This window comes from Tamandua tetradactyla, chromosome 20 (genome assembly GCF_023851605.1).
Source record: "Tamandua tetradactyla isolate mTamTet1 chromosome 20, mTamTet1.pri, whole genome shotgun sequence".
NCBI classification, from domain to species: domain Eukaryota; kingdom Metazoa; phylum Chordata; class Mammalia; order Pilosa; family Myrmecophagidae; genus Tamandua; species Tamandua tetradactyla.
In genome coordinates, this window is record NC_135346.1 from 31,522,475 (window position 1) to 31,594,563 (window position 72,089).

The following is a 72,089-nucleotide window of genomic DNA, read 5'->3' on the forward strand; positions in this document are numbered from 1 at the left end:
ATCTACCATTGTAGGTTTCCATTGTTTTTTTCATCTTTTCTACTGTGCTTTTCATGCCCATAAGTTCTGTGATTTGTTTTTTCAGACTTTCCATTTCTTCTCTTTGTTCATTCCTTGCCTTATTTCTATCCTCCCTCAATTTACTGATTTGGTTTTTGATGAGGTTCTCCATTTCTGTTCATATATTCTGAATTAATTGTTTCAGCTCCTGTATCTCATTTGAACTGTTGGTTTGTTCCTTTGATTGGGCCATATCTTCAGTTTTTCTGGTGTGATTTGTTATTTTTTGCTGGCATCTAGACATTTAATTACCTTAACTAGTTTATTCTGGAGATTGCTTTCACTTCCTTTACCTAGGGTTTTCTTGCTGGATGAATTTGTTGTCTATCTGTTCTTTGATATTCAGTTTAGCTTATTCTGGACCTCTAGCTTAGCTTTTGTTTAACATAAGAGAATTTTGCAGTTCTTGTTTTCTTGTTTCTTGCCCTGCTTGAGTGGTGCCTTTCCCCACCCCCCACCCCCACTTTTAGGAGGGTCTGCTTAGGTATTATAGACCCCAGCCGGATTTTCTCAGGCCAAACTGGCCTCCTATCAGTTTGGCAAAATTCCCTACCTCAATGGAGTTTATGTTCTAGTATGGAGTCAGAAAATAAACAAATATATAGTATTTTGGAGTGCTTAAAAATGAAGCAGAGAAATTAAGATAGGGAACGTGTTTGGTAGCGGTGGGGGGAGGCAGTTTGCAATATTAAATAGGGTAGTCAGGGAAAGTTTCTCTTAGAAGGAAACTTTATAGCAAAGACTTGGATGTGTGAGGCTATGAGTGAGCAATGCAGGTATCTGGGAGAAAAGCTCTCAAGTCAGAGGGAACAGCCAGTGCAAAGGCCTGGAGAGGGAGCCTTCCTGGGGAGTCTCAGAAGAGCAGTGTGGCTCAGATGGAGTGAGAATGGGGAAGAGGAGTAGTAGATGAATTCAGAGAGGTGGAGATGGAAGGGGTTAGTTTTCAGATCACATAGGACTGCATATGCTATTGTAAGGACTTTGCAGTTTAATCTTGAGTTAGCTAACAAGCCTTTCAAAGTTCTTAAGCAGAGTAAGCCTTTCAAAGTTACTCTGGCTGTTACATGAAAATCAAATAACAGGTAGGAGTAAGATCCATAGTCATTTGAAGACCAGTTCAGGTGCTGCTGTAATAATGTAGGGATTTATATAGATGACTTGTCCCAGGATAGAGATGGCATGAAATAGTCGTAGTTTGAATATCTGCTGATTTCTTACTGGATGTGGCATGAAAAGGTGTCAGGCATGAGGCTGAGGCTTTTGTTTTGAGCAGCTGGAAGGATACAGAGCCATTTAGTTAGGGAAGGCTGCAGGAGAGGCACATTTGGTGAGGCAAACTCCAGACTAGTTTTGGATTTTCAGAGAATATTCTGAAGTTAGTATTCACATTTTCCAAAAGCCCTGAAAACTGCGTGAATCACTCAAAGAGTGTAGAGGGAAAAGAAGTGTAAGAAATAAGCCCTGGGGGAGAAGAGTGGACACCGCAGATGTGGCCGGTGTGGAGGCCGTGGGCCGCTCCTGAAGCTGCAGCCCCCACCTATCTTTCTTTTTTTTTTTTTTTAATTTTTATTAATAAAACCAGTGAACATACAATATGAACATTCTTTTTTTATCACATAGTTGTATATTCATCCTCATGATCATTTCTTAGAACATTTCCATCAATTCAGAAAAAGAAATAAAAAGAAAAAAGAAAAAATTCATACATACCATACCCCTTACCCCTCCCTTCAATTGATCACTAGCATTTCAATATACTAAATTTATTTTAACATTTGTTCTCCCTATTATTTATTTATTTTTAATCCATATGTTTTACTCGTCTGTCAATAAGGTAGATAAAAGAAGCATCAGACACAAGGTTTTCACAATCACATGGTTACATTGTGAAAGCTATATCATTATTCAATCATCTTCAAGAAACATGGCTCTTGGAACACAGCTCTACATTTTCAGGCAGTTCCCTCCAGCCTCTCCATTACATCTTGACTAACAAGGTGATATCTACTTAATGCGTAAGAATAGCCTCGAGGATAACCTCTCGACTCTGTTTGAAATCTCTCAGCCACTGACACTTTTGTCTCATTTCTCTCTTCCCCCTTTCAGTTGAGATTTTCTCAATCCCTTGATGCTGAGTCCCAGCTCATTTTAGAATTTCTGTCCCACGTTGTCAGGAAGGCCCATGTCCCTGGGACTCATGTCCTAAGTAGAGATGGGGAGGGCAGTGAGTTTGCTTGTCGTGTTGGCTGGAGAGAGGCCACATCTGAGCAACAAAAGAGGTTCTCTTGGGGGTGACTCTTGGGCCTAATTTTAAGTAGGCTTAGTCTATCCTTTGTGGGGTTAAGTTTCATATGAACAAACCCCAAATCGGGGGCTTAGCCTTTTGCTTTGGTTGTCCCCACTGCTTGTGAGAGTATCAGGAATTCTCCACTTGGGGAAGCTGAATTTTCTCCCTTTCTCACCATTCCCCTAAGGAGACTGCAAATACTTTTTTATTCACTGTTCAAATCACTCTGGGATTTATCAGGGCATCACTCTGGACAAACCTACAAAATCTCATGCCCTACTCAAGGTTCCATGTACTTATGGTGTTCAATTAAGCTGTCCACATAGTTATAATAGGAAATGCACTAGTCAAAATATAAATTTTGTACCAAATAAACATTTTTTGCTTTAGTCTCACACATAAGTTAAAGTTTTAAAATATGAATTATCATCTGTTTTCAGTACCCTGCAACATTGACATTCCTTTGTTCTTCCTCATGCAAAACATTTTAAAATTTGTACATTTAGTCACTATCATTATACACTCTAGGCATTCCTAGATTACACCATCTCAGCCTTTATCGTACATCTTTCCTTCTGATTTCATTTGTGCCCCTAGGCCTCCACCCTCTAGCATTCTCACATTCAGTTTCATTCAGTGTTCTAACATTATTGTATTACAGTTAGGTAATATTGCACTATTCATTTTTGAATTTTTACAATCAGTCCTGTTGCACAATCTGTATCCCTTCAGTTTCAATTACCCAATATCTATCCTATTTCTATCTCCTGATGACCTCTGTTCTTAACTGAAATTCTCCAACTTCATTCGTTAATGTTGGGTCATATCAGTGAGACCATACAGTATTTGTCCTTTTGTTTCTGGCTAATCTCACTCAGCATAATGTCCTTAAGGTCCATCCATGTTGTTAAATACTTCATAACTTTCTTCTTACAGCTGCATAATATTCCATCATATGTATATACCACAGCTTGTTTAGCCACCCGTTGATGGACATTTGGGCTGTTTCCATCTCTTGGCATATTGTAAATAATGCTGCTATAAGCATTGGTGTGCAAATGTCCATTTGTGTCCTTGCCCTCATGTCCTCTGAGTAGATATCTAGCAATGGTATTGCCGGATCATATGGCAATTCTATACTTAGCTTCCTGAGGAACCGCCAAACTGCCTTCCACAGCGGTTGTACCATTTGACATTCCCACCAACAGTGGGTAAGTGTTCCTCTTTCTCCACATCCTCTCCAGCACTTGTCATTTTCTGTTTTATTGATAATGGCCATTCTGGTGGGTGTGAGATATCTCATTGTGGTTTTGATTTGCATTTCCCTAATAGCCAGGGAAGTTGAGCATCTTTTCATGTGCATTTTGGTCATTTGTATTTCCTCTTCTGAGAAGTGTCTGTTCAAGTCTTTTGCCCATTTTGTAAATTGGTTGTGTGTCTTTTTGTTGTTGAGTTGAACAATCTCTTTATATATTCTGGATACTAGACCGTTATCTGATATATAGTTTCCAAATATTGTCTCCCATTGTGTAGGCTGTCTTTTTACTTTCTTGGCAAAGTTCTTTGATGCACAGAAGTGTTTAACTTTGAGGAGTTCCCATTTTTCTTTCTTCAAAGCTCGTGCTTTGAGTGTAAGGTCTAGGAAACCGCCTCCTAGTATAAGATTTTTAAGATATTTCCCTATGTTTCCTTCAAACAGTTTTATGGTCTTAGATCTAATGTTTAGGTCTTTGATCCATTTTGAGTTAATTTTTGTATAGGGTGTGAGATATGGATCCTCTTTCATTCTTTTGCATGTGGATATCTAGTTTTCTAGGCATCATTTAATGAAGAGACTGTTCTGTCCCAGGTTGAGTTGGCTTGACTGCTTTATCAAAAATCAATTGTCCATAGATGAGAGGGTCTATATCTGAACACTTTATTCAATTCCATTGGTCAGTATATCTATCTTTATGCCAGTACCATGCTGTTTTGACCACTGTAGTTTTGTAATATGCCTTAAGGTCAGGTAGTGTGAGCCCTCTGAATTCATTTTTCTTTCTCAGGATACTTTCAGCTATTCGGGGCACCCTACCCTTCCAGATAAATTTGGTTATTAGTTTTCCTATTTCTGAAAAGTAACTTTTTGGGATTTTAATTGGTATTGCATTAAATCTGTAAATCAATTTAGGTAGAACTGACATCTTAATTATAGTCTTCCAATCCATGAACATGGCATGCCCTTCCATCTATTTAGGTCTTCTGTGATTTCTTAACAATTTCTTATAGTTTTCTCTGTATAGGTCTTTTGTCTCTTTAGTTAAATTTTCCCTGCCTATCTTAAGCAGCTCCCAGTCCCCGAGTGCATTACTGGGTTTGTCCAGCTCACAGAATGATACTTAACATTACTCAACATTCCATAAACATTTACTGAATGACCACCATTTCAAGATATTATATTAGATGCTGGGGCCATTAGTAACTTAAGAAACTCATTGCCTAATGTAGAATAAAAGTTTTCAGAATGGCTTCGTTTATTGCCTTTCCTTGGTATGCTTGCACTACTTGGCTACCTTGCTGTATGTCTATTCTTTCTGAAGAAAAAACAACAGGATAGCTTAATTAATCAGCTTAATTAAACAGAAGGAACATCCCAAAGTGGTGAATGAAATAAAGATTGAAGATTTGTCTCACTAAAGCAGCTTATTGTAGGTATTGGTATTCTAAGATGTTTCCTGCCTGTGATGGTTCACACAATACACATAATGAAATGACTCAAGATAATATGGGTTCACTAATACTGAAAGAAGTTAAATAGTAATAAATTAGGATTGAATTACATTGTGTGCTGTAAAACCTTGTACCAATACTTTCTCATCCTTTCTGTATAGAAAATCTTTGACATGGTGGTCTTAATTATTGCTACTGATTGAATAATTATTTCTGCCAATTTACTTTCTTGCCACACTATATTTGATACGTTGCATATTCAAAGTCATTTATGTAGAAATTGTGCAAGTCTCTCATTATGACTTCAAAGAATTAACATCTTCCAACACTTCTGATTGTAATTAATTGAGAAAAATCTAAATTTTGTCAATGGGTCCAAAGCTGTTACCTTAAACATTATTTTCAACAGAATTTATTGAAAAATTTTACCCCTACTGTTAAAAACATTTTTCAGATCGCTTTTATTTTGAAGTGATTTTTTTCCTTTTGGCTCTTCACATGCCATTCTTTTTGGATGAATAAAAAAAATATTGCCATCAAGAATCACTTGCTTTTTCACAAAGATAAGCTCTTTGCTTTATAGAGGTCATTGTCTAATTAATGACTATCCCAATTTAGAAAACAAGAAGTAAACTTGATATAAAAATTTCCAACAAGGAACATCTATTTACATTGTAAATGAATTATTCACTTTATAAAAAGCTTGTGTCTCTGTGCATACATGTGTTATGTGTGTATCCTGAGCTATCTGATTCAGTGACAGGGTGGGGTAGAGGGGCAAGAACACATGTAGCTCAATTCATACTAAAATGATAGAATAGTTCAGTGTTCAAAATTGTATTGTTATGACCATGTTTCTGTTAATTACTGTGAAAACCAAAAAATATATTTAAAAGTTTGCAAAATAAGCCACTGGAGAATCTTTAAAACTTTTGTAGTTTTTACTGAGTCTATTTAGCTTCATTTTACATTACAATTCTCAAATTAAAAGATAAAAAAAGAAGAAAGTAAGACCTGGTACATTCTAGATTTAGGGAAATAGGGAAGAACTAAGTAAAGGATATGGAAACAAAGCTGCAAAGTAAAAGGAAATCCAGGAGTGTCGCATCCTGGAAACCAAGTGAAGTGTTTCAAGAAGGGAAAGATCAACTGCCAGATGCTACTAAAACATTTTAGTAGGTAAGGACTGAGGATTGACCGCTGTATTTAAGAGCGGTGAGTACTGGTGACATGGACAAGTTCCGGGGAAGTGGTAGGGTGACAGCCTAACTGGTATGGCTTCAGGTAAAAATGGGAGGGCAGGAAATGATGAGTTAGGGATTTTTGCTGTAATGGGAGTAGAAAATTGGGGTGGCAACTGAATAGAGGTATGAAGTCAGTTTTTAAAAAATTTTTTTGTTTTTTTAAGTGAGAAATTATAGCATGTTGAAAATAACGCAGGAGGGAAAAATTGATGAAGTAGGAGAAAACTGCTAAAGTGGTATTTGTGAATAGGCAATAGGATGGGATTAGTGCATTAAGTGCTGGGGTTTAGACAGGAGGAGCAAGAACAATTTATCTATAGTAATAAGGAAGAATATATGGGTAATGATGAAGATAAGTGGATACTTGTAGGGGATAGAAAATCTTGTATATTTGAATGGGTAATTAAGAGCAATGACCAGAATAAAAGCTGGTAGATGCCTAACAGCGAAATATTTATACAATGCTTTTGAGAACATGTTTACAAGGAGCTCAAGCAACATCTACTATAACTTACATAATGCTTTGGTGAACTAACTTGATAAGAAGTTTTAGATGAGTTTATCTAAAAAATGGGAGAAGGGCAGCTGCACCAACTCTCTTGACTCGTCTCTGAACCTGAGCCATGTTACTACCAACCAGCCTTCACAAAGCCAAACAACACACCTGAAGCTTTGACGGTTTTATTTCACTACATTAAGTTAAGCATAAGGCAAAACAGTAACCTGTTATTAATAAAGATCAAGGAGTGCTTCTTGTTCCCAAAAGGGACCAAAGAGTGTTTCTTCACAAATATGCATGACATTTCGCTTATTATGCCAACAAGTACTTTGAATAAAAGAAAACTTTGGTGGTTTAATAAAATTACAAATCCAGGTTAATTTAGCTCTAAGCTTCCAAAATTATGGTTTCAAGTACTAGTATCATCTAATTCTCCTGCAGGGGTCCACGCTGACTTTGCATTTAACAAGCTTGCACCTGATCTAATATAAAAAAGCAACAAATAAAATTTCTAATTCACCAGCTGCAGGTGTTGAACCACTTCTACGAACATACAAAATATCAGCTTGCACTAAAATTATCTTAAGGAAACACTAAACTAAACCAATGACTCTGTTGTTCTGCATGTAATTTGGCTTCTGAAAGAAAAAGTATTCTATTATCAAAGTGTTTTTGTTTCTGTGTCACATGGGGGTGATAAAATCCATACACCATTATTACTTCTGGGGACAAATACAGCTACACGCCATAAATGCACAACATACAATTTTGTGTAGTCTATGCAAATGTGTAAACATATGAAGCTATTCTCTACTTTGATGCCATTTTCCTCCACTGGCAAATAGGGAGTGATGGCTTCACAGTAGGCTCTAGCAGGTAGTGAATTAAGAATTAATTTGACACTCTGTGGGTTCACAAAAAATTAAACACTTCTTATAGCCTACAAGTCTGTCATTATCCAACTCCCCTACCACAACTCCTAAAAGGCTAAGCCATTTATTATTGTCATAATATTACAGATGAATATTTTTTCTTATATTGCAGCATTTATATTACTCTGTAGGAATATTGTTTCATAAGAATACAATTTAGTGTCTTTCAAAGGCTTCCCAAAGTTTTTTATCTTTCAAGGTGGTACTGCAAGTTACTATGTCCTGTCTGTATTCTAGATTACATTATGCATTAATTTTAAGACCTCAAATTAAAAACACAATCAGGATAAGCAAGTAATGTCTTTTTCCCCAAAGTCTGCTGGACATATGCTAACAATACACGTGATGAAAATGTGCAGCTGGGGGTATACTTTGTCAAGTCTCATTTTAGAAAACATCACAGAAATTAAAGTTAGCAAACCAACTCCAGGATATCAAGTACAAACAGCATGTGTGCTGTCAGGTCAGTATTCTAGAATATCTGCTGAACTATTTCATGGTTTACAATCAAAATGGCCTTCTTTGATATATAATAAAAGTCATAAACACAAGAATGCAAAAGGTTCTCTTTCTTAATATTCCATTTTGGATTTAAGAGATTATAATCATTAATTTCCCCTTAAAATCAACAGAAAGAATGTTAGTTTAAATCGTGCCTAAAAATCTAACCTTAATAGTATTTTCTGCACTTGGGGAGTACACTTTTCCCCTCTTTTCAAGTCCCAAATACTGAAAGCAAGTTATTCAGTTAAAAAGGAAGAGCAAAGGATTGGTAGTAATGTATAAGGCATAAAAAGGTTGCCTCTTTGTGGCAGCATTCCTCGCTGGATATTGTGGCAACATTTAAATAAATGGAATTTGCCACTTCCTTGATATGATATGTAATTGCTTGCTTCTCAAATTGTTAAAAAAGAAAAGCTACTTATTCTACCGGGAAATATTTTTAAGAGCACAATCAATAAATAAACATGTCCTGTATTATCTCCACTTAGACGAGGGCAAATGAAGTCTTAAGAATTTCACAGATTTCTTCCAATCATCACAAGGCTTAAGACAATGTGACAATTCTATTATTTCTGGTAAACGAAAATCTATGGGAGGATAGGAGCCAAGTGAAGGGATGTTTAGACAGTTGGATTATATCTAATGGAATGCAGAAAGCATGTGATACACTGAGATCAATGTTGGATCATTAATAGTAGGCCCACCTTTGGGTTATCATTTTATGTTTCATACTTGAGATTCTGACCCTTTGTGAGATCAGATCAGGAGATTGCACAGATTAATCAGGCAGTAAATCTAGTGCCAGTCCAAGAAACAGTCACCCCCTTTCTTGGGATGGGACTACGCTGTGATTCGTCAACGTGCAGGGTTCAGTGAGTGAGATACAGATTTTCTGGTGCTACAGAAGTGAGACTAAGAGGAACAGCAGTTAACCTGTGTTCCTAACGCCTTGTCTACTCCTCAACTCTCCTAGGAATAGGATTCAGATGTGCAAGGGTACATTGTTATAAACAAGGCCTAACAAGCAGCAGCTTCCACATTTTAACATGGGTTCATGGTGATACCGTCCTTTGGGATCTGCCTGCCAGTGGAACCTTTCAAGGAAGAAGTGGGCCCAAGCTGAGTTCCACATGCTGCGTGAGCCAGATGACTTCTGTGCCCTGGTCACTTTCTTCGATGGGGCGGATAGGGGCTGCCAAGTTTTTAAAATCATGCTTCATCTTAAAGCACACGGTCACTTCGCCATCCTCACGTTGTGGGGTAACTTTGATGAAAATACCCACTTTGTTGGCCTTTCTGAAGGCTATAATGCTATGAGAGGAAATAAGTACAACATTAGGCCACAATTAACCTTACAGTTCTTTTATACCACAAAAGTAAAAATATGACTAACACTCCAATCATCAGGAATATAGACCTTTTTCAACAAAACGTTCTCTATTTTTCAATTCAAAAGCAAACTACAGTCCTATAAATTCAAATGGGAAAAGTCTTTCCTCTTCACAGTAGAAAGGATAACTGTTAACAGAATTATTCCAATAACAGAACTATTTGGAAGGACAAACACCAAAATGCTAATGGTATTTTTTTCTCTGGTGATGGGATAATGGGTAATTTTTAATTTTTCCTCATGGTTTTATAAATATTTCCTACATTTCTGCAGTAATTATTTTTATAAACAGGAAGAAAAAGTTATTTTAAAAAATCTAGATAAGAAAATTGGGATATATAAATGGGCATCTTCTATAGGCCAACTGTGGTGTGTGGGAGGGGCCACAAAAAGATAACTCACTCAGGGTCATCCTGAAAGTCCTGGGGTTCTGCCAACTCATCATATTCCGCTGCAGCATCCTTGCCAGCTAAAACAAGCTCTTTGGGAGGCACCACCACCTGGAGAGCAACATAAAGGCCTGGCTCAGAAGGGATCAGTGCATTATAGTAATTCATTCAATAGAATACAGGAAAGCATTAATTTCATGTGTGTGTGTGTGTGTGTGTATATGTAAACAGCAAGTTTCAGGAAACATGGCATTGTATTACTTATACAAAATTGAAAAACATTTTTTAGGAATACATACATATTTACTAAAAGTATAAGACAAAGATGTCTAAGGGAATGATAAAGCCAAGCAAGTGCTGACTTCATTGAGGCTGCAATGGGGAATTCAAGTGGGGAGTGATACATGGCTTCAACTGTGTATTTAATGTTTTATTTCTTAGATGTTACGTGGGGTTAATGGGTGCTGAGTCTTTATACATTCTAGTACACCTGAAACGTTTCATCATTATTTAAAACAAATAAATAGACAAAAAAAAAAAACCACAGAGGAAAAACATTACTTTCAACATTAGATATTTTCTGAAATGGGGATGCTGAATAGTTTATGATCATAGAAAAAAGTTAAGCATCCTTTACTTATGGCATATGTTGTGACACAGGCTCAACTTTGCTATGTCAGAGACTAAATAAATGATAACAATGTCAAACAAATTTCTAATCATGGATACACATGTGACAGGGAAGATTGTGACGAGAAAGACAGAAAATCCACAAGCTGGGTATAACTTATTTCTGTCTCTATCTTTGCTGGAGCTGCTTATTAGTGTTATTGTAAAAAAAGGAGTAAGAAGATATTGTCAATTGTCAGTTTGCCAAATCCCAACCAACATCACTCCCAACATCACTCAAGCTGAGATTCTACAAAAGTTTCATGCACTAAGTCCACTTTGCAGAAACCTATAATCTCTAGATGGTTTCTAGGTTAGGTAAATCCTGAAACCCAGAGGGGACAGCCTTTCCAAGAAGATCAACTAGTTCCCATATTTTTGACACTCCTTTTCAACATGAAAAAATTAGAATGGGCACAGCCCAAATATCCCTAAAGATTGGGAGAAGGATCAAAGAGAAGGAGGAGTTATAACAGGGAAGATAGGATTTAACAAGTGAATATGACTGCTGAATGATTATATTGATGTTTTTTGTCTCCAGTGTCTTCAAGCAGCTAGAAGGAAAAACCTGAAATTGCAGAACTGTAACCCAGACCAAACTTTGAAATCTGTTCTAAAACTATTTGTTAAAATGTACTTTTGAAATTTACGACTTTTTTCTGTATATACATTTCACAATAAAAAACGTGAAAAAAAAAGAGCAAGGATAGAAATGGGTGTCATCTCTCTTTGGAAGTGACGCTAATAAGTAAAATCATTAAAAAGCAGCAGAAGGGAAAAATAAATTAAATATTATTTGAATAACAGTTGTCTAAAGATACAGAGGCACTTCCTATGAGAATCATGCTGAATGCAATTGTGGGTACAAATGTTACAAGTATCATGCTAAATTATGAATAAGCAACATATGGTATAGAAAAGAAAAGCTCTTGATCTTAAATTTCAAGTACTAGATGAATCACCAAGTGGCAAAATGTAGGTGGTCACATTTCACTCATTCAACAAACACTGAAAATTAGAATTATCCATTATATTTAGTTAATGCTATGCATATTCTATGTAAGCTAAGAGAATCTAGACCATGTATCTGAGTTTAAGATGATGTCTGATGGGCTCTGAAGAATGAGTATGACACGGACTGAAGAAGAGGTGTGTGTATGTTAGGGAAGTAAGGGGTATTGTAAAGAGCCATTCTAGGTAAAGCAAATAGCATGTGCAGTTCTCCAGCATGAGAGTTCATAACCTACTGAATGTGCCTAGATCGCAACTCTTGATCTTTACCATTCAGAGAATGCAAAATGTATGAAACTGGGGGAAGAGCAATGAACTGAGATTTCTCAGTGTGGAAAGGAGACTTGTAGTTTATAGTAAAATGTGAGAAGAAAGGGATAAGCTGAGAATGGAATTCCTGGGCACAAACAAACTGGAAACTAATGGTTTGGAAAATTCTGAGCTTCTGGAAAGCAAGTTCCCAGAGAATGATGCTCCTTGTGAGGGTTTACTGAACACGGAACCAGGCAGTAATTTTCACAAAGTTATGATTTGAAATGCAGTTATTCCAGAAGGATCTATGGAAAGTCCTGTCTGCTGAATTGGATCCTATGAACTATATCCAAAACTGACAAGATTTTTGTGAGATTTGCATGAATGGAACTACCAGCCTGGACTAAAATACACAGAGAAGGGACAAATTAAAGGAAGAATGACTTCAATAGCAGCATAATGGAAGTCAAGGTATGGACCGAAAATATCTCATTAGGTCAAGAGAGTGAGCACCCATATGTGTGAAAACAGCAGGTCTACCCCTGCTCTTGGAGGGGGTGGACCTTCTACCCAGTTGTTCAGAAGAGTGCCGCCAACTACATGCTTGGGAGAGAGAGGAGCCTGTGCCCTGGGGTTTCTGGAGAGCTAGGCTGTCAACCAGATGCCTGGAGAGAGTGGAGCCTGTGTCCCAGTGCTCAGGAAGAGCACAGTCACTGCACAAGGACTTTGAAGAAGTAAAACTGCTGCTCCATCAGGTCCAGAAAACAGACCACCAATGCACAGATGACTCTCATACCTTGAAATGTAAGTTTGCCCTGCTGGGTTTTGGAATGATTTGGGACCGGTGACTGCAGTTTTTCTTTCTATTTTTCCCTATTGGAATGGCAATGCTTATCCTATGCCTGTCCCTCCACTGAATACTTGAAGCATATAACTTGTTTTTTAGAATTCACCTGTCCACACACACAGAGAGGACCTGTGACCCAGAACAGATACACCTATAAGCGATTTTGGTGAGACTTTGTACTTAGCTTGTCTCTGACATGACTAGGCTCTTGGGATGTTGTGATGGAAGGAATTTATTTTGCATGGAGAAAGAACAAGTATTCGGGGAGCCAGAGGGTAGATGTGGTAGTCTGAAATTAAGTACCCCGAACAATATGTTCTTAAATCCAACCCATTCCTGTGGATTTGAACCCACTGTAAAAAGGACTTTTTGATGAATTTACTTCATCATGGTGTGTCCCAGCCCAATCAGGATGGGTTTTTAACCTATTATTGGAGTCCTTCATAAGCAGAATGAAATTCAGACAGAGAGCAAGAAAGCCACCAATGGAGCAGCCAGAAGCTAAACAATTCAATGGAACCCAGAAAAAAAGGGAAAGACCAGGAAATGCCTCTATATGCCTTTCCATGTGATGAGGTAAGAACCCAAAACCACCAGCAGTCAGCTCCAGAATGCCACAGTCTTTGAGAAAGAATCACCTTGATGATGCCTTGATTTGGACATTTTTCCTAGAATCAAAACCAAGAGTGAATAAATTCCCATTGTTTAACCTGACCCATATTTCATGGTGTTTGCTTAAGCAGCCCAAGAAACTAAAACATGCTGTAATAGAAGGTAGGGCAAAAACAGTGATGTAGGTTAGAAAGCTGCTATCATAGCCCTGGTGAGAAATTAGCCCTCAACTAGGTCAGTGGCAGTATGTTTGGGGTAAGGTAAAGAACTGAGGCAGTAGAATGAAAAGAACTTGATGATAGCTTGCACATGGGAACGAGACAGTGTGGTGTCCTTTAAGTTAGGTTAAATGAGGCCACTCCTGGCAAAGTCAGAGTCAGTCAGGATGAAGCAAAATGCTTCTACCTTAGCAGTGCTGTTGACATTATCAGGGTCTCCCTCCTCATATTCCAAAAGTGTCACATGGGTGAGGTTCTCCACTGGATTTGTAAGAGTCAGGAGGACCTGGCTCTCCTGGGGAACAGGAAAAGCATCTCTTAGACATGTTACATTGCTACCTAGGTCCACTTTCTTAGTTGCTATATCAAATATCCCTCAAAAATCAGCACATACCCCCATTACTGCCAAGCAATAACACCATGCATTCTCAAAGCACTCACTGATTCCTATTCTATTATTTATATGCTAGACTATATACTCTCTTCAGTTGCTATTTCACTGAGGAAATGGAACAGTTTCATAGAAAGGGCCAGTTACTAGCTCCAAAAATTCTCAGGAATGTACATTACCTAAGTGATTAACAGTTCACAACTCTCGCCCCACTGAGGTTGCCTTTTCTTAAATTTCAATTTTATTAAGATGTATTCACATACCACATAATCATCCAAAGTATACAATCACAGTATTATCAAACAGTCGTGCATTCATAACCGCAGCCAATTTTAGAACATTTTATTACTCCAAAAAAATAAAAACAAAAAAGAACACCTAAAATATCTCATATCCCTTGTCCCCCATTATTTTTTTTCGTTATTTTCTTGCTCATCTGTTCATACGCTGGATATAGGGAGTGTCATTCGTAAGGTTTTGACAGTCGCACAGTCTTATCAGATTGCCTTTAAAGGCCTGAAAATGCAGGTTTGCCTCTTAAGGCAAATAAATAATAATGGTAGTCACAGCTAGCTAAATGTGTTAACATGGGGGTAAAAGGCACATCAAGACTGTAAAAGCTTTTTAAGATCTCTTAAACCATGATAATTTGCCCTTGTTTGGTAATCCCTTGAGATTCGCAACAAAATCTTTTTTTTTTTTTTTCCCCTCCAGCCTCTCCATTACATCTTGAATATCAGGGTGCTATCTACTTAATGCACAAGAATAACCTCCAGGATAACCTCTCGACTCTGTTTAGAATCTCTCAGCCATTGACACTTTGTCTCATTTCACTCTTCCGTCTTTTAGTCGAGAAGGTTTTCTCAATCCCTTGATGCTGAGTCTCAGCTCATTCTAGGGTTTTTCTCAATCCTTTAACGCTAAGTCTCAGCTCATTCTAGGATTTCTGTCCCTCATTGCCAGGAAGGTCCACACCCCTGGGAATCATGTCCCACGTAGACAGGGGGAAGGGTGGTGAGTTTGCCTGCTGTGTTGGCTGGAGAGAGAGGCCACATATGAGCAACAAAAGAGGTTCTCTTCGGGGTGACTCTTAGGCCTAATTTTAAGTAGGCTTGACCCTTCCTTTGTGGAGTTAAGTTTCATATGAACAAACCCCAAGACTGGGGTCAAGAGCATTTGACAGCAACAAAATCTTTGAAAATATCTTCATGAACAGCACAAAAGGGAAGAGCTAAAGAGGGTGCCATGGAATATTCTACAATTGAATAGGGTCTGTGTGTGAGGAGGTAGTGTAAGATAAGGACCCCAAAGAACAGAGGGGCTATAGTAAAGAAGAAATCTAGTTGATTCCAGGCACACATAAATGCCTGCATCTGCACACACGATGGTGGAAAACCCCTAGGTTAGAGAAAAGCAGCTGAAAGTGCTGTGGGGTCCAATATTTTCTCCTTTTCTTTCCCCACCTATGATTCTGTCTCTGTATAATATGCGCATTGCTCCTTATATATACATCTCAAAGATGCTGTTGTCAAGAATCCCACCTTAAAGAAATATTAACTCTCAAACCCCTTTATTACAAACTTTCTTCTTTTCTATCTCTTGTTCATTGCATCTCTATGCTAAACACATACATCCACACACATACACATATTCATACATCTTTAATCAAATCAATCAATTTTTTCTTTTCTGATTAATAAGCAAAATACTAACCTTCATGTAGCGAAGGTTGGGAATTGACATGATTCTCACTTCTGGGATATAATTGCTATGCATGAATAAAGAAATATGTTAATGTTCACCAAAGTCCCTTAAAATTATTAGTTTTTTTAGCTAGTGCACAAATAAAGGATTTTTCATGCTAATTAAGACATGTCAGGGAAAAAAATTTTTAAAGAATCAGACCATCACTGTAAAAAGACCTTAAGACACAGATATGAAACCAAACTGGTAACGAGTTCTTTCTGAAATTTTATGTATACTTCTAGCGTGCATCCTATATATGTGTGTGTGGCATGGCAGATATCTTCCTTGCACAGTTACTAGATTTTTTTTTGTCTAAATATATTTTTTTATGAGATATATTTTGAGATCTTATTTCATTAATGAATCATTTCATCTATTCATTTCTATAACTTTGCAATTGATAATTAGATCCAATTTAATGATAGGTTTTAGGGCTATAAAAACACACATACATATATAAAATTTGCTACATACCAGGCACTGTTCTAAGCATTTATAAATATTAACTCATATAATCTTGATTCCAAATATGAGATAGAAATCATTATTATCCATACTACACAGGTGTAGAAACTAAACATTGGGAGGATAAGTACGCGGCTGGTAAGAAGCAGATCCAGGATTCAAACAAAGTGTGGCTCCAGGGTCCTATCTTTTAACCATTATGCTATGCTGCCTTTCTAAAGAGCTGTGATGGTTAGGTTCCGGCGACAACTTGGCCAACTGATGATGCCCAACAGTCTGGTCAGGCAAGCTATTAAACCATCAGTCAACTGACTGCATCTGTGGCTGATTACATCTGCAAGCGACTAAGCAGCACCTCCCACCAACAACATAATCCAATCAGCTGAAGGTCTCTTAAGGAAGAAGAGGGACTTCTGGCTGCTTCTTCAGCCAGCAAACCTCTCCTGTGGAGTTGATCCAGACCCTTCATTGGCGCTGCCAGCTTCACACACTACCCTACAGATTTTGGACTCTTCTATTCCCATGGTTGCTTGAGGCACCTTTTTAAATCTCCTATCTTCTGTTGGTTCTGTTTCTCTAGAGAACCTCGACTAATACAGCAGCCAATAGAATATTATACTAAATGTGCTTCTTCTGGACTCAAAATTACCCAGGTTCTGATCCCAGCTTAGTTTTTATATACTATAAAATTTGTGGCAAGATAATAACCTCTTTGTGCCTTAGTTTTTTCTCAATTATAAAATAAGGGCAATAGCCTCCTCCCTACATGGGACATGACATCCAGGGGGTGAAGTCTTCCTGGCAACGTGAGAGATGACTCCCAGGGATAAATCTAGATCTCGGAATGACAATTTCATCCTGACTAAAAGGGGGAAAAGAAGTGTAATCAATAAAGTATCAGTGGCAGAGAACGTTCAAATAGAGTCGACAGGCTACTCTAGAGATTGCTTTTACACAAGCTTCAGTTAGACCTTGCTACCTATCATAACCTGCCAAGCAGGACCATTCCAGCCAATCCTAAAGAACACCTAGGGCAATATATAAGCTTCCATGCACTAGAGCAACTTTCCAGAAACCTACAACCTCCAGATGGGTCCCGGCCAGATAAGTCCTGAAACCTAGAGGGTTCAGCCTCTCCAGAACATCAGGATAGTTCCATCTCTCCACCCTATATTAGTTACAGATCCTTCCAATATGAAAAAGTTAGAATGGTCATAGCCCAAACACCCCTAAAGAAAGGGATGGAAAGATCAAAGGTGATAGTGGAGTTATACAATGAAGATAGGATTTAACAAATGAATATGAATACTGAATCATTAAATTGATATCTCTTTTAGTCTCCAGCATCTTAGAGCAGCTAGAAGTAAAAACCTAAAATTGTGGATTGTAACCCATGTCAAACTCTAAAATATGTTCTACAACTAGTGTGGTGCTGTGCACTGAAATGTATTGCTTTTTGTATACATGTTATTTTTCACAAAAAAAGTCGATTGTGATGATAAAAAATATTTAAGCCACATAGCCTCCTATATTCTAGAGCAGCAAGAAGGAAAAATCTCAGAGGATCGTATGGTAGCCCAGGACAAACTGTGGGATCTGTCCTATAACTACTTGTTGAAAAGTGCTTTGAGGTTGGGCCATGGTGGCTCAGCAGGCAGGAATGCTTGCCTGAGATGCCAGAGGACCCAGGTTCGATTCCCGGTGCCTGCCCATGTAAAAAAAAAAAAAAAATAAAATAAATAAATAAATAAGTGCTTTGAAAACTATTGCTTCTTTCTTTGCTTTGCATGTATAATATACTATACAATAAAAAAGTAAAAAAAATAATAAGGGCAATAATAGTATCCATCTTTCGAGGTTATCACAAAGAAAAAACTAGATAATACATATAAAAAGTGCTTAGAACAGTGCTTGGAACTAAACACTCATAAACGTTAGTTATTGCTCATATATAAATATAATGCAAAATCTGAGTGTGGAAACACTAAAAGTGAAAAAAAAATCTTAGAATCAAGGCAATAAGGTACTGTAACATCAGATTAGATGTTCTTTAATGCTGGGCATCAAGACTACTGGAATAACTTAATACAAATTCAAGGGTTCCATACCAAATATCTGGATTCAGCAGATTTAAGGTGTGGCCAGAACATACGTATTAAGATTTTTCAGGTGATTCTGCAAGATGTCAGAAAAGACCTCAAAGCACGTTTAAGAATTGATGCTAAGCACAGTTTGCCATTCAGGGTTTCTGTAATTCTTAAATTAAGGAGTTCGTACCAAACTTCATTTGTGCCATTTTTGTATTCTCCTTACTCTTAACAGTCATTTATTAAATAAAGTGGTTGGGAAAATGGATCTTATTTTATATTGATTTATGGTTATAAAGCACTGGCAAATATAATAGCTTATTTGATTCTTCTCAAAGAGGGAGGCAGGACACGTATTATTCCCATTTTAGATAGTGGGAATTAAAATTTAAACACATACACCAAGTGAAAGACCCCATATCTGGTCTTCCTAGCTCATTCAACAGACCAGGACTTCTCAACTTCTTTGCCACTTTAAAAAAATATATTTTTATTGCAAATATTCACACACATACAATCAATACATAGTGTACAATCAATGGCTTATATCATCACATAGTTGTGTATTCATCACCATGATGAACATTTGCATTCCTCTAGAAAAAAAAAAACCTCATACATCCCATATCTCTTATCCTCCCTTCTCAATGACCAATTTATTTTCAGTCTACCCAATTTATTTTACCCCTTATCCCTCCCTATTATTTACTTACTTTTGTATCCATGTTTTTTTACTCATCTGTCCATACCCAGGATAAAAGGAGCATCAGACACAAGGTTTTCACAATCACACAGTCACACTGTACAAGCCATACCATTATACAATTGTTTTCAAGAATCAAGTCTGCTACTTCTTTTTAACTGCTGCACAATATTCTGTAGATATATCAATTTAACCAACAACTTTCCTGTTAACTGTTAATTAGCTCAATATGGAAATAATTTCAAACTTTTTGCCATTAAAATGTTACAAGACAGGGTGTATGGGTGGTTCCGTAGTGGAATGCTCACCTTCCATGCAGAAGACCCAGGTTCTATTCCCAGACCATGCTCACCCCTCAACCCCCCAGCAAAAAAAAGTTGCAAGACACATCCTTGTAAATGTATACTTATATATTGGTACATTTATTTCTCGTTCCTGGAATTCCTGAGACAGTATTGCTGAGTTAAAAAGTCTATGTAATTTCCCAGACCACTCACCAAAAAGGCTCTAGCAATTCACAATCCTACCAACAATGTATGCAAATATGGGTTCACCCACATTGTCACTAGCACTAGATGGTATTTTAACTTTTGCTATCAAGTTTCAGTATCTTTCCATATATTTGCAGGCCTATTAGATTTCCTTTTCCATAAGCTGCCTGTCAAATCCTTTGCTCCATCTCATCACCAATCCTTTTTTATCTTTCAAATTTATAGGAATTCTGTGTACCAGGGATAGTAAACCTTTTCTCATGAGTAGCAAATATGTTTGCCTGCTCTACTGTCTGCCTCATGACTTGTATACTCCATCTTTTATAACTTTTGTTTCATTTTGCTAAGGCCAAATCAGTCTCTTCGTGGCTTCTAAACTTTCTGCCTTGCTTAAGAAGGGCAGCCTCACCCCAAAGTCAGACAAATATTTTCCTAAGTTTTCACAATATTTTTTTTGTTTGACAAAATTCCCTTCTTTTGACAAGTTTCAATGAGTTACTTTTATCCCCTCAATGAAGTATTATCACAATACAGGTAAAAAATCAACATTATAAGGATACTCCTCAATCTGCTAAGTTTATTTTTTACTTGAAATTTTAAAAGTTCATTCCCAAACTTAGGTACTTTATAAGTTGTAATGAATGACTCTCCCCCAATAACCAACATACACATTGCCCTAATCCCAGATCATCATTGTGTCCCTGATACAAACACCCTTGGTTCTAAATCTGTAGATTTGCCTTAAACTTCAAGATATGTAACTCAATTAAAAACCTAAAGAACAGGAGAGCAAGAAGATTATTCTGATGTAATTTTCTTTGTTTAAGCCAACAGTAAACACATGACACTGGGAAAAACAAAAACAATCATTCCCAAGCCCCAGATACTCACACAGCCACGAGTTGGATTTTGAATTTGATAGATGTTGGATTAAATTCTGGCTTGCTCAAATTATGTTCACATTTCTAAAAGGAAAAAAATATATATGTATCGTAGGGAAAACGAATAGTTTGCTGACCTAGAAAGCTGCTAAAATTCAGGACAGCCTTTAGTAGTGCTTTGTTTTATTCTGCTACTAGACCACACGTTTTGAAACAGACTGCATGCTACTGATAACTGAAATTTATAAATGAAGATTTTGGAATTTTGGATTGAATGACTACATGATCAAATATTATAATACCTTTATGGTGCTTAAAAAGTACTGACATAAAAATAGCTAACACATACTGAGTTCTTACACATGTGCTGATCAGTGTGCTTCATGCTTAAGTAAACAACATTTCAACCTTATACAGTAAATGTAGACATTGTAACTATTGTCTCCATTTACATATGAAGAAAATGGGACACAGGAAGGGAAAGTGACCTGTGCAATTTCACAAAGTCAGTAGGAACTGTAGCTGGGATTTGAATCCAAGTAGTGTGACTCAGATCCCATGCTTTAAAATATAGTAACAATTACTGGTTTACTAGATATATATATCCAGTTAAAATTCTTTTCAACAGTACAAAAAAGGTATACAGTGTAAATATTACCCATTATCTGTCCCTTCTTCCCCTCCTCAGAGCCAACAAGTTCCTCATGTGTTCTCTAAGTCTTATGCACATAAAAGTATAAGTATTGACTTCTGGAGAAGATGGTGGCTTAGTAAGACACGCGGGTCTTAGTTCCTCCTCCAGAACAGCTACTAGGGAAATAGAAACAGTACAGAACAGCTCTCGCAGCCACGACAGAGACCAAGAAGACAGCGTACCCCATTCTGGAACGGCTGACTGGCTGGGAGAACCCGCTGCGGTGAGACCACCGAGGGGCGCGCGATTCTCTGGGCCGGGGCGGCAGGCGGCCGGAGTCCCTCCCTCCCTACTTCCTGGACCGGCTGGGAGAATTGGACAGGCGATCCCTTCAAGCCGCGGCGGCTGGCGCCGCACCCCCCCCCCCCACGGCGGACCCCCATACCAGCTGGGAGAATTGGATCGGAGACCCCCCAAGCCGCGGAGACCGGCGACCGGCGTCCTTTCCAAACACATGGCTTCCCGGTCCGGTTGGGAACGGTGGATAGGCACTACCCCAAGCCGTGGCGGCCGGTGCCCCCCAACCACGCTTGGCGCCCCGGGCCGGCTGGGAAATTTGGACAGGCGCTCCCCCAAGCTGCGGAGGCCAGCACCCTCCCACCACGCGTGGCGCCCCGGGCCGGCTGGGAAATTTGGACAGGCACGCCCCCAAGCTGCAGAGGCTGGCAACCCTGCCCACACGCAGATTCCCGGGCCGGCTGGGAGATTCGAACTGGCACTCCGCCAAGCCGCTTCGGCTGGCACTCCGCCAAGCCGCTTCGGCTGGCGACCCTCCCCTACAGCGAGAGTTTTCCAAAGTTAAAGGAGCCACAGCATCTTTTACTGGTGGGACCCGCAGACAGACGAGCGCCACATACTGGGCAGGAAAAGAAAAACAGAACCCAGAGATTTCACAGAAAAATCTTTCAACCTGCTGGGTCCCACACCCAGGGAAATCTGATTAAATGCCCAGACACCAGCAGAAGATAACGGATCACACTCGGAAAATTGAAGATATGGCCCAGTCAAAGGAACAAACCAATAGTTCAAATGAGATACAGGAGCTGAGATAACTAATGCTGAATATACGAACAGAAATGGAAAACCTCTTCAAAAACCAAATCAATAAATTGAGGGAGGACATGAAGAAGATATGGGCTGAACAAAAAGAAGAAATAGAAAAACTGAAAAAACAAATCACAGAACTTATGGGAGTGAAGGACAAAGTAGAAAAGATGGAAAAAACAATGGATACCTACAATGGTAGATTTAAAGAGACAGAAGCTACAATTACTGAACTGGAGGATGGAACATCTGAATTCCAAAAAGAAACAGAAACTATAGGGAAAAGAATGGAAAAATTTGAACGGGGGATCAGCGAACTGAATGACAATATGAAGCGCACAAATACACGTGTTGTGGGTGTCCAAGAGGAGAAGAGACGGGAAAAGGAGGAGAAAAACGAATGGAAGAAATTATCACTGAAAATTTCCCAACTCTTATGAAAGACCTAAAATTACAGATCCAAGAAGTGCAGCATACCCCAAAGAGAATAGACCCAAACAGGTGTTTTCCAAGACACTTACTAGTTAGAATGTCAGAGGTCAAAGAGAAAGAGAGGATCTTGAAAGCAGCAAGAGAAAAACAATCGATCACATACAAGGGCAACCCAATAAGACTATGTGTAGATTTCTCAGCAGAAACCATGGAAGCTAGAAGACAGTGGGATGATATATTTAAATTACTAAAAGAGAAAAACTGCCAAGAAAGACTTCTATATCCAGCAAAACTGTCCTTCAAAAATGAGGAAAAAAAAAAAATGAGGGAGAAATTAAAACATTCTCAGACAAAAAGTCACTGAGCGAATTTGTGACCAAGAGACCAGCTCTGCAAGAAATACTAAAGGGAGCACTAGAGTCAGATACGAAAAGACAGAAGAGAGAGGTATGGAGAAGAGTGTAGAAAGAAGGAAAATCAGATATGATATATATAATACAAAAGGCAAAATGGTAGAGGAAAGTATTACCCAAACAGTAATAACACTAAATGTTAATGGACTGAATTCCCCAATCAAAAGGCATAGACTGGCAGAATGGATTAAAAAACAGGATCCTTCCATATGCTGTCTACAGGAAACACATCTTAGACCCAAAGATAAACATAGGTTGAAAGTGAAAGGTTGGGAAAAGATATTTCATGCAAATAACAACCAGAAAAGAGCAGGAGTAGCTATACTAATATCCAACAAATTAGACTTCAAATGTAAAACAGTTAAAAGAGACAAAGAAGGACACTATCTACTAATAAAAGGAACAATTAAACAAGAAGACATAACAATCATAAATATTTATGCACCGAACCAGAATGCCCCAAAATACGTGAGGAATACACTGCAACACTGAAAAGGGAAATAGACACATATACCATAATAGTTGGAGACTTCAATTCACCACTCTCATCAATGGACAGAACATCTAGACAGAGGATCAATAAAGAAATAGAGAATTTGAATATTACAATAAATGAGCTTGACTTAACAGACATTTATAGGACATTACACCCCACAACAGCAGGATACATCTTTTTCTCAAGTGCTCATGGATCATTCTCAAAGATAGACCATATGCTGGGTCACAAAGCAAGTCTTAACAAATTTAAAAAGATTGAAGTCATACACAACACTTTCTCGGATCATAAAGGAATGAAGTTGGAAATCAATAATAGGTGGAGTGCTAGAAAATTCACAAATACGTGGAGGCTCAACAACACACTCTTAAACAACGAGTGGGTCAAGGAAGAAATTGCAAGAGAAATTAGTAAATATCTCGAGGCGAATGAAAACGAAAACAACATATCAAAACCTATGGGACGCAGCAAAGGCAGTGCTAAGAGGGAAATTTATTGCCCTAAATGCCTATATCAAAAAAGAAGAAAAGGCAAAAATGCAGGAATTAACTGTCCATTTGGAAGAACTGGAGAAACAGCAAACTAACCCCAAAGCAAGCAAAAGGAAAGAAATAACAAAGATTAGAGCAGAAATAAATGAAATTGAAAACATGAAAACAATAGAGAAAATCAATAAGACCAGAAGTTGGTTCTATGAGAAAATCAATAAGACTGATGGGCCCTTAGCAAGATTGACAAAAAGAAGAAGAGAGAGGATGCAAATAAATAAGATTAGAAATGGAAGAAGAGACATAACCACTGACCTCACAGAAATAAAGGAGGTAATAACAGGATACTATGAACAACTTTACGCTAAAAAATACAACAATGTAGATGAAATGGACGGGTTCCTGGAAAGACATGAACAACCAACTTTGACTCAAGAAGAAATAGATGACCTCAACAAACCAATCACAAGTAAAGAAACTGAATCAGTCATTAAAAAGCTTCCCAAAAAGAAAAGTCCAGGACCAGATGGCTTCACATGTGAATTCTATCAAACATTCCAGAAAGAATTAGTACCAACCCTGCTCAAACTCTTCAAAAAAACTGAAGTGGAGGGAAAGCTACCTAATTCATTTTATGAAGCCAACATCACCCTCATACCAAAACCAAGCAAAGATATTACAAAAAAAGAAAACTACAGACCAATCTCTCTAATGAATATAGATGCAAAAATCCTCAACAAAATTCTAGCAAATCGAATCCAACAACACATTAAAAGAATTATACATCATGACCAAGTAGGATTCATCCCAGGTATGTAAGGATGGTTCAACATAAGAAAATCAATTAATGTAATACACCATATCAACAAATCAAAGCAGAAAAATCACATGATCATCTCAATTGATGCAGAAAAGGCATTTGACAAGATTCAACATCCTTTCCTGTTGAAAACACTTCAAAAGATAGGAATACAAGGGAACTTTCTTAAAATGATAGAGGGAATATATGAAAAACCCACAGCTAATATCATCCTCAATGGGGAAAAATTGAAAACTTTCCCCCTAAGATCAGGAACAAGACAAGGATGTCCACTATCACCACTATTATTCAACATTGTGTTGGAGGTTCTAGCCAGAGCAATTAGACAAGAAAAAGAAATACAAGGCATCAAAATTGGAAAGGAAGAAGTAAAACTATCACTGTTTGCAGACGATATGATACTATACGTCGAAAACCCGGAAAAATCCACAACAGAACTACTAGAGCTAATAAATGAGTACAGCAAATTAGCAGGTTACAAGATCAACATTCAAAAATCTGTAGCATTTCTATACACTAGCAATGAACAAGCTGAGAGGGAAATCAAGAAACGAATCCCATTTACAATTGCAACTAAAAGAATAAAATACCCAGGAATAAATTTAACTAAAGAGACAAAAAACCTATACAAAGAAAACTACAAAAAACTGTTAAAAGAAATCACAGAAGACCTAAATAGATGGAAGGGCATACCGTGTTCATGGATTGGAAGACTAAATATAGTTAAGATGTCAATCCTACCTAAATTGATTTACAGATTCAATGCAATACCAATCAAAATTCCAACAACTTATTTTTCAGAAATAGAAAAACCAATAAGCAAATTTATCTGGAAAGGAAGGGTGCCCCGAATTGCTAAAAACATCTTGAGGAAAAAAAACGAAGCTGGAGGTCTCACGCTGCCGGACTTTAAGGCATATTATGAAGCCACAGTGGTCAAAACAGCATGGTATTGGCATAAAGATAGATATATCGACCAATGGAATCAAATAGAGTGCTCAGATATAGACCCTCTCATCTATGGACATTTGATCTTTGATAAGGCAGTCAAGCCAACTCACCTGGGACAGAACGGTCTCTTCAATAAATGGTGCCTAGAGAACTGGATATCCATATGCAAAAGAATGAAAGAGGACCCGTATCTCACACCCTATACAAAAGTTAACTCAAAATGGATCAAAGATCTAAACATTAGGTCTAAGACCATAAAACAGTTAGAGGAAAATGTAGGGAGATATCTTATGAAACTCACAATTGGAGGCGGTTTTATGGACCTTAAACCTAAAGCAAGAGCACTGAAGAAAGAAATAAATAAATGGGAGCTCTTCAAAATTAAACACTTTTGTGCATCAAAGAACTTCATCAAGAAAGTAGAAAGACAGCCTACACAATGGGAGACAATATTTGGAAACGACATATCAGATAAAGGTCTAGTATCCAGAATTTATAAAGAGATTGTTCAATTCAACAACAAAAAGACAGCCAACCCAATTACAAAATGGGAAAAAGACTTGAACAGACACCTCTCAGAAGAGGAAATACAAATGGCCAAAAGGCACATGAAGAGATGCTCAATGTCCCTGGCCATTAGAGAAATGCAAATCAAAACCACAATGAGATATCATCTCACACCCACCAGAATGGCCATTATCAACAAAACAGAAAATGACAAGTGCTGGAGAAGATGCGGAGAAAGAGGCACACTTATCCACTGTTGGTGGGAATGTCAAATGGTGCAACCATTGTGGAAGGCAGTTTGGCGGTTCCTCAAAAAACTGAATATAGAATTGCCATACGACCCAGCAATACCATTGCTGGTATCTACTCAAAGGACTTAAGGGCAAAGACACAAACGGACATTTGCACACCAATGTTTATAGCAGCGTTATTTACAATTGCAAAGAGATGGAAACAGCCAAAATCTCCATCAACAGATGAGTGGCTAAACAAACTGTGGTATATACATACGATGGAATATTATGCAGCTTTAAGACAGAATAAACTCATGAAGCATGTAATAACATGGATGGACCTAGAGAACATTATGCTGAGTGAGTCTAGCCAAAAACTAAAGGACAAATACTGTATGGTCCCACTGATGTGAACCGACATTCGAGAATAAACTTGGAATATGTCATTGGTAACAGAGTCCAGCAGGAGTTAGAAACAGGGTAAGATAATGGGTAATTGGAGCTGAAGGGATACAGACTGTGCAACAGGACTAGACAGAAAAACTCAAAAATGGACAGCACAATAATACCTAATTGTAATGTAATTGTTAAAACACTGAATGAAGCTGCATCTGAGCTACAGTTTTGTTTGTTTGTTTGTGTCTTGTTTTTTTCTCTTTTTCCTTTTTATTATTATTATTATTTTTACTTTTTTCCCTGTATTAACATTCTATATCTTTTTCTGTTGTTTTGCTAGTTCTTTTCCTAAATCGATGCAAATGTGCTAAGAAATGATGATCATGCATCTATGTGATGATGTTAAGAATTACTGATTGCATATGTAGAATGGAATGATTTCTAAATGTTGTGTTAATTTCTTTTTTTCATTAATTAATAAAAAAAGTATAAGTATTATATCATCTTTCTTTTTTCTCAGCAAAAACACAAAAAGGAACATTTTATAAATACCCATCTGCCTTTTGGTTTTTTCATTTAATTCATCTTGCAATTAATTCTATATCAGCACACACAGAGATATCTTGATATTCCACTATAAGGATTTATGTAACTTATTTAATCAGACCCCACAGATAGACATTCAGAATGTTACCATTACTTTGCTAACATACACAAAAAAAAAAACAGCAGTGAATTTTCTTGTTACATCAATCATCTCTCACGTGTAAATATATATGCAGGGTAATGTCCTAGAAGTGGATTCAAGGGTGAATGCATTTGTTATTTTGGTAGACACTGTTAAACTGCTAAAATTTTCCAATGTGAACTATGTAATAGTATCTCACTATAGTTTTAACATGTATTTCTCTGTTTATTTAAGTTTGAGTATCTTCTCATTTATTGGCTATTGGGATCTATCCTGCCATGGCTTGTATGTTGGTATCTGCCATTTATTTTTATACCGGGTTAGTTTTTGCTTACCATTTGCTAAAGTTCTTTGCATACTCTGGATACTAATCCTTTGTTAATTGTATACCTTACAAATTATGCACTCAGAGTATGGCCTATCTTTTCATTTCTTTATACGTGTTTTTTTAGGCAGGGGGTGTAAATTTTATGTTTAACGTAGTCAAGTATATAATTTTTTTTTCCTTTTCAGTTTGTGCTTGTCTTATCTATGGAATACCCCCTTACTCAAAAGTCAAAAAAGATATTCTCTTATATTTCCTTCTAGAAGTTTTTCTCTTCATATTTGCTTTTAGTCTTCAATGTACTTGAAATTGAATTTTGTGTAAGGTTTGAGGTAGGAACACAATTTTATTTTTCCCATAAAATCATTTGATTTAGCACAATTTAATAGCTTATTTTTCCCAATGAGCTGTAACGCCACACTGAGTTTCCTTCATGCATGGGTCTGTTTTCACTATCTCTATACCGTTTCAATAGTCTATCAGCGTACCATGGTGCCATTTCTACACTGTCTTAATTATTGCACAAGTTGGGCAAACTGTATGAAAAACATTAGTATTCCTAATTTGCTATGCTTTTGCTTTATTTATTTTTAAAATTATAAACAGATGTTGAATTTTATCAAATACGTTTTCTATATAAGATGACCACATACTTTTCTCCCTTTTTTCTATTTAATGAGCTGAATTTTCATATTCCAATAATAAACTGACCTATTTTCAGAATACACTCAAACTTGGTTGTGATTCATTATCTTTTTTCATATGTTGCTGACTTGATATGTTAATTTGTGTGTGTGTGTGTGTGTGTGTGTGTGTGTGTGTGTGTGAGTGTGTGTTTGTGTGCATGGGCCAGGAGTTGAACCTGGCTCTGCCACATGGCAGACAAGCATTCTACCACTGAACCATCTATAATTTGACTTCCACAGGATGTAATATTAAAAATATTATGACTGGCATGTATGAGTTTTTGTTTTCTTTCTTTTGCTGGAGAGAGGCAAATGTTCAAAAACATGATCATGGTGATAAATACACAATTATGTGATGATATTGTGAGCCACTGATTGTAACCATGTCAAGAATGTCTGTATGTCTGTTTGTTGTTTATAATAAAAATATATTTAAAAAATATTATGACTTTTATTGGCATGGAAAGGCAATCATAAAATAACCCTATAAAAGTAAAGCAAAAAAAAAACATGATCTTGTTTTTTAAAGATACAGATATATATGTATTATATTTGTACATTCAATAAAGTTTAAAAGGAGTTAACGAAAATCAAATGGGTAACCATACTTAGCTCTGCACAATAGATCTAGAGATGAGTAAAAATGATCTATTATTTCCTTTACAACATGTCCCTGAGGGATTTTTAGTATTAAAGTTAGATTGATCTCATAAAAAGGTGGGGAACATTCCCTTTTTGTCTTTTTTTTCTGGAAGAGTCTGTGTAAGAGTTCCTTATGTTTGGAGTTCTCCAGTGAAATGACCACATTTCTCTGAGGAAGGCTTTAATTGTAAATTCAACTTCTTTAATACTGAAAGGACTTCAGACTTTTAATTTTTTTTCTATCAGGTTTGGTTTCATTTTTCTCTATTTATTTTTCAATTAAAATGTTTAGTTTATTGGCATTAGGTTATTCACAATATCCTCTTGTTATCTTTTATTTTTGAGTAAAATCTTATTTTTTTCAATCTTGACATTGAGAACATGAGCCTTTTATTCCCTATTGTCTTGTCAGAGGTCATTTTCAAAAACTGTTTTCAAAATCTAACTTGTGACTTTGCTGATTCCATTCTGTTTATTTCACTAACTTTTGCTCTTCACTTTATTTTCTTCCTTCTACTTTTATGATTTATTTTTCCTTCTGAAAATCTTAAATGAATCGTACACACAATGAATACCCGTGCTTTCACCACCTCATTAAACAAGTATCAACACTTTGTCTTATTTACTTTATCTATTACATGTTAATATATTTTATTCTGAACACTCTGGAAATAAATTACAGACTTCATGACTTTCAGCATAAACACTTAAGTTTGTATCTCCTAAACAGAAGGACATTTCTTTATGTAATGGGACCTCAATACTACCTGTCACATTTAAGAAAATTAACAAAAATTCCTGAATATCAAGTATCCAGGCATATTGCAATTTACTCACCAATCTCATTTACTTTTTCTGACCATCAAAAACAGGACTGATTAATGTTCAACAAAAACATCTGGTTATGTCTATTTAGCCTCTTTCAAACTAGAATAGTTCTCCTGAAATATTCCTTATTAAGGATGTACACTCAGCATATTACATGCAAAGTCATGTGAAATAATTTTTTTCTGTGAAGTTATATTACCAAGTTAAAAAGTTAATTATCTTCAATGTATTAAATTTTAGTGTTTTCTTTTAAAATATTTTTTATTTTTTAATATAAACCATTTACATGGTTCAAAAATCAAAATTACATAAGAAGATATACCTTAAGTATTGTTTCCATCTCAATCTCTGACACCCCATTCTTTCCCATTAACCCCCAACTGCAAGATTTAGAAAAAGAAGACAAATTAAACCCAAAGTGAGAAAAAAATAAAAAACAAAGGTTAGAGCAGAGATAAAGAATTAAAAAAAAAATAGAATCAACAAAATCACAAGTTGGTTCTTCGAAAAATCAACAAACCCTTAAGCAAAATAACAAAAAAAGAGGATGCAAATAACTAAAACTAGGAACGAAAGGGAGGACATTACTACTGACACCACAAAAATAAAAAGGACTATTAAGAGGATACTATGAACAACCGTATGTCAACAAATTAGGTAAACTAGATGAAATGGACAATTGCCTAGAAACACACAAATTACCTACACATTGACTCAAGAAGAAACAGAAGATCTCAACAGACCAACAATAAGTATAAAGAGATTGAATCAGTCAACAAAAACTCCCAAAAAAAAGAAAAGCCCATGACCAGATGGTTTCACTGGTAAATTTTACCAAACATTTCAAGAAGAATGAATACTACCCAAACTCTTCCAAAAACTCAAGAGGAGGGAACACTTCACAACTCAATCTTTATATAGCATCACCCTAATGCCAAACCAGATAAAAGTTAAGGAAAGAAAATTATAGATCACTAGTCCTTACGAATAAAATCCTCAACAAAACATTAACAAACTGAATCAACAGCCTATTAAAATAATTATATATCATGATCAAGGATGATTTATCCCATGTAAGGATGGTTCAACACAAGAAAACCAATTAATGTAATATATTAACAGAACAAAGGGGAAAAAAAACACATGACCTCCCTACTGATGAAGAAAAGCCATGTGTCAAAATCTTCTTAATAAAAACAATCAGAAAACTAGGAATAGAAGGAAACTTCTTCACCATGATAAAGAGCATAAATGAAAAACCCAAAGGTAACATCATACTTAATGTTGAAAGATTGAAAGCTTTCCCTCTAAGATTGAGAACAAGACAAGGATGCCCACTGTCATCACATTCAATGTTGTACTGGAATTTCTGGCCAGAGAAATTAGGCGAGAAAAAAATAAAAGGTATTAAAATTGGAAAGGAAGAAGTAAAACTTTCCTATATGTAGTTGACAGGATCCTATACATAGAAAATCCCTAAAATCTACAACAAAGCTACTAAAGCTAACAAACAAATTCAGCAACATGGCAGGGTGCAAGATCAACATGCAATAATCAATAATTTCTATACATTAGTAATGAACAACTGGAAGAGGAAATTAAGAAAAAAATCCCATTTATATAAGCAACTAAAATAATCAAATATCTAACCAATAACTTACACACACAAAACTACAAAACATTACTAAAAGCAATCAAAGAAGATCTAAATTAATGGAAAGACATTCCATGTTCATGGACTGGAAGACTAAATAGTGTCAAAATGTCTATTCTACCCAAAGTGATTTCAAGATTCAATACAATCCCAATCAAAATTCCAACAATCTTCTCTGCAGAAATGGAAACACCAATCATCAAATCTACACAGATTAAGGGGCCCCAAATGGCCAAAATCATCTTGAAAAAGAACAAAGTTGACGGACTTCCTGATTTTGAAACTTATTACAAAGCTACAGTGGTCAAAGTAGCATGGTATTGACACAAGGACAGACATATATATATATATATATATATATATGAGTGGGACAGAACTGAGAGTTCAGAAATAAACGCTCGTATCTAAAGCTAATTCTGCTTTATTCATTTTGAGTCTATGGTCTAGGTACATACAAATTTAGAGCAGTTACACCCCACCCATTTGTGAATTGATTCTTTTTTCTTTTACAAAGTACTTTCATTGAAAATTAGAGTTTGCACAATATATCTTTCTCCATCTATTTTTACTTTCAGCCTGATTTCTCCTGTTTGCTTCTCTTGTAATCAGCACACAGATGGGTAGCCCTTTTTTGTTTGTTTTCTATTTAAACTGAAAATCTTTGTCTTTTAATGGGAGCATTTAATTTACTGATATTTCTAACACATTAAAAAAAAATACAGAACAGTAATATATAAATCATACAGCTTCAACATTAGCAATTCATGGAAATCTTGTTTTATATATATTCTCCTCCACTACCCCTCCTTGATTATTCTGAAATAAATCCCAGACATTATGTCATTTCATCTATAAATATTTTGGTATGTATCTCTGGGTTATCTAACAGTATGCAGGGAGGGGAACTGGCACACTGCAGAGTCTCAAGGTGGGGACTAACCATATCAATCAACAATGTGATTGAGGGTGGGGGATTTGGGTCACAGGGTATTAGCTGACCTCCAGAGGACTAGATCCTGAGATGAGCCACGTGGGCAATCAATCATGCCTACGTGGCAGAGCCCCAGTAAAAGTGTGGACACCAAGACTCAGATAAGCGCCCCTGGTTTGCAATATTTTGTGGGTAATGTCACATATAGATGCTAAGAGAGGAATGTTGTCCTGCCTCCTTAAGGAAAGTACAACTAGATATCCAACATTTGTACCCTTCTGGACCCTGGTCTATGTGCTTCTCCCCTAGGGTGATTTTAATTTCATACCATTTCCCTGTAATAAACTGCACCCATGACCATAACAGCTTTCAATGAGTTCTGTGAGTTTTTCTAATGAATTACTGAACCTGATGGTGGTTTTCAGATCCCCAAATCTGCAATTGGTGTCAGAAGTGAGACAGTCTTGTGTGGACTGTGCTTCCTCTAACTTGTACAGCTGGCTAAACTCTTCGTAAATTTCTTTCTCTCCCCCTCTCTGCTAGCCTAAAAGCTGTATACTTTCACTGCTCTTTCAGGGGTTAGCACTATGTTCTTGGGTGAGTTACTTAATCTTTAGCTGCCTCAGTTTCCACTCTGTAAAACAGAGATAATAACAAAACCTTCATTTCAGGGCTGTAAAAACTGAGTTAACACATTGAAAGCATTTTAAAAAGCGCCCTAAAAAAAACCTAAATAAAAATTAAAAAGTGCCTGGGAACCTAATGCATTCCCCATAATTGTCTATTTTTACTACTTTCCAGAGGTTTTGATACTGGTCAGCTATTGATCAGATATACTTTATTTTTGTTTTTCTTTTGTATAAATGGCAACTTTATAGAAAAGAATACATACCCGACAGCGTAGGGACCGTTTGATCAGAAGATGTTTATGGCGAGGATAGAGCTGTGAAGCACAAACTGGTTGAAAGTCTGGCTGTAAGAGGCGCTGCTGAAGAGTAGTGACTAGCACAAAAGACAGAAACCAGATTTAATTTGCTGTCACTTGCTCAAAATCACTTATAGGTTGTAATTACATGAAACAACACTGCTTTTATGAATGGCGCTCTTCAAAACCTATAATTTAGAAATGTAACATGCAAAATTCTTCAAATGATTACAAGTATTTTCTACATGATTATTTTACAACTATGCCATTAAAAAGTCTGAAATCACAAAGCATATAAGTAGCAAAAGCAGAATTTGATACAAAACAGAAACAAAGAAGCAGAATAATATACAAAATTACCCTCTGTGAGATGAGTAGAACATATGGAAAAAAATAAATAGGGAGAAACAAATGTTAAAATAAATTTAGTTTGAAATGCTAGTGATAAATGAAAGCGAGGGATAAGGGGTATAGTATGTATAATCTTTTTTTTTCTATTATGGTCTTATTTCTTTTTCTGTTGTCTTTTTATTTTTTTTTCTAAATCGATGCATATGCAACTATGTGATGATATTAAGAATTACTGATTATATATGTAGAATGAAATGACATATTAATGTTTTTGTTTGTTGTTAATTTTTTTAATTAATAAATAAAAAAAAGAAATAAACTAAAAAAAAATTACCCTCTGTGAGAGGAGTAAAACATATGGATTAAAAACAAATAAATAATAGAGGGAACAAATATTAAAATAAATTTAGATTAAAATGCCAGTGATCAATGAAAGGGAGGGGTAAGGGGTATGGTATGTATGAATTTTTTTCTGTTTTCTTTTTATTTCTTTTTCTGAATTGATTCAAATTTTCCGAGAAATGATCGTGATGATGAATATATAGCTATATGATGATATTGTGATTTACTGATTATATATCAAGAATGGAATGATCATATGGTAAGAATGTCTGTGTTTGTATGTGGTTATGTTTAATAAATTAAAAAAAAGAAAAATATTCTATGATCTCACTAATATGAGGTAATTATAATAAGTAAACACACAGAGATCAAATCTATGTGTTACCAGGAGGTAGAATGAGCATTTAGAATGGGGAATGGATATTTAATTTGTGCAGGATTTTTAACTAGATTGAATTTAAATGTTAGGAAATGGATAGAGGTGATGGTAGTACAATATGGTGAGTTTAATTAACAGCACTGAATTACATGGGTGTTTGTGGTTGAAAGGGGGAGGTTTAGAGCAAACTATGTCACTAGAAAGAAATTTAGAGGACAAAAACAGGGCTGTGTAACAGTGAATCTTGTGGTGGACAATGACCGTGATTAACTGTTCTTTCATGAACTAGAACAAATGTGTATCATTATTACAAGGAGTTAATGACAGTGATACGTGGGAACAATGCACCTACAACAAAATATGCACTATAGTTAATAATAATGTTTTAATATTCTTTCATCAACAGTAACAAATGCTCCACACCAATGTTAAGAGTCAATAATAGGAGTATGGGACATGATGGGTTTCATTTGTTTTTGCTCATTTGTTTGTTTTTGAGTAATGAAAATCTTCGAAAATTGAGTGTGGTGAGGAATGCACAACCATGTGATGATACTGTGAAACAATGATTGCACTCTTTGGATGGACTGTATGATATATGAATACATCTCAGCAAAGTGTTGGGAAAAAAAAGTAAAAAATAAAAGGCTAAAAAAAAAAAAGAAAATTACCCTCTGTTAAATTTACTGGTCTCGTATAGTAGTCTTCAGGTAGGGGTTCCACTTCATCTACAGCCTGGGCTAGTTCAATCTTTATCTCTTTTTGGTCCTCTCCTTCTTTAAGGCTAAAAGATAAAAAGCAATACAAAGGTCTACCTGATTATCCTCAAAGTCTACTATATCACTATAATCGAAGTATTCCTTTATTGTAGAATATTCTTTCTGCTTAGGTCACATCCTGTGTTTCAGTTAATCTTTTCTAAGTTTGGGAATCTTATCCACTGATACATTTTTAAAAAAATCCCATTCCTTCAATATTCATTTTGACACCTGCTTTTCTCCTCAAAACTACTTAACATCCAAACTTACGAAAGTCCAGCAAGGGTACTGATGGATGCACCAGCTCGTGGTCGCTGAAGTCTGGTTCCAAGACCATATTTGTCCTAAAAAAGGTTCAGAAATGAGAAATTCTGAATTTATACATTCTATCAAAAAAAAAAAATATCTTGGGGTGGGACAGCATGAGAAGCTCAGGGAAATAAGCAAAAAAAAAAGCTAATTTAAAAGCTTTATCAAAAAAAGAGTAGTATGTAGTTTCAAATCATCATCCTATTCTTAAAATAATAATAAAAGCATCAAACATAGAGACTAAAACTACGTTAATACAGCAAAACTGAACCAAATGTGGTTTTTTACTATTAACCGAAAAATATCTAAGCTATGGCTCAGATGAGAACTATGTGGTGTGTCTAACACACATGATGAATATCTTCCTGGAACAGCAGCGATCATCTGCTAATTTCTTCAGGGTCAGCAAGAATCGTAAAAGGGAACTTACCACTACATGAATAGTGTGTTGCTGTAGAGCCCAAAAATAGCAGCAGGTTGCAACAGAGACAAAAAAATGCAGCATAAGATAGGAGCAAACTCATACAGCAGGCAGGTTATATGGGAAAGTTAGAAGAATAATGCATTTAATTCAAATTCCTCTCCTAAGTAAAATACATATCAGGGCATATGCTGTTTATACCATTAGACTATTCAGAAAAATACAATAAGACATCTTTAAAGTCTTCGGAAAATATAGATGCTTTGTAAATTTTAATATTTTATCAAGTTCTACACTAGGTATTTTTATATGGACCCTACAAATCTTTAGAATTTCAACAGCATCACTAATTCTCATGTTGAAACAGTGTGGCATGTTATTTAACCTCTCTAGCTCTCATTTCCTCAAATGTAAAATGGGGATATACCATCAACTCCTCAAAATTGTTGTGACAATTAAATAAATTGTGTAAATGCTTGGCATATTGTCAAAATTCAATAAATGTTATTCACTAAATATCAATCTGCCAGCCCCAAGCAAGCACAGAGAAAAGAAATTGTTCTGTAAGCAAAAATAAAACTTGGGGGACAATAACAAATACTCCAATCCTAACCTCTTTCTTCTAATTGCTAGTATATAGGTAGGCAGAGAATGATTTCCATATATAATTCTTATCAAAAATTCCATTTCATATGTAACCATTTATTTAACCACAGATGCACTGCGTAGAAGTCAACATTACAAGCTGAAGAAATATGGGAAGGTGCCAAAAAAATTATGTTAACAAGAGCTGGGAAACCCACTACACTCAGGATGTCAAAGGTGGACTCCATTGGTAATATAAATAAAATTTACTTGTCCACCTTCTTCTTCTTGGACTTCCTATAATTCCCAAAAGCTACAAATAGTTGAATTCTGTGGTTCCTACAAAAGTAAACAATAGCCTCTATGGGGGAATAATCAGAAGAGAAAGAGGACCAACGGAGAAAGAATCACAAGAGTTCTTATGACTCAAAAATCCTGGAACTAAGTAGTGATATGACAAAAGTCTAAGTGCTGAAAATTAAAATGTATAATTTGAGAAGCCTCACTCTGCTGTGCAATATTCAGAAATCTAGGGATAGTGGTCATTAAAATGGTCTCTGTTCTTAAACCCTACAGGTCTTGATCAGTGAACTGCAAAGTCCTTCTTGTACCAAACCCTCACCGAAAAAGCCAGAGGCATATAATTTCGACGTCGTGCTAGTTTCTTGCGATCTCGTTCAACCTTCTCTTTCTGAGCAAGCTGTTGGTAATATTCTATCAGTTTGTTCATCTGTAAAAAATTAAAGGCTCAATAAGTACATTGATTAGAAACATAATGAATAGAGAAGACAAAATATTGAAGTGGGCAAGTTTCCCCTTTCCTTCAAAGAGACTATCTCTTCATTACAGGATCTATATTTAGAATTGAAATGGGACCTCCAAGTTTAACAGAAAGCAAAACTCCCCTTTTATACCTTTTGCCTGAGCCACCACAACTCTCTCCACAGGTAACCACTATTTATAAGTTAGATACATATTTTTAGTCCTTTCTTACACTTTTACAGACAGTTATGAAAATACTGTATTTTGTATATATTTTTAAACTCTATGACATACAGTTTTGATATATATAGAAAAATAAATACGAACTTGTTTTAGTATACAAGGAACAAAGTTATTTAAAAATTTTCTTTTTTATATGAAGTATCACGGGATTTCAATCCAGTTCAAATAAAACATAAGTGCCTCTTTCCATCCAGTACAAAGAGACATACCTAATTCTTTTTAAAAGCTGCAAGTTACTGCATAGTATAGATGTCCTATAAGGTATCCCACCCACATAATGCTTAAATGGTTGGCTGTTACCAACTCTCGTCCTTTCAATTCAGAAGCTATGATTTTTTTTTTTTTTAAGAAACTAATCTGACCCAATCATCCCTTTGCTTAAAAACATTTAAAGGCTTCCCAAACTCGTTAACTTGGTCTACATGGCCCTACATGGTCTGACCCCAAAAATCTTTTTTTTTTTTAATTTTGTTTTTTATTGTGAAAAGTAACTTATAAACAAAAGGTAATAAATTCCAAATGTCCAAGTAAATTTCAAAGCACACCACAGCAATTAGTTATAGAACAGACTTCAGAGTCTGGGATAGGTGATAGTTTCACAATTTCTAGTTTTTCCTTCTAGTTGCTCCAAGACACTAGAGACTAAAAGAAATATCAATATAATGATTCAGCAGTCATAGTCATTTGTTAAATCCTATCTTCTCTGTTATAACTCCACTTTTTCCTCCTTTTTTTCCCAATCTTTAGGGGTATTTGGGCTATGCCCCCTCTAGCCTTCTAGCTTCTTCATGTTGGAAAGGGCTATTGATAATATGGGATGGGGGATGGAACTAGCTGATGTTCTAGAGAGGCTGGGCCCTCTACATTTTAGGACTTATCTGGCCTAGGGACCCATATGGAGGTTGCAGGTTTCTGGAAAGTAATCATAGTGTATGGAACCTTTGTAAAATCTCAGGTAGAGCCCCAGGTGTTCTTTAAGATTGGCAGGAATGGTTTTGGTTAGGGTTCGGCAAACCAAGTTAATGCATTTTTTTGTAATGATCATTCCGTTCTACATATATAATCAGTAATTCACAATATCATCACATAATTGGATATTCATCATCATGATCATTTCTTAGAACACCAAATATCTCTCTTCATTCACCCAACACTAGTACCAGCTTTGCTGCCTCTCTCTACAAGCTTTTTCCATGTGCTGTTTCTTCCATTTTGAATTCTTTCCTCTCTGCATCTGTCACTCTCAGATCTCAGTGTAATCCTCAGTTGTGGATCTAACTAGTTGAAATTCTTCTTAATAAATGTTACATGACATTATCTCTCCTAATGCATCACAATTTCCTTTTCTGTGAACTGTTTGATTGACTTCAGTTTTCTCGATGGACTTAAGCTCTGAGGGCAAGAACCATGTGTTTCTATTGTTCAGCACAGTCTCTAGCACATAGAAAGTGCTCAATAAATGTTTGAAGAATGAATATATATTTTCTTGTGCACAAGAGCAAGTATTTCAATAGCTGAGAGTCCAGGAAGTAGAAACTGCCAAGAGCTCAAGAAATGTTTGCCAACTGACAATAATAAACAATAGTATATATAAGAAGACCCATCTCCCCTCATACTCACCCTGGATATTTTTAGTAATTCTAACTTTTGCTGATCTCACAGGTGAATAACTGCATATTGTTTAATATGTACTTTATGACTGATCATGCATACTTCATTTCTACAGCAGTTCATCACTTTCTCATATTCTAGGGGTAAAAAAAAATTAGTTCTACTACCTACAGCAGAGATCATTTCATTTCGAAATGTTAAAGGAAGTTCAAATCACTATCCTATGAGGAACAACTAATGAGTCCAAGAGCATCTTCCAAATCGGTAGTATCTCCAGGAATAAGAGTGACTGCATGCTGATATTTACAAGAGTATTTCAGAAAAAAATCGAACCTTAACTCGGTGGGTACATGAAAAAACAATCTTGTTTCCCTATTCTGATTCACAACTACAGTACAGAACTAAAACTACACTACGCTCCTCCCATAACTTGACTCAGACTGAAAAAAACCTGCTAGTGTGATTAATGTCTTAAAAAAAGCACTTTCTATGTGTAATAAATACCAAAATACACATCATGAACTTCTGTGAGTAGGCCATATACACTGGCAATATGGAAGATTTTCAGCCTTTTTCTCCATCTTTTCTTATCTCATTCTCTCTTTCTGGTGACTCTTTACTTACCCTTTGTGTGTAAGGATTTTCAGGTTCTTGCCAACCGCCACTGGCTGTAAAATAAACAAACATTAATCAATATAAATTGTTAACTTAATTTCTATGAAATGGGTCTTTTGCAGGCCACAAATGAAATGTAAAACATAAAATAACAGAACTTCCAAGAAAGAATCCTAGAAATTATATAGACTAGAATGCATAGGTTTTAAAAAAATTAAATATAATGATGGTGATGATTACCAGCAACAGCACAACTAATGCATGCATAGTTTTTATGCCAGGCACTTTAAATGTATTACATTTTCATAACCCTCTGAAGTAGATTCTTATTAGTCTCATTTACAGGTGAGGAAACTAATTCAGAGATGTTAAATAACTTATAGATAGTAAGCGGCAAAGCCAGTATTCAAACTCAGGCAGAGTGACTGCAGAGACGTTCTTATCTGCAATACTAAGCAATTTCTATGTTCTATAATCTTAGTGTAGAGAAAAAATTTTAACCCAAGAAACAAAGTGCATAAATGATAAAGAGCAGGATTATTCACAAAAGCTGAAAGTAAAACCATAATTAGTATTTTCAACAGATGGTGCTGGAACAATTGGATACCAACATGCAAAAGAAACAGAATCTTGACCCTTATACCTCACAACACAGACAACAACCTGAAATGGGTAAGATTTAAATGTAAGAGTTTAAAAATGTTAGCATAAATTAAGTTAAAATTTCTTTACTAGTGCACAAAAGGCACAAACTATAAGAGAAAAATTGAGAAACAGGACTAGATTGAAAATAGAAACTCATAGAAATAGGATAGGTATTGGGTAATTGGAGCTGAAGGGATACAGACTGCACAACAGGACTGACTGTAAAAATTTAGAAATGGATAGCACAATACTACTTTGTAAAAATTTAGAAATGGATAGCACAATACTACTTAACTAGTACAATAATGTTAGTACACTGAATGAAGCTGAATGTGAGAAAGATGGAGGAGAGATGAGGGTACAAATGAAATCAGAAGGAAAAACAGACGATAAAGACTGAGTATAATCTAGGAATGTCTAGAGTGTACAATGATAGTGACTAAATGTACAAATTTAAAAATGTTTTTGCATGAGGAAGAACAAAGGAATGTCAATATTGCAGGGTACTGAAAACATAATACATACTTTAAAACTTTAACTTATATGTGAGACTAAAGCAAAAAATGTTTATTTGGTACAAAATTTATATTTTGACTAGTGTATCTCCTAATATAACTTATATGGACAGTTTAACTGAACACCATAAGTACATGTAACCTTGAGTAGGGCATGAGATTTTGTAGGTTTGTCCACAGTGATGCCCTGATAAATCCCAGAGTGATCTGAACAGTGAATAAAAAAGTATTTGCAAAGTCCCTTCTGCAAATGGTGAGAAAGGGGGGAAATTCTACTTCCCCATTTGGAGAAGGACTGATATTCTAGCAAGCAGTGAGGACAACAAATTCAATAGGCCAAACCCTCAATCTTGGGGTTTGTTCATATGAAACATCCCTGCAAAGGATAGGCTAAGCCAACTAAAAATTAGGCCTAAGAGTCACCCCCAGAGAACCTCTTTCGTGCTCAGATATGGCCTACCTTTCAGCCAACATGGCAAATAAACTCACTGCCCTCCCCCTCTCTATGTGGGACATGACTCCTAGGGGTGTAAACTTCCCTGGCAATGTGGTTCAGAAATCCTAGAATGAGCTGGAACTCAGCATCAAGGGACTGAGAAAGCCTTCTTGACTGAAATGGGGAAAAGAGAAACGCGACAAAATAAAGCGTCAGTGGCTAAGAGATTTCAAATAGAGTCGAGAGGTTATCTTGGAGGCTATACTTACGCATTATATAGATAACCCCTTTATAGCTGAAGGTGTATTAGAGAGGCTAGAGGGAAATAAGTGGAACTGCAGAGCTGTGTTCAGTAGCCATGTTTCTTTAAGATGACTGTATAATGATATAGCTTTCCAAAGTAACTGTGTGATTGTGAAAACCCTGTTCTGATGCTCCTTTTACCTATGGTATGGACAGATGAGTAAAAATAGGGATACAAATTAATAATAGGAGGAACAAATGTTAAGATAAATTGGGTAGAGGAAAATATTAGTGGTCAATGAGAGGGAGGGGTAAGGGCTATGGTATGTATGAGTTTTTTCTCTTTCCTTTTTATTTCTTTCTTTGGAGTGATGTAAATGTTCTGAGAAATGATCATGGTATGTGACGATATTGTGAGCCACTGAATGCAGACCAAGTATGGAATGTTTACACATTAAGAACGTCTGTGTTTGTATGTTGATTGGTTTTATTAATTGAAAAAAAAGAAAAGAAAATAGAAACTCATGCTCTTCAAAAGATGCTGTTGGAAAAATAAAAAGACAAGCTACAGACTAGGAGAAAATATTTGCAAAAGATATATTCAACAAACAACCTGTAACTAGAATATATAAAGAACTCTTACAATTCAATAAAAGGGAAGACAAAAAAAAAAAGAACAATAAAAACAACGGGCAAAAGAAGTCTGAAGGTCAGCATTGCCACATACAACTGTTGAAGAAATTGAAAAACAGATCAGGCTTCAATTGGAGCTAGGAACAAAGCCAGTGAAGTAAGGGTTAAGGTAAATCAGAATACAGGGTTAAACAGGATACTGTATTTTGGAGCTTTGCCTGATAGAAGGGACCAGAGGAAGAGAGGTCTGCTTTGCCCCAAACCTGGATTTTCTGTGATACATGGTCTGGTTTCACCTGTCTCAATGGATTATTTGGACAGCACAGTTACATGGGGCTTGTGGTTCTGTACAGCCTGTTATGCATCCCAGGGTATGTTGAGCAGATGATTGAAGAGCATTGGTGGAGTTCCTGGAGGGATGGGAGAAAAGATATCGAACTGTTGGGCTTTACCACTGGGGAAACCCCCTGGTGTTGTCTTGGGCATTGGGGACTCCCAGGTCAATGAGCTGGGCCCTTGATCTTTTTATTTTTTTTAAATATTTTTGAGAAATCTTCCCACACATCCAGTCCATACATGGTAAACAATCAATGGCTCACAATGTCATCACATAGTTGTGTATTCATCACCACAATCATTTTCAGAACATTTGCATCACTCCAGAAAAAGAATTAAAAAGAAAAAAGAAAAAAATTCATTCATCCCATACACCTTACCCCTTCCTTTCACTTACCATCAGTATTTCAATCTACTCATTTCTTTACGCTTTATCCCCCCTATTATTTATTATTTTATCCATATTTTTTACACATCTGTCCATACCCTGGATAAAAGGAGCATGAGACACAAGGTTTTCACAACCACACGGTTACACTGAAAAAGCTGGATCATTATACAATTGCCTTCAAGAATCAAGGCTACTGGAACACAGCTCAACAGTTTCACATACTTCCCTCCAGCCACTCCAATACACCATAAACTAAAAAGAGTTATCTATATAATGCATAAGAAAATAACCTTCAGGATAACCTCTCAAGTCTGAAATCTCTCAGCCACTTAAACTTTGTCTCATTTTTCTCCTCCCCTTTTTGTCAAGAAGGCTTTACAATCCCATGATGCCAGATCCCGGCTCATCCGGGAGTGCTGTCCCACATTGCCAGTGAGATTTACACCCTTGGGAATCATGTCCCACATACAGGGAATGGTAGTGAGTTCACCTGCTAAGCTGGCTTAGAGAGAGAGGCCACATCTGAGCAACAAAAGAGGTTCACTGGAGGAGACTCTTAGGCATCATCATAAGAAGGCTTAGCTTCTTCTTTGCAGGGGCTAGCCCCAAGATTTAGGGCTCAGCCTATTGATCTGGTTGTCCCCACCGCTTGTGAGAATATCAGGAATTCCCCAGATTGGGAAGCTATTTCTTCCTTTCTCCCCAGTTCCCCAAGGGGACTTTGCAAATACTTTTTTATTCTCTGTCCAAATTACTCTGGCATATATCACCACATCACACCGACCTGTACAGACCACCAGGGTCTCATGCACTGTTCAAGATTCCTTATAATAATGGTGTTCAAAAAACTGATCATACAAGTTAAATAAGATAACGCGCTACCCAAAATATAAATTTTGTGCCAAATAAACATCCCTTCCTTTGGTCTCATGCAGAAGCTGAAGTTTTAAAATACGGACCATATCAGCCTTTATCCTGTATTCTGATTTACCATAGTCCTAGCCTTCAAATTTCTATTTGAAGTCTGATCACTTTTACAACTTTTTAAGAAGTTGCTGTACGGGCTGCTTACTTTCACAGCTTCAGTACTCTTTCTCAGAGTCTAGGGTGTCCATACATACCCGAAGTTTCAGGAAATGATTAGGTTATACTCAAATAGCTCAGTATCACAGAATTTAGAAACAACATTTACAACCCCTGAATATATGTGATTGCTATAAGAGCTTACAATCAAGGACCCTTTACAAAAGGCCCCAACCTGATAACCCATGCTCTGACTTCAACTCTCCGAGTTTGTATAGTTAGTTCACATGAGTGAGGCATAATAGTATTTGTCTTTTTGTTTCTGTCTTTTCATTCAACATACTGTCCTTAAGGTTCATTCACCTAGTTGTCTGCCTCACAATTTCATTCTTTCTTTTTGCCACTCAGGAGTAGTCCATTTATGTATACACCACAGTTCCCCTTCCTTTCCTCAGTTGTTGTACCCTTAGGAAACCTCTATCCATTGTGAATTACGAACACTGGGCCTTTGATCTTGAGGCTTGTTCTTGTGAAGCTTGTTCGTGTAGTGAAGAGGCTGGCTCCACCTAAATGCCTGAGAGGTGCATCCAGAGGATCTCTTTTGTTGCTCAGATGTGGCCTCACTCTCTCCGGACCCAACTCTGCAGGTAAGGTTTGTTGCCCTCTGTGTAGTTTTGAGAGTATTATGTACCCCAGAAAAGTCATGTTTTAATCCTGTAGAAAGAGCCATTTCTTTTCATCCTGATTCAGTATTGTAGGTTGGAAACCTGACTAGATTATCTCCAGAGATGCGACACACCAAATTGTGGGTGTGACCTTTTTATTAGGTGTAGATGTAACTCCACCCATTCCAGGTGGGTCTTGATTAGTTTACTAGAAAAAGGAAACATTTTGGAGAGAGTCAGAAATGACAGAGCTGACAAAAAGAGTCAACAAATTCAGAGCCAACAGAGAGAGGAGAGACATCGATGCCTGGAGATGTCTGGAGCCCACCAGACATTGCGGTGTGACTTCCCATGAGATGTTAAGCAAGCCAGAACCTGGAAAGAGGCAAAAGAAGCCAAAAGATGAAAGCCAGCCCCAGAAGAGCAAAAATGAGGCACTCCCACAGGAACAGACAGTGAAAGCAACAGACCCAGGAACAAGCAGATGCCAGCCACATGACTGCCCAGCTGACAGAGGTGTTCTAGACCCACCAGGCTTCCTTGATAAAGGTGCCTTAATTTGAATACCTCCACTTCCTTAAACTGTAAACTTGTAACTTATTAAATTCCTTTTTAAAAAGCCATTCCAGTTCTGGTATGTCACATTCTGGCAGCTTTAAATTTAGAACACCCTTCCCATTATATGTATTATGTGGGACATGATATCCAGGGGTGAGGGTCTCCCTGGCAGTGTGGTACATGATTCCTGGGTATGAGACTGGCCCTGGCACCATGGCATCAGTGGTGCCTTCCTGGCCAAAGGAAGGAAAAGAATTGTGACAGATAAGCTATCAGTGGCTAAGAGAATTTGGGTGGGGTCGAGAGACTATTCTGCTCTTGCACAAGCTTTAGCTAGACATTGATGTTTGTCATGGTTTGCCAAACCCCAACCAAAATCATTCGTGCATACCCTAAAGAACATCTGGGACTGTATCTGGGATTCTGTGAAGGTTCCATGTACTATGATTACTTTCCAGAAATCTACAACCCACAGATGGGTTCCTGGGCCAGAAAGGTTCTGGGGCACAGAGGGGCAGTTTCTAGAGAACATCAGTAAGTTCCATCTCCCTATCTCATATTATTCACAACCCTTTCCAGCATGGAAAGGTTAGAATGGGCAAGGCCCAGGTACCCTGGGGCTTGGGGGAGAGATCGAGGGAGAGGGTGAAGTTATGGCAGAGAGGAATGGATGTGACAGATGACTATGAATGTTGAATCAATATGTTAATACTTCTTTTAGTCTCCAGTGTCTTGGAACAGCTAGAAGGAAAAACCTAAAACTGTGCAACTATGGCCTATGCCAAGCGCTGAAAATCTGTTCTGTGGCTGTCTATTGACGTGTGCTTTGAAATTTATCCCTTTTTTGTATATATGTTCTTTTTCATAAAAATAAGATATATAAAACAAATTGATTTAAAAAATGGGCAAAAGATTCATCCAGGTAGTTCACTAAAGAAGACATGGATAACAAATAAGCATACAAAAAGATGCTCAACAGTATTAAACACTAAGAAACTGTAAATTAGATATCACTACAAACTCACTAAAATGGCTAAAATGACAAAACTGATAGTATCTAGAATTGTTGGGGAACTAGAACTCTTCTGCTTGGCTGGTGATGATGCAAGATAGCACAACCACTTTGGAAAATAGTTTGATAATGCCTAGTAAAGTCAAATATACACTTAACTTTATAACCCAGCAATTTCACTCCTAGTATTTACCCAATAGAAATGAAATCATAGAGCTACCCAAAGACTTGTAGGCAAATGTTCATAGTAGCTTTAGTCATAAGAGCCAAAAACTGGAAACAATCCAATATTCACCAACTGAACAATGAATAAACAAATTGTGGTACATGTGTGCATTAGAATACTACTCAACAATAAAAGCCAGGGATGCACCTCAAAAGCATTATGCTAAGTGAAAGAAGCCAGACACAAAGAACTGTGTACTGTAAGATATCAATTATATAAACTTGTAGAAAAGGCAAAATTATAGTGACAAGGGGCATATGAGTGGTAGTCATGAATCAGGAGGTAGACAGAAGAAACTGACAGCAAAGGGGCATGAGGGGACTTTTTGGCTTAATGGAAGTGTATCTTGATTGTGGTGGTAGCTGTATATCAAAAATCAAAGAATTCTACACTTAAAATTGGTGTGCTTTATGATACAAAAATTATATCTTTATAAAAGCTAAACAAAAAGGAAAAATTATAATCTAAAGCAATCATAAAAAATAAAGAATTAAAGAAATGTTTCTGCTAATGGCTTCTTCTGAGCTGGTAATTTATTTTAAATAGCAACTTGGAAGGCATAATGAACTCATAAGTTTTTCTCTGCATATTACTGATACAATGGCTTACTTTATTAGAACAGCCTACTTTGCAGAAATGGAAAAGCCAATTATCAAATTTATTTGTAAGGGTAAGGGACCCCAAATAGCCAAAAACATCTTGAAATAGAACAACGAAGTTGGGGGACTCATACTTCCTGACTTTTAAAGCATGTTACAAATCCATGCTTTTGACCATGGTCAAAACAGCATGGTACTGGAATAAAAAGACCTACTGATCAACAGAACCATACTGACGTTCAGAAACAGACCCTCACATTTGTGGGCAATTGATTTTTTTTTTTTTAGAATGGGCAGGTACCTGGAATCGAACTCAGGACTCCGGCATGACAGGCGAGAACTCTGCCAGTGAACCACTGTGGCCCACCCAGCAATTGATTTTTTTTTTTTAATGAAAAGCTTTTAATTTTTCAAATGCTGATAATTTTTTTAAAAAAGTAACAAATATTGTATAGACCTTTTGTTAGAAGAATTTCAGTACAGTCAGAAGAAGCATAACATTCAAGCTGATCTTAATGCAGGTCACTTTGCTTTCTTAACAGCAGTTATAATCCAAGTAACTGTAATGGCATTGTTTCTTAAAATTTAAAGTGAAAACATATCTATGATATTTAAAATAAGTTACAAAACTTACATTTATTTTGATTTAGTTAGAAATAGTTTCTAACTTTAGGACTGTTAAAATGATATTTAGCAAAGACATGGGATTTACCTTAATTTTGGTTTACAGGAAAAAGAAAATTAAAATTTGGTATGAGAGCACTTTTAAAAAGTTTTACTTATGTCCCCATTCATATTTAAACCAAATGTAATTCCTGTAGAAATATGTATATATACATATATAAGAATATGTCAGCAATTGATTTTTTAAAATTTATTATTTATTTTTTTGCTTTTTTTATTAATTAAAAAAATTAACAACAAACAAAACATTAAGATATCATTCCATTCTACATATACAATCAGTAACTCTTAATATCATCACATAGTTGCATATTCATCATTTCTTAGAACATTTGCATCGATTTAGAAAAAGAAATAAAAAGACAACAGAAAAAAATAAAATGATAACAGAGAAAAAACAGATTATACATACCATACCCCTTCCCCCTCGCTTTCATTTACCACTAGCATTTCAAACTAAATTTATTTTAACATTTGTTCCTCCTATTATTTATTTTTATTCCATATGTTCTACTCTTCTGTTGATATAGTAGATAAAAGGAGCATCAGACACAAGGTTTTCGCATTCACAGAGTCTCACTGTGGAAGCTATATCATTGTCCAATCATCATCAAGAAACATGGCTACTGGAACACAGCTCTACACTGATTTTTGACAAGGCTGCCAAGTCTACTCAAGTGGGGCAGAACAGCCTCTTCAACAAATGGTGCTAGAAGAACTGAATATCAGTATTCAAAAAATGAAAGATGACCTATCTCACATCTTATACAAAAACTAAATCAAAATGGATCAAAGACTTAAACATATGAGCCAGAACCATAAAACTGTTAGAAGAAAATATAGGGAAGCATCAAGACCTTCTGGTAGGCAGTGGTTGCTTAGAGCTTACATTCAAAGCACACGCAATAGAAGAAAAAAAAAGGTAAATGGGACCTCTGCGAGACTGAATACTTTGTTTCAAAGGACTTTGCCAAGAAGGCGAAAAGGCAGCCAACTCAATGGGAGTAAATATTTGGAAACCACTTATCTGGTAAGGATTTAATATCCAGAATATACAAAGAAATCCTACTACTCAACAATAAAAAGACAAACAACCCAATTAAAAAATGAGCAAAGACATGAACAGATACTTTTCCAAAGAGGAAATACAAATAGCTAAAAAGCACATCAACAGATGTTCAACTCCCTAGCTATTAGGGAAATGCAAATCAAAACCACGAGGTATCACTTTACACCCAGCAGAATGGCCACTATTAAACATCTCCACTAGAAGATGTGAAAAAACAGGAAAACTTATTCACTGCTGGTGGAAATGTAAAATGGTACAGCCACTATGAAGGAAAGTTTGGCGGTTCCTCAGGAAGCTACGTATAGAACTGCCATATAATCTGACAATCCTGCTACTAGGTGTATATTCAAAAGAAGTGAAAGCCAGGACTTGAACAGACATTTGCACACTGATGTCCATAGTGGCATTATTCACAACTGCCAAAAGATAGAAGCAACCCAAGTTCCATCAACTGATAAATGGATAAACAAAATGTGGTATATACATATGACAGAATATTATTCAGCTATAAAAGAAGAAATGAAGTCCTGAGGCATGTGACAGCATGGATGAACCTCGAGGACATTATGTTCAGTGAAATAAGCCAGACCCAAAGGGACAAATATGGTATGACCTCACCTAATGTGAACTAAATATAATAAACTCATGGAGTTAGGATCTAGAACATAGCTTACAAAAAACCAGAATGAGGATAGATAATGGGGAACTGAAGCTAATTTGTACAGAATTTTTAAATAAAGTTGATTATAAATGTCTGGAAATGATAGAGTTGACAGTAGCACATTTATCGAGTGTGCAATTAACAGTAGTTAATCATGTTTGTGCAGGTGATTCAAAGGGTAATTTTAGGATAGTGTATATCACTAGAATGATGAACAAGGGACTATTTCATATTGAGCCATGTGGATGATGAAAGTGGTTAATGGTACAAACATAAGAATGTTCTTCCATGAACCAGAAAAAATGTACATAACTATTACAAGGTGTTACAGGGTGGTATATGGGAAAATATACCTAAAATAAACTATAGACTACAGTTAACAGTAGTATGTTAATGTTCTTCCATCAACTATAACAAAGGTACCATCCCAGTGCTAAATTGTCAATAGTAGGGGGTATAAGGGGCATGCAGCTTTTCTTTTTTTGAGCTATGAAAATGTCTTAAATTTATTGTGATGATGAAAACACACCTCTTCTGATTACACCAAAAGCTACTGATTGTACACTTTGGATGGATAACATGATGTGTGAATAAAACTGTTTAAAAAAAAAAAACAACCAAGCAAAGAAAAAAAAAGTGCTTTCAGGGCTTCTCAGATACTGATGATATCACGGAAGAAATGAAATTTCTGTACTTTTTCAAGAGCTCCTGGTATTTAATTACCACTGTCAAGGTACCCTAGAAGAGACAGACTTCTAGAAACTAATACAGGTTTGTTAATTTTTAACCTTTAGATTCTCTTTATTCACTGCTCCATTTCTACAACAAATACATCCAGCTCACTATATAATAAATTTACATTTCTAAATGAGAAGATTGCTTTTGTCCCCACTACTGGCTATTCACACAGTACTTCCAAAGCACAATACATCATTAAAAGGCCTAAAAATGTCCACCCTGTACTCTAAGCTGCTTAAAAAATGTGAAAACTAGTAACATTTATAATGGCATTAGCTCAATAGCTGGCAACATTTTATAAACCTTGAAATTCACACTACTGTACCAAAAACAGCTTAACAATTCTGCTTTCCCCACTGTACTTTGCCAAACAGGTTGCAGAGACTAAGAAAAGGCCCACATTATTAAAATGACTTATTGTACAGAAAAGGATTTTAAATAGTCACAGCTCAAAACTGCTCCTTATAAAATTCACACATTTAGGGTGGTATACCAGTAGCTCAGTGGCAGAATTCTCACCGCTGTGCAAGAGACCCAGGTTCAATTAAAAAAAAAAAATTCACACATTACAAGTATCAAGTTGCCATCCAGCTCTTTTACTTGGATCTTTTTTTTTTTTTTTGCTTGGATTGCACTGCACCGGTTATGTCTTTAAGTAGAGCCAGAGGCTGAAGCAGGCCAAGGATCATTTATAATGTTCATTTTCCACACTTTCAGAAGGCAGTTGGCTCTTCAATTCTAGAGTTTCTTTGGCTTGGGGTTTTGGACTTCTCAACTATCTCTTCGGGGTCACTGCTTTCTCCAGGGTCTATGGAAGCATTTGCCTCAAGCTCTGGCCTGGCAACACACTCCTGCAGTGCTTAGACTGGAGTTTCTTTTGAGACTAAACTCTTTGTAGAGGCTATGCTGGATAGAAACTCTGGATGAGATTCCATCTTCTCCATTAGGCCACCTGTAAGTGGTTCAGATGCTTTGCCATCATGATTGTTTTTTGTGGTTGGCACTGTGGAGATGCGCTCAAAGATACTAGAGTGATTACTAACGAGTGTACGCTTATGGGGAGAGCACTGCCCAATAAGTTGGGTCCTGCTAAGGTGGAGCCTGGGTCCAAGGGCTAGAGGTCATTTTAGCAGAGTGGATGCTGGAAGCGTTGGGGTTTTACTGTCCAGCTCCGTGAATAACTGAGCCACAGAGCTACGGTTTCTAGCCCTTGGCCTTCAATCTCCATCTGCAACATATCACTCCTCCCCTTTCTCGAGAGCCTGAGACTTTCTTACATGTGTTGGTCAGCAAAATCTGGCTGATTTTTGTCCACCTTTCCTATGCCCTTACTAGATCAGACTGGGCTTTGCTAGCTGTCAGATGAGCTTGGACTACTAGTGAAAAAGGGAGAAAGCGTTGTGGTTGATTATAAAGAAGGTAGAGTATTCTGATTTGCTGTTAAGGTGCTCACTTGAGAACTAGCCTCATCAGCATTCAATTCCTTCACTGAAAAGATTTTTTCAGGAGGATGAGGTGGGATAATTGGAGAGGTCGTACAAGTGGGAGAAAGGAGCTGAACAGGGCAATTTGTGAGTTAAGGACCAGGGATCCACCTATCTGCATGTCTGGAGCAGGACTACTGGACAGCGCATTAGGAGGTACAGGAGCAGGAGAAAATTTTATGTTCTGAGGTATGTATAAAGGGCCAACAATGCAACAGAGGGAGGCATCAACCCAGAGTTGGTTGCCAGTGGAGCTGCAGGAATTGTGCTTGGCTGTGATTCTTCCATAACCTGAATTACTGAAGATGAATTGATAAAGACACTTGTAATAAATTGAGGCCAGGCATTAGACTGAGCAGTTGAATGTCCCTCAGAAATCATAATCTTGCTACCCACATTGGGCATTGCAACAACTGTTAACATTAATGCAGACTGCAAGTGAGTTGGGAGAGCTGTCGATGTATTAACTGAAGTTGTGATGGGATTGGAAGTTACAAAAACAGTTATCTGGTTTAGGGGCAAGGGAGCAGTAATGGAGGAAGAGCTGACAGGCCGTAACATTACAGAAGGGATGCTTGGTACAACATTAGACTAAACTGACCAATTCAATTCTGGAGGCACCTGAGTTGAACACGGCTCATTATTGTGAGATAAGTTTAGAGAATTAGAGGGTGTAGGAATGATAGATACTTTTCTGAGATCCTTCCCAGAAACTACTGGAGGTGATACTTCCATGTCTGTAAGCCCAGGGATTTAGTGGTCACATTAGGACCTCCAGAGTCATCAAGAAGTTGCTAGTATAAGTTTTAAAGGTCTAAAATATAAATTCTCCAGTCCTAATGGCCCATAATCTAAAACACACAAAACAAGGACTTCACAGAGTAACAAATCGAGAAATCTATTAGGACTTCTGGGCTTTGTTTCTTTTACTTGATAAAAAGAGACAAAATACAAACATGGAAGAGAACACTTTAACTCACCAAGGCATATTATTATGCCCCTTTGAGAATGTTTTTATCATTTAACTTAAGTCATCAAAATATTAAACAACGAAATCTTATAAAAGAAGAAGAAAAGACAAGGAGTTGGTGATGATACTAGTTATTCAAAGCAAATGAGCAACTGATTTTGAACTGACCATATATAGCATTTCAACTCACTGATGATATCATGGAGTACTCGAAATGTAAAAAGAAAGTTTCCTGATAGATAAATGCAAACTCCACTCTGAAATGCTCAAATGACAGAGAAGTAAATAATATTTAAAGTGGTCTTTAAGTTCACACATACACAATTTTTCAGCTTTTTAAATAAATATCCATCCATCTATCTATCTATCCCTCTATCTACATAAACATGTCTTTAAGCATGTTTGAATAGTTCTCCAGACTTGATACTTGGACATGGAATTTCAGGGCAGAAGGATAAAATTAATCTAAAATTTTAATAGATGTTATCATTTTGCTCTCCAAAGTGGTATTATATGAGAGAACTATCTTCCCATAGTCTAGCTAATACTTAATACTACCAGATTTAAAAATTTTTGCCAAATTAATGGAGTTATAATATGCATTTCCCAGCTTACTAGCAAAGCTGTACTCACCCTTTTGCATATCTATTGACCATTTTTATTTCTACTTCTGAGGGCTCCTACTTATGCCCCCTATCTGTTTTTCTACTGGGTTATATGTCTTTTCTTATTGATTTGCAAGGGTTCTCTACATGTTTTAGCTTCTATCTTTAGACCATTATAAATGATCCAAATTATTTTTCTTAATTCTGTTCATGGTATATTTCATCATCAGAAGTGCCTATTTTTAAGAGTACTAATGATTTGATTCTTAAAAAAGACTCAAATTTATGCAAGTTATTTGTTCAACTCTAAAATAAAAGAAATAATAATGCCAAATTTCAGGTAAAGCATCATGGTCCATACATGTGAGAATATGGAAACACAGAAGATTCAATAATAAAAACTCTGAATTTAACACCTGCTACTCCAATAAGTAACTAAAATGCTAACCTGTGAGCAATTACAGTATTGGCAACTTGATAAAATCTTAGGTTGAAGTCTACTTCACTTACCCACAGATTTGTCTGCCATGCCCACATCTCTAGATGTCCAGCGACAAAATCCACATGCCAGGTAATAGGCTTTCTTCATGGTGGTCTTGGCTGGGTCATCTGGGAGCTGCGTGGAGATACTTGTTGCCCGGGTGGAAAGGGTATGCATGCAGCCAGGACAGTCAAAGCAGTTGGCGCATCTATAACATGAGAAACACAACCATTCATTCATTCAACAAACATTTATCAAGCACCTACTCTGCATCATACACTGTTCCATGTGTTAGGAATTCAAGAAAGAATAAACAGGGAGAAGTATCTCTCAAGCAAACAAACAAACAAAACCTTTCCTCGGGGCTTCTCAGCAACTTTTGAACTTCAAAAGTATTACATGTTCATTATTAAAAACAAAAAAGGCAACCATCACCAAAACTCCTGAAGAATTAGAGCCTGACCCAAGCCTACTCCACGGAGGGAATCACCGTCAACAGTCTGGAGTTTACTATTCTAGATTCTTTTTGTTTATTCAGACTACAGATTTCAGAGAAAAAGAAAATGTCACAGCTTATGCCTTTAGAGAGGGCAGACAAATCGTATAAGAAAATACTGAGAGGCAATAATACAAAAAGCTATGAAATTGGGTTTGGAAAACAACTGCTTGTTTGCTGTGCCAGAGAACTGAAACAGATAACATACAAGGCTACTACACTGAAACTGTTCAAAAGCAGAGCATTCTCAGGGCTTTCTGTTCTCTCTTTAGACAATACTCTTCCAAGTGCTCAGCCAACGTCAAAATTTCCCCTTCAGAAATGTTGTCACTGTGCCCCACTGCTTTAACTCCCCTTCAAACCAAGATTTTACCTCCAGTCCAGGCTTCACACCAAAGTTCCATCTCATAACTCTAATTTTCTTCTATATTTCGCTACATGGATAACAGTACCCACCTCACAGGGATATACTGAGGATTTAATAATAAAATTTATGTGTAGAAAGTATACAAAAGTGCCTGGCTCATTAAGAGCTATTTCTTGGGGGAAGGATGGACAAATAATAATGCTTTATATGCCTGGAGAGGTAGAGGTGTAACTGGTAGGAAAAGGACTCTCATACCAAGCTAAAAATCAAATAGTATTTACTAGCAATTAGTATACCAAGTGTTTAGATCCTGGTTTCTAGCACTGTTATCCAGACTTGAACAAGTCTCCTTGGAAAAATGACTAAATAGAGGACTGGGCAAGAAATATACAAGATGGGCCTGGAGCATCTTATATTTTGTAGTGTCAGAAAGTAGAAAAGTGCTCAAACAAAAGAAAAATCCACACATACAACGACAGAGGTATGTCAAAGGGATACAGGAGTCAAGTGAAAGAGCTCCCAATGGTCAAAGCTAGGACAATTCGAGCAAAAAATATATAGTACTGGATTATAACCCAAAGTATAAAATAAATACTCCTGAGAATACATTGATGTAAATAAATTATTAATAAACAGGGGAGAAGAGACAAATCTTCACGCAAAATAATTTCAAATAATTTATGTAGTCAACTATCAAGGAGAGAATAACTCCCTGGTCCTCAAGTATGGGCTGTGCACAGTGACTTTCTTCCTAAGACACAGTATGTAAAGGAAGAAAAAAAAAAGTAACTTTACAGTGGAAAAATCTAACAAATGCTAGCTGAAGCCAGGTAATCGAGGTTTACAAAATCATAACGATAACATGTACCCTTGATAGGATGTGATAAGAAACGGCACTTCAACTCTGTGGTTTTCCTCTTCCAAATGCATTACTTCCATCTCATCATGAAAAAAACATCAGACAGATACCAAATCTACAAAAATACCTGACTAGTACTCCTCAAAATTGTCAAGGTTATCAAAAAGAAGCAAACTTGAGAAACAACCACAGCTAAGAGAAGTCTAACGAGACATGACTACTAAATGAAAATGAAATATTCTACTTGGGATTCTGGAACAGGAAAAGGACAGTAGGGAAAAACCAAGGACATCTGAAAAAAATGTGGAGTTTGGTTAATAATAATGTATCAACATTGACTTATTACTTGTGACAGATGTACCATATTTACATGAGATGTTAAGAGGGGAAACTGGGTGTGGGATAAATGGGAACGCTCTGTACTATCTTCGGGATAATTCAGTACACCTAAAACTGTTCTAAAATAAAAAGCAGGTTTAAAAAAAAATCAAAGGGCATTTCATCTTGGCACAGGTGATGCTAAAGAATGAAAAACAGCTGGCTGAAAAGAAAGAATGTGTTTTCTTACCAGTTTTAAAAAAAAAAAAGTAGTTGAGAACAGAAAAACTGGATCTTGATCTTACCTATTCTTTTTCAGTTTGGCTTCAGCCGACGGCATATTTTCTAAGCAACTAGGACAATAATGGGAGTCCACCTAGCAGGAAACAAAAAATAAAAAAAAATCTAAAGAAGAGAAACTCAGTTTAGTTATGAGTATGTCTATGCCAAATAGTGAATTTTAGAAATACCTTATAATGCAGCAGGTGAGCGACCACTGGTGTGTGTGTGTGTGTGTGTGTATATATGCATGTATGCATATATTTATTTATATGAATACATGGCATTGACTTTTACTATTTAATTACTTTTCCTATTGGTAAATATATTTGTGAAAAATAGCTCTGATAAAAAAATATTATTAATAATGTGTAAAACTGCTTATAGTATAGTATACGTTTTCATATACACATTTAATAGTCCAGGAGTCTTCAGTGAAGTGCTCTGAGTCAGGTTGTTTAGGTTCAAATCCTGCTCTTCCCTCCCATCTCCAAATTACTGGCCATGTGACACAGGACACAAACACTCTATGTCTGTTTCTTTACCTGTAAAATAATTAAAAAAAAAAAAAAGTACCCACTTCACTGGTTTGTATGGGAGGATTAAAGGAGATTAGGAAATAAGCACTTGGCACGTAGAAAGTGCTGAATAAATCATAACTATAATCACTATCAGCCTTTCCTTCACTAAACTGAGTTACTCGACAGGATTTAGGTCTTATCCCTCTTTTAATCTTCAAAGCTTAGTGAATGAACAAAATATGCCAAGTGCTACAAAAGTGGAATTTTAACTGCTGATTTCCTATGGGGCAGGGTCTTCAAAGTTCTAAACAATCCCACCTCCCAGTGTGCCTGTAAAAGGAGAGCACCACACCCTAATAAGTGCCTTGGATTTAACACTTTGAGCTTCTTAACCTGACAGACTCTAAGCGCTTTTCATTCAGCTCCCCAGACCCTAATCTCTTTCCTGCTGCAGGCCTCCCCGCCTGAGCTAGGAAAAAGAGCAAGACAGTGTGATGAAGGTCCAATTTCGGGCCAAAGTAGGGTCACAACTTCCAGGATGGGTGGGGCATGAACCAGAATGCTGCGTGTCTCCAAAATCAACCCTGGAAAAAGGCATCTCGTCCCTCAAGGGACCTGAACTAAGCACCCCTTCACCGCTTTCTCTCAGCCCACTCAATTATCGAGCTACTCAAGAGACAGCCAAAGTCCCCCCCAGGTCAAGTTTGCCCAGTTAGAAGGCGTTCTAGAACCTGAACCCCACCCGAGGTCCCCCCTCCTCTCCAAGTGACAAATTATCAGCAAAATAAACCACAGGCCAATCTGAAGGACGGAAGACAAAGCCAATCGACAAGCAAGGACAATGACTACTCGCCTCCAATCGGCGGAGCTTCCCCGCCAGTCGCGGTGACTAAGATGAACGCCCTCCCAACCTCCCCAACACCCTGCACGGGAGGACTCCGTTACCTCGTGAGACACACATTCCAGCGACCGAAGCTCACTACAATAACGGCAAAAGTAAAGCTGCGAGAGCGGGGCCCGAACTTTCTTTTCTCCCTGGACTAGATAGAGAACCCGCTCCGACTGCAGCAGAGACGCCATCTTGGAGATGGAGGAGTCAATGGGCGAGCCGCTGTGCCACGTGACCCGACGTCTAACGTTTTCCTCGCTGCCTTCCCGTCGTCTTTAACGTAGACGTTGACGTAAGGTTTCTGGACTAATGGGGATTTGAGTCCGGCGAAAATGCAAGTGCGCGTGCGCAACTTGGATCCCAGGTTTCTCCGGCTCCTCCCCGCGCCACACTCCTCTCGGCTCTGGCCCTTTGGTGACGTCTGCCACCTGGAGGGAACGCGGTCCTTTTTATTCTTCTGTCCGGTCTCAGGAACAGAGTCACTGCACTCTTGTTTTATTTATTTAAAAAAACGGTGCTGTATTGTTTTATTTATAACTCTCCCTCGCTGTTCCCAATTCCCTTCTAGGCAAGCTTCCGGGAGGCAAATGGAGGGTGTCAAATATAGAGATTTCCGTGGGAAGTGGAAAAAAGAGTCACACCAGCAGTTTCTATTGACAACCTTGCCACGGACTGTTGACAATTTTCATATGCATTATCTCGTTTGAAACGTCTTAGACTGTGAGGTCCCCCACGCCGAAGTCGTATCTCATTCATTTCCAGGTTTTAATTACTCAGCATCAGGACTTAAGTCAACATAGTGGGCGTACAATAAGTACTGGTGAATGAAAAAATGGGCTTAATGAATGAACAGGGTTGCCAGGTGTCGTCTATAGTTTTCTAATTTGTAAACTAAGGTTTAGATATGTAAAATGGCCAGTTATAACTGGCCATAAAAAGAAACTGGAGATCATGTTGTGTGCTACCAATTCTGTGCTTTTTTCACTGTGCTAGGCTGGTGTATTCTCTGACAGTAGTGTTCGTGAGTGAGAAGAAAGAGAACTGAATAATACTAGCTAACATTTATTGAGCACTTAAATGCAGGACATGTGCCGAAATTTTACATACATTATTTCATTTAATTCTTGCAAAAACTCCAAAGGTAGGTAATATTATCTCCATTTTACGGAGGAAGAAACTGAGGCTCTTAAAATTGCATTAACTTGTCTAAGCTTTCACGGATAGCAGTAGAACCCCGTTCTGACTCCAGAGCTTCCACTATTCCTTTGTATACTACCTCCAGCATATTTTCTAATACGATGATATTTATTAATAACATCTTATGTCTGTGGTGCTTTTCGATTTATACAGAATAGCTGAAAATAGAATTATATCTGTTATCTCACAAGTTATATCATGTTAACAATTTAAGCCTAGTAAGTCATTAATACTCCGACCTTTTATTCACTAAGCAAAGTGTACCTAAATTTAGTTTCTTAAATGGACTCTACTCCAGAGAAGGTATATTACCAGCTGACTGCTTTGTAGTTATTTCTTCATGTTAGGAATTCTTCAGCTTTATGGTTAATAAATTAGTCACTGCTGAGTTTGAATCACTTTTCCCTGAAACTCTTCCTTGGCAAAATCAAGTCCCAGAGCCTGCAAGTACAGAGAGTCTGCAGACGCAAGCTGACTCCAAATGGGACAGATACTTTTTGGAACACTGGCTTTGAGCAGTTCAGTTCAGTTCAATGGACAATTAGCTGGTCCTTGCTATGAGCCAGGTATGGTGGAGAGATCCAGAGATAAATGAAACGCAGTCTCTGCCTGCACAGGACTTAGAGTATAAGCCCTGGAACAACGTTTTTCACATGCGGCCAAGGACCATCTGCACTAGCATTACTTGAGGGACTTATTATAAATACATTCTGGGCCCTTCCCAAGATCTTCATTAGAATATTTGGGGTGGGATCCAGGAATCTAAGTTTTTAACAAGCTCCAGGTGAATCTCATACCCACTAAATTGGAGAACCACTGTTGGGTTTTTTATGCAGTTTTATTGAGATACATTCCATACTAAACAAACCATCCAAAGTATACAATCACTGGCTCACAGTACCATAACATAGTTGTGCATACAACCCTATGCTTGATTTTAGAACATTTTCATTACTACATAAAAGAAATAAAAATGGAAAAGGAAACCCAAATCCTCCCATATTCCTTATGCCCCTATTATTGACCCATAGTATTGGTTCAGTACATTTGTTACTGTTGAAATAACTATAGTCCATAATTTGCAATAGGTACATTTTTTCCATGTATCCCCTCTATTATTAACTCCTTGTAGTAGTGTCATGCATTTGTTCTAATTCATGAAAGAACTTTTTAATATTTGTGCAGTTAATCATGGACATTGTCCACCAGAAGATTTACTGTGTTTTATACATTCCCATGTTTTAACTTCCATCTTTCCTTCTGGCACATATGACTGACTTTAAACTTCCCCTGTCCACCATAGTCATACTCAGCACTGTTAACTATTCTCACAATAATGTGCTACTATCACCTCTGCCCATTTATAAACTCTTAAATTCAATCTGGTTAAATTTTCTGCACATATTAAGCAACACTCCCCACTCTTCAGCCTCATTCTATATCCTGATAACCTATATTCTATATTTTATGTCTATGAGGTTACGTATTATAATTAATTCATATCAGTGGGATCATACAATATTTGTCCTTTTGTGTCTGACTTTATTTCACTTAACATAATGTCCTCAAGTTTCATCCGTGTTGTCACATTCTTCAAGATTTCATGCCTCTTTATAACTGAATAATATCCTATTGCATGTATATACCACATTTTGTTTATCCGTTCATCTGTTGATGGACGCTTGGATTGTTTCCATCTTTTGACAACTGTGAATAATGCTACTATGAATATGGGGATGCAGATGTCTGGAGAACCACTGCCTTTTGATCATCACATCTTTGATTTTCTGTCTTCAGCCCCAGGTCTGAGCGTGGCAGGACTTGTCTCCATTGCCTTCTCACCACCAGTAACACTGCTTTGCAGGATATCAGATGTTACCTGCTCATGATGCTTTGGGACATGGAAAATCTCTCCTGGCCAAAGATGAAAATACCCTGCCTATCTCCTGCCAAGCCCCTCTCCCAACCTTCAGGGCCTGGGTTCTGTTCCCTGTAATTCCCATTTTTCAGAGCTTCATCTGCCAGATTCTGAAATTAGATTTGACTTTGGAAATCTGTGTTCTAGTGCCTATTCTAGTCCGCAAACACAAACACACTCCGAAATCCTTTCATTTTTAACTCTAAAATTAATACATTGATACATTCTTGGATACCTCTTGGAAACCACTTACCAAACCTGGACGTGCAAAAAAGTTAATCTTTGACCAACGAAGAGTAAATAAATGTCCCCTTTTTTCTGTCTCTTGGGCTTTTTTCATGATTCCTCAGAGAGTTCCAGGAAAATCAAGCCCTAGTTGCACATAACAATTACTGGCATGAGAGTACACCCTTGTATTGACTATCTGTCCTCCTGTTTCATTTTTCCCAGCTCCGAGCTCACCCCAGTTCACTGGGATCACTCCTCAATGAAGGTTCCTGCTGCAAGCTTTTGTTTTAAGCTCTGCTTTCCAGGGGGAAGTAAGGCTAAGACAGAGACCCAAAAAGTTGAACCACCAGATCAGAGGGTAACCATATTTAGTAAATATTGGCAAAGAGCCCTGTGAAAAGCTGGACCAATTTATTCAGCTCTCAGCATATACATGAGAATTCCCACTTGCCCCACTGTTTGGCCAACAGGGAATATTATCAAATCTGGGGAACATCAAAGCCTGGGGTCTTCTGTTGCTCAGGAATCCCAGAAAATATCCCAACCAAACTTGGCAGTCTGGCCTCTCCACTTTTGGTTTCCTACTTGTGGACTGCATATTCATCACAGCTTTTCCTACAGACTCATCTAAAAGCCATAGTAATTAACCACAGGAAAATAAAAAGCCAGTATTTCCCCATGCCCACCCTGGCCCCACTGAGGGATCCTATCCAGGAAATGTGGTGGTGCTGCCTACAGCTTGTTTCCCAAGTGTCAACATGGCAGAGGGCTATGGACATGTTTTCATTCTGTGAAACCTGTCCAGAGACTGAACTTTGAATTTTTTTTAACTGAAAAAACTTTAATACAAGTGTTTAAGCACAATATTCAAATATTAAAGTTTTCAATCTCTAGTAAAGTCATCTTTTCCCCAACAATATTGGACACTGTCAGTTTGAAAGGATGTATGTACCCTAGAAAAGCCATGTTTTAATCCTTATTCCATTTTGTAAAGGCAGCCGTTTCTTCTAATCCCTGTTCAGCACTGTATGTTTGAAATTTTAATTAGGTCATCTCCCTGAAGATGTGACTCAAACAAGAGTGGTTGTTAAACTGGATTAGGTGGAGATGCGTCTCCACCCATTCGGGTGGGTCTTGATTAGTTTATTGGAATCCTATAAAAGAAGAAACATTTTGGAGATTCTGAGAGAGCAGAACCATGTAGCCACAAGAAGCAGAGGTCCACCAGCCAGCGACCTTTGGAGATGAAGAAGGAAAATGCCTCCCGGGGAGCTTCATGAAATAGGAAGCCAGGAGAGAAAGCTAGCAGATGACACTGTGTTCGCCATATGCCTTTCCAGATGAGAGAGAAACGCTGACCATGTTCACCATGTGCCTTTCCACTTGAGAGAGAAATCCTGAACTTCATTGGCCTTTTTGAACCAAGGTATGTTTCCCTGGATGCCGTAGATTGGACGTTTCTATAGACTTGTTTTAATTGGAACATTTTCTCAACCTTAGAACTGTAAACTAGCAACTTATTAAATTCCCCTTTTTAAAAGCCATCCTTTTTCTGATATATTGCATTCCGGCAGCTAGCAAACTAGAACAGACACTGATCTTGATACTCAAAAGACAATGGCATCTCTACAGTGAGAAATTTAGGAGATTATCCCAATGCCCATCTTGAGAATTTATCTTCATCTTCAACCCTGGCTTCTACACATACTCTGAATTGTATTTTTTTACAGATCCTTTTAACTTTTCCCATAAACCTACCTCTTCTATTATAACTATACTCTGTGCTACCAGCTTCCCAGCCAAAAACCTGGGAACTTCCTAAGTGGTTCCTTCCATTTGATTCTACTGTCACTGAGTAGCTCTAATGCCTGCCTCTCTTCATTCTCACAATCACTGCCTTAATTTAGGGTTTTACAATTTTTCTCCTGGACTTAATATAGCCTCCTGCCTGCTACCCAATTTATTTTCTAAATTGAGTCAGAGCAATTTTCCTTTAAAATACTAACAGGATAATCTAGGAATGCCTAGAGTGTACAATGATAGTGACTAAATGTACAAAGTAAAAAATGCTTTTGCATGAGGAAGAACAAAGGAATATCAACATTGAAGGGTGTTGAAAATAGATAGTAATTCATATTTCAAACCTTTAATTTATATGTGAGACTAAAGCAAAAAATGTTTATTTGGTACAAAATTTATATTTTGACTAGTGCATCTCCTAATATAACTTATATGGACAGCTTAATTGGACACCGTAAGTAAATGGAACCTTGAGTAGGGCATGAGATTTTGTAGGTTTGTCCAGAGTGATGCCCTGATAAATTCTAGAGTGATTTAAACAGTGAATGAAAAAGTATTTGCAGGGCAGGCCACGGTGGCTCAGCAGACAGAGTTCTCATCTGCCATGCTGGAGAGCTGGGTTTGATTCCCGGTGCCTGTCCCTGCAAAATAATAATAATAAGAATAATAATAAAGAAAGTATTTACAAAGTCCCTTCGGGGGAATGGTGAGAAAGGGGGAAAATTCAACTTCCCCATTTGGAGGTCTGATATTCTTGCAAGCAGTGAGGACAACAAAATCAATAGGCCGAACCCTCAATCTTGGGAGTTGTTCATATGAAATATATCCCCACAAAGGATAGGCTAAGCCTACTAAAAATTAGGCCTGAGAGTCACCCCCAGAGAACATCTTTTGTTGCTCAGATGTGGCCTCTCAGCCAACATGGCAAACTAACTCACTGTCCTCCCCCCTCTCTGCATGGGACATGACTCCCAGGGGTGTAAACTTCTCTGGCAACATGGGACATAAATCCTAGACTCAACATCAACATCAGAGATCGAGAAGACCTTCTCAACTGAAAGGGAGAAGAGAGAAATGAGACAAAGTGTCAGTAGCTAAGAGATTTCAAATGAAGTCGAGAGGTTATCCTGAAGGTTATTCTTATGCATCATATAGATAACCCTTTATAGTTTAAGGTGTATTAGAGAGGCTAGAGGGAAGTGCCTGTAACTGTAGAGTTGTGCTCCAGTAGCCATGTTTCTATAATCAATAAGATGATTGTATAATGATATAGCTTTCCAAAGTGACTGAAAACCTTGTTCTGATGCTCCTTTTATCTACAGTATGGACAGATGAGTAAAAAAAATATGGATTAAAAATAAATAAATAATAGGGGGAACAAATGTTAAAATAAATTGGGTAGAGGGAAATACTAGTGGTCAATGAGAGGGAGCGTAAGGGGTATGGTATGTATGAGTTTTTTCTTTTTTCTTTTTGTTTCTTTTTCTGGAGTGATATAAACATTCTGAGAAATGATCATGGTGATAAATATACAACTATGTGATGATATTGTGAGCCATTGATTGTACACCAAGTATGGAATGTTCATATGTTAAGAATGTTCATGCTGTATGTTGATTGCTTTTATTAATAAAAGATAATAAATAAATAAATAAAAATACTAACAGAGTGAGCCATGATGGCCCAGCAGGAAGAGTTCTCGCCTGCCATGCCAGAGACCTGGGTTCGATTCCTGGTGCTTGCCCATGCAAAACAAAAACAAAAAAACTAACAAAACAAAAAGCACATTCTGGTCTTGATGCTTTTTCATTGTTGTTTAGCTTCCTTCACTGACTCAGAGAACCATAACTCTCAGAGAGGTAAGGGCGAAATGGAACATTAGAGTGAGCATGACCTCAGAGGTTAACTAGGCCTGAAGCCCAGAAAAGGGAAGGGACTTGCCCAAGCTACAGAGGAAGTTAAAGGTGAAGCTAGGCTTTGGGCCTAGATATTGGCTCCAGATTTAGCCCTTGCACTGCACTTGGCTGGCTCTCCTCTCTACACAATTTAGCATACAACCCCAAGGCTTACTTCTAGGAGGCCACTAGTGTAATGTTTGTTGCATAGATGAAAATAGAATTGAAAACTGAATTCGTGTCTGCTTAACTCGGTACCTGGCACAGAGTAGGCACTCCACATGTAATTGTTGAATGAATGAACGTTATTTTCAGCCATCTGGAACTTGCTGGTAGATTTAAGGCATCAGCTATTTTTTTTTCTCTTCCTTTTTGATCTTAAAGTAATTCTTTCTTTTAGAAAGTAGATGAAGGAATGGGGGTGGGGGCAGGCAGCACTTTTAAATAGGATGGTTATGGTAGGCCTTGTGAGAAAGTAAGATTTGAGCAAGATTTGATGGAGATGAGAGTGTGAGCCAGGCAGATATCTGGGGAAAGAGCCTCTTAGGCAAAAGATTAACAGAGGCTCTAAGACCTATCAGAGGAACTGCAAGGAGGCGTTGAGGCTGCTGAGGAGTGAATGAGGGAGAGGATGTAGAAGGAAATGAGGTCACAGAGGTAATGGGGGGTACAGCTCATGTAGGACCTTGAAGGGAATTTTACTCTGAGGGCAACGGGGAGCCATTGCAGGGTTTCAAGGAGGACAATAACATGATAAAACCTACATTAAACAAACAAATACAGCTTTATGAAATATAATTCATATATCATTCAATTCACCCATTTAAATTGCACAATTTTAAAGTTTTTAGGATATTCACAAATATGTGCAAACATCACTACAGTCAATTTTAGAACATTTTCATTCACCTCAAAAAGAAACCCTACCTCCTTTAGCTATCACCACCCTATCCCCTCATCCCTCCCCTCCATCTCCCCAGTCCTAAGCAACTACTAATCTATTTCTGTCTCTATAGAGTTATCTATTCTGGACCTTCACATGAATGGAACTATATAATATGTGGACTTTGTAATCGGCTTCCTTCACTTAGCATAACGTTCTCCAGGTTCATCCAAGTTGTAAGTATTTATCAGAACTCCATTCCTTTTTTTGGCTAAATAAAAATATCCCATTTTATGGAAATAACCACCTTTTGTTTATCCATTCTTCATTGATGCACATTTACATTGTTTTCCACCTTTTGGCTATTGTGAATAATGCTGTTAATATTTGTGTACAAGTTTTGGGTTGGGCATATGTTTTCATTTCTCTTGGGTATATACCTAGGAGCGGAATTGCTGGGTCATATGGCAACTCTATCTCAATTGTCTGAGGAACTGCGAGACTGTCTTCAAAATGACTACACTATTTTAGGTTCCTCCCAGCAATGTATGAGGGTTCTGATTTTTCCACATCCTCGCCAACACTTATAATCTAACTCTCTAGCCTATATTTTACAAGGGTCACTCTGAACACTGTTTTTTGGAATAGACTGTAGGGAGGCAGAGCTAGAAGCAGGGGCCAACTAGGAGATGACAGCCAGGATTCAGCAAGAGGTGAAAGCGCCATGGACCAGGGATTCAGGATCTATTTTAAAGGTAGAGCCTATGGGATTTCCTGGTGGCCAATTCTGGGGCATCAGGCACATAGAACTACCTTTGAAAGGTACAGCTTGGAGTCATGCAACAGAGGCCCTTGTTGGGCTGGAGGATAGTCCATTTTATGGTTTGGCTGAATTCAGCCACTGGAAGTTTATTTTTCCTTAGAAATTACCAAGACTATCTGTTTTTTCTCCCTAGGGTCAAAATCAAAAGCACCATGGAAAGGAACGGATACTTTTATGTTTAAAAGAAGGGGATGAAGCTAACTTGTTTGGTCTCTAGTTTACTTTGTTCCAAATCGTAAAGGACAATGATTACCACACAGGAAAGCATATTTCACAAGAGCCCAGAGAAAGAGCCAGTCAGTTGGTAAACACATTAATCAGATCTTCAGCACTCCAGCTCAGGCTGAGAAGTACAAGCTGATGTAGGTCAGCTCAGCCCATTTTGGAAATGTGCCAAGGTTTCTTCTAAACAAGTTTTGCCTCCTGATGGGAGGGTAAAACGAGTTAATAAAGTAAAGTGGGTATAGCGTGGCACACCATAAGTGCCACGTAAGCATTTGTTATTAGGCCATAAAGTTTAGTCCAATCCCCTAACTTACAAGAGGGAAAACAGGTTCAGAGAGAGAAAGTGGTTTGTCTAAAGTTACTCTGGATCTCCAGGTTGCTCAATCAGTACTCAGTCGGTTGCTTTTGGGACATTTGGACAATTGGAATTTCCAGTCTTGCCTACACCTCTTGGGTGCTTGTTACAATACATTTCTGGAAAGCTCTTTTAGACTTTAGGCTGTTGGTGTTTCATCTGAAAATCCTTCTATCCTCACAGGGATGTTCTCTGGGACGTTTTCTGACTCTTCAGAGCCTGTGGAAGCCTCCAAGTTGCTCCCCGGTGGTACCTCTCTCCTGGTATTCATATGTGTATTAAGTTTCCCATAGCTGCCCAAACAAATTACTACAAACTTAAAACAACAGAATTCTTGCCATATAGTGAGTTCTCAAGAAGTGATTTTAAAGTAAATAATCTTTTTTGAAAAAATAATAAGGGCAGACCCTTTTTATTTATACTTTTTCCTAAGCCTACAGTTTACTTCAAAAGTTAAACTGACTGAACTGAGCTATCTGCCAGTAATAAGCATTCCATTCTCTCTTAGCTACTTGACAGTGTAGTAACTGAACACTCTGGAATTAAGCCATGAGAATGGATTCAACTGATTATCACCCCATTAATGAAACCATGTGACCATCACTCCACTTTCAAAGCTATAAAATGGAACCCTTTCATTTCCTTTTCTTTCTTCCCTTTCTCCTCAGCAACTGTTTGATCTCATATTCCACATTTGGAAAATTCAATCATTTTACCTTTTTACCTAATCATTTGTTCAATGAGGTCTTTCAGCTTTAATTTTTTTAAAAAGGTTTATTTAAAATAAAAATGCCTGCATGTAGTCTGCAGACTAAAAGCATATTTCTTTTGAAAGCTAGCAGACAGGCGGGGCTTCCCCAAAGAGTAAAAGGGCATTTTGCCCAGGAATCTGCACAGCAAAGAGAACCTTAGGAATTTTTCCAAGGGGAAAGAGGAAGGAGGGGGTGTGGAACAGAAATCTCAGGAGTCCTGGTGTCCAGTGACTGACTTCCTGGGGAAGAATTGAGTTGTGTAGGGGCCTATAAGGAGGGAGCTGATATCTGAGCCTGCAAATATCCATCAGTGGTGTAAGAGGAACATTCTACACAGGTAAGCTTTTTAACACAAAACCATGGTAATCTCAAAATCTTTGAGCTTTGAAAGGATTTTGATGGTGCAAGTGACTTCAGATTAATCTAATTCAACTCCCATCTTTTTGCTTTTAAATAATTTGAGAAGGGAAGGGAGTCACTCAAGGTCACATGGCAAACTAGTGGAGGCAGGACAGGGAGAGATGGTCCTCAGTACTCAGTTTAGTGTCGTTTACATTGTGCCAACGGTGCACCCACTTCTCTTTGCCCTCCAACCCTACACATCCTATTAGTATCCCTCTATAGTATCTTTCTGCTTGCATACCTCCAATGTAGGGAGCACGGGACATCCCCCAAAAGCCCATTCTATTCTATTTTCAGGTAGCTCTTTTAAAAATTCTTTCTTAGAGTAAGCTGAGATCTGCCTTTCCTCCATTGACTCTCATTGGTTCCAGATCTGCCCTTAAGTCTTCTCCCTCTGTTCCAGGACCCGCCTTAGAGGCTCACTCAAGAGTTTCCACAGCCTCCGTAGGTCTTTCGTTCTCCAGACCAAACATCCCATTTCTTGCAATTCTAGTTGCTGGGGGCCTAGTTGAAAGGCACTCTATATTCTAGACACCACTGTTACCTAGTTATAGTTTCCTTCAAACTGTGGGGCCAGAAAAGAACACAAGTTTCCACGCTTACTTTGCCTGTAGGACAATCTCAGAAATGGAAAGAGAGGTGTCTGTGGATCTCCCATCTTCCTATTAGCATCCTCACTATTGCTCATTCATTCAACAAATGGAGCACTTATTCTGCATCTGGATGCTGGTGATAGAAGCCAAATATTACACCAGAGATTGGTAAGATGAGATCCTGTCCCAAATTGTTAGTGTAGGGTGGTATAGAATTTAGGTTCAGGAGTCAGACAGTCCCAGGCTCATATTCTCGCTCTGACAATTATAAACTAGCAGCCTTGCTGAGTCACTCAACCTCGCTGAGCCTCAGTTCAGACTAGGTTATCTTCAATTGTCCCTTTAATTGTCCCCAGCAATACTAAGTCAGGGTTAAAGAACATGGCTTTTCTAGGGTACACAATAGTTTCAAACTAGCACACCCAGTGAAGGGTGGGGAGAAAGCTGTGATTTAGGAATGTCCTTTGCTTAGCCAGCCATTATTATCATCTTCATATTCTACGAAGACACAGAGTTGGGAAAGGGATTTAATTCACAACCCTCCATGAGCCCTTCTCACCTATGTACTTTGTTTCTGTGGGGGGTTTTTTCTTTCTCCTTTTTTTCTTTTCTCTCTTCTTTTCTGTGGAATTCTTTCCATGGTGGCCTTCACCTTTACAAGGGTGACTTCATGTTTATTCTGGGAGTGAAGGATAACTTGTATCACCATTTCCCAGTAGAAATTTCAAGGGCCAGCCCAGACTCATCTTGTGTTCACTCCTGGGTAAAGCAACCTGGAAGGTCTGTAAACAAGTTTTCTCATGAGGCTGATCACCAAAACCTCTTGAAGGATGCATCAGTTTTCCCATTTTGCAGAAGGGAAAACTAAAGCTCTTAGACATTAAATATTTTTCCCAAGGTCACACAGTTAGTACATGGCAGACCCAGGACTCAAACTTAATTTTTAAAAGTTCTAAACCACCATGCTCCAATTTTTGCTTAGGAGTGCTTCGAATCTGGGTAGAATGCCATGAGTCAAAGAAGTTCAGGATCTGTTTCCAAGAAGGTGTACTCTTCAAATATGTTATCAAAGTATAATCATCAAAATGTTAAAAAAATATATAGAGAGGATGCAGGGGTAATTCAGTGGTAGAATTCTCATCTGCCATGAGGGAGACCCAGGTTTGATTCCCAGCCCATGCATCACCCCCCTCCAAAAAAAATTCAACAAATGGTGCTGCAATAATGGGACTGTCACATGGAAAAAGAATGAAATATAACCCTCCCTATACAGCATACAAAAAAAATATATATATATACATATAATTCATACACATACACATGATGAACATGAATCAAATTTCTAATTATTTGTTTAATGAGGGAACCGGCAAGATGACAGAGAATACCAAAATGAAATTGATAGAGTAGATGCAAAACTAGCTAATGGGGGGGGCAATAAAAACATACCCTTTGGGGGTTTCCTTTTCTACCAGGCAGAAATCAATTCCATGCTGTGGTAGTTAGGTTCGGGTGTCAACTTGGCCAGGTGACGGTGCCTAGTTCTGTTGCTGTGGACATGAGCCAATGGTACATGAAGCTCATCTGTTGCTGATTACATCTGCAGTTGGCTAGGAGGTGTGCCTGCTGCAATGAATGATGTTTGATTTAATTGGCTGGTGCTTAAATGAAAGAGCTCAACGTAGCACAGTCCAAGCAGCTCGGCATACCTTATCTCAGCACTCACAGCTTAGCCCAGACCTTTGGAGATGCAGAAAGGAATCACCCCGGCGAGATGTTGGAACCCAGAGGCCTGGAGAGAAGGCCAGCAGAGACCATCCTGTGCCTTCCCATGTAAGAAAGAACCTCAGCTGAAAGTTAGTTGCCTTTTCTCTGAAGAACTAACCAAATAAATCCACTTTTATCAAAAGCCAATCCATCTCTGGTGTATTGCATTCCAGCAGCTAGCAAACTAGAACACATGTCTTGGATATGACAAAACAAAACAAAAAATATTTGTATCTTATCAGTTTTCTACAATTTGGCATTTAAATTTTTGGAGTTCTAAATGTAAAAAAATGTCTGGGCCTTAATTAATAGTGAGTCAAGCAAAGATATATTCCCTTTAGACAGGCTTGTTAGATGATGCTATGATATTGAATGGACACCCAGTCATCCTTTCAATTTATTTCCAAGCTTTGAATAATTATTCTTAACACTCAAACTCTACAATCATAAACCTGAAAAACATTTTATCATAAAATGGCAGATCACATTATATTTTGGGGTTATTTGTACTGATTCATTTATATGGAAGCTTCATAGTTGTAGGGTCATCAAATTTATAGTCACTGTGCTCAGCAACTATTTAGCTGGAGAACTAACTTCTGTTTGGAGATTGAATTTTCATAGCTTCAATCACTCCAAATGTATATATAAATGTTTTTTATTGTGAAAAATAACATATATACAAAGAAAAGATAGAAAAGGCAATATTCTTCAAAGTACACTCTAACAAGCAGCTACAGAACAGATTTCATAGTTTGAATGGGTTATCATTCCACAGTTTCAAATTTTTCCTTCTAGCTCCTCCAAAACACTAGAGGCTAAAAGAAATATCAATATAGTGATTCAGTAGTCATACACATTTGTTAAATCCTGTCTTCTCTACTATAATTCATCCTTCTCCTTTGATCCTTCTTCCATGCTATTTCGGACTTTTGGACTACGCTCTTTCTTTTTCATCTTAAAAAGGGGTGTCAATAATATAGGATAAGGGGGTAGAATTATTTTATGTTCTTGGAGAGGCTGGCCCCTCTGGGTTTGAGGAATTATCTAGTCTAAAAACCCTCTGAAGGCAACGGGTTTCAGGAGAGTAAACTCAGTGCATGAAACTTTCATAGAGTCTCAGTTAGAGCCCTGGATGTTCTTTAGGATTAATAGGCATGGTGTTGGTTGGGGGTTGGCAAGCTGTAGCAGTTAGCAATATCTAGCTGAAGCTTGCTTAAGAGCAGCATCCAGAATAGTCTCTCAACTCTATTTGAGCCCTCTTAGCCACTGATATCTTTTTTTTTTTTTACCTTTCTTTTCCCCCTTTTGGTCCGAAGGCATTATCGATTCCACAGTGCCAGGGCCAGGCCCGTCCCTGGGAGTCACATTCCCCATTGTCAGGGAAACGTTCACCCCTGAATGTCATGTCCCACTTGGAGGGAAGGGTAGTCATTTTCCTTGCAGAATTGAACTTAGAGAGAGGCCACATCTAAGCAACTAAAGAGGTTCCCTGGAAGTAAATCTTAGGCATAATTATAGGTAGTCTTAGCTTCTCTACTACAGAAATGTTTCATGAGGCAAGGCTCAAAAATAACTCCTATTTTCTTGGGAGTCCCTAATGTTTGAGAAAGCACCAGTGGTTTCCTAGCT

The 72,089-nt window shown here is 37.4% G+C and overlaps 1 protein-coding gene across 2 annotated transcripts; it reads right to left on the minus strand.

Moving 5' to 3' along the window:
• Positions 1–6,967: 6,967 nt before the first annotated feature.
• Positions 6,968–57,888, minus strand: DCTN4 (dynactin subunit 4). Of its 2 annotated transcripts, XM_077137428.1 has the most exons (13): positions 57,676–57,888; positions 56,236–56,306; positions 53,920–54,098; positions 39,926–39,969; positions 37,308–37,415; positions 35,641–35,714; positions 35,284–35,396; positions 33,508–33,617; positions 20,398–20,471; positions 15,728–15,782; positions 13,811–13,918; positions 10,028–10,125; positions 6,968–9,546 (listed from the first exon to the last, which is right to left on the minus strand). In XM_077137428.1, the coding sequence occupies exons 1-13, from the start codon at positions 57,808–57,810 to the stop codon at positions 9,333–9,335; spliced, it is 1,383 nt and encodes a 460-aa protein (XP_076993543.1). In that variant the 5' UTR covers positions 57,811–57,888; the 3' UTR covers positions 6,968–9,332. The 2 variants fall into 2 exon arrangements, with proteins under 2 accessions (XP_076993543.1, XP_076993544.1); XM_077137429.1 differs by lacking the exon at positions 56,236–56,306 and having other exon boundaries at positions 57,676–57,791.
• Between the last annotated feature and the right edge of the window lie 14,201 nt (positions 57,889–72,089).

Coding starts and splice junctions, on each gene's coding strand:
- DCTN4 (XM_077137428.1), bottom strand. CDS start 57,810: ATGGCGTCTCTGCTGCAGTCGGAGCGGGTTCTCTATCTAGTCCAGGGA. Junction 33,618..35,283: donor ACCAGTAAATTTAACAGAGG/GTAATTTTCTTT, acceptor CTTTTGTGCTAG/TCACTACTCTTCAGCAGCGC. Junction 13,919..15,727: donor CCAACCTTCGCTACATGAAG/GTTAGTATTTTG, acceptor CCTGTTCCCCAG/GAGAGCCAGGTCCTCCTGAC.